General features: G+C 53.3%; 5 protein-coding genes and 1 long non-coding RNA gene across 20 annotated transcripts; 3 read left to right on the top strand and 3 right to left on the bottom strand.

Annotated features, from left to right (window-relative positions):
- Positions 1-2,940: 2,940 nt before the first annotated feature.
- Positions 2,941-14,486, top strand: ORAI2 (ORAI calcium release-activated calcium modulator 2). 6 transcript variants are annotated; one of them, XM_039849191.1, is made up of 5 exons: positions 3,437-3,607; positions 4,130-4,296; positions 4,384-4,488; positions 6,855-7,141; positions 11,106-14,486. In XM_039849191.1, exons 4-5 carry the CDS (start codon positions 6,917-6,919, stop codon positions 11,643-11,645), a joined length of 765 nt encoding a protein of 254 aa, XP_039705125.1. In that variant the 5' UTR covers positions 3,437-3,607; positions 4,130-4,296; positions 4,384-4,488; positions 6,855-6,916; the 3' UTR covers positions 11,646-14,486. The 6 variants fall into 6 exon arrangements, with proteins under 6 accessions (XP_039705126.1, XP_039705127.1, XP_039705129.1 ...); XM_039849193.1 differs by lacking the exon at positions 4,384-4,488 and having other exon boundaries at positions 3,436-3,607; positions 6,904-7,141; XM_039849190.1 differs by lacking the exon at positions 4,384-4,488 and having other exon boundaries at positions 3,438-3,607.
- Positions 14,487-17,267: 2,781 nt separating this feature from the next.
- Positions 17,268-23,826, bottom strand: ALKBH4 (alkB homolog 4, lysine demethylase). The gene is made up of 3 exons (XM_039849188.1): positions 23,660-23,826; positions 21,098-21,295; positions 17,268-18,164 (listed from the first exon to the last, which is right to left on the bottom strand). The coding sequence occupies exons 1-3, from the start codon at positions 23,780-23,782 to the stop codon at positions 17,577-17,579; spliced, it is 909 nt and encodes a 302-aa protein (XP_039705122.1). The 5' UTR covers positions 23,783-23,826; the 3' UTR covers positions 17,268-17,576.
- A 44-nt stretch (positions 23,827-23,870) lies between these two features.
- On the top strand, positions 23,871-30,777 carry LRWD1 (leucine rich repeats and WD repeat domain containing 1). 2 transcript variants are annotated; one of them, XM_039849186.1, is made up of 15 exons: positions 23,871-24,105; positions 24,575-24,809; positions 24,900-25,016; positions 25,467-25,607; positions 25,849-25,953; positions 26,211-26,333; positions 26,412-26,526; positions 26,763-26,872; positions 27,054-27,261; positions 27,777-27,849; positions 27,950-28,090; positions 29,795-29,886; positions 30,064-30,219; positions 30,303-30,415; positions 30,509-30,777. In XM_039849186.1, the coding sequence occupies exons 1-15, from the start codon at positions 24,026-24,028 to the stop codon at positions 30,647-30,649; spliced, it is 1,950 nt and encodes a 649-aa protein (XP_039705120.1). In that variant the 5' UTR covers positions 23,871-24,025; the 3' UTR covers positions 30,650-30,777. The 2 variants fall into 2 exon arrangements, with proteins under 2 accessions (XP_039705120.1, XP_039705121.1); XM_039849187.1 differs by lacking the exon at positions 25,467-25,607 and having other exon boundaries at positions 23,888-24,105.
- Positions 30,778-31,063: 286 nt separating this feature from the next.
- POLR2J (RNA polymerase II subunit J) lies at positions 31,064-34,992 on the bottom strand. Its single transcript, XM_039849197.1, has 4 exons — positions 34,846-34,992; positions 33,579-33,668; positions 32,089-32,263; positions 31,064-31,298 (listed from the first exon to the last, which is right to left on the bottom strand). The coding sequence occupies exons 1-4, from the start codon at positions 34,896-34,898 to the stop codon at positions 31,263-31,265; spliced, it is 354 nt and encodes a 117-aa protein (XP_039705131.1). The 5' UTR covers positions 34,899-34,992; the 3' UTR covers positions 31,064-31,262.
- Positions 34,993-38,463: 3,471 nt separating this feature from the next.
- RASA4B (RAS p21 protein activator 4B) lies at positions 38,464-62,970 on the bottom strand. 9 transcript variants are annotated; one of them, XM_039849178.1, is made up of 21 exons: positions 62,728-62,970; positions 57,960-58,016; positions 56,287-56,400; positions 55,735-55,796; positions 54,407-54,536; positions 52,527-52,608; positions 51,793-51,924; positions 51,456-51,547; positions 50,011-50,128; positions 49,585-49,755; positions 49,271-49,384; positions 48,767-48,879; positions 48,326-48,518; positions 47,954-48,091; positions 47,215-47,359; positions 46,776-46,945; positions 44,903-45,040; positions 43,633-43,768; positions 42,289-42,409; positions 39,281-39,345; positions 38,464-39,119 (listed from the first exon to the last, which is right to left on the bottom strand). In XM_039849178.1, exons 1-21 carry the CDS (start codon positions 62,790-62,792, stop codon positions 38,998-39,000), a joined length of 2,478 nt encoding a protein of 825 aa, XP_039705112.1. In that variant the 5' UTR covers positions 62,793-62,970; the 3' UTR covers positions 38,464-38,997. The 9 variants fall into 9 exon arrangements, 7 of the variants coding, with proteins under 7 accessions (XP_039705112.1, XP_039705113.1, XP_039705115.1 ...); XM_039849179.1 differs by having other exon boundaries at positions 49,271-49,335; positions 49,605-49,755; XM_039849181.1 differs by lacking the exon at positions 46,776-46,945 and having other exon boundaries at positions 43,727-43,768.
- A 44-nt stretch (positions 62,971-63,014) lies between these two features.
- LOC120591632 (uncharacterized) lies at positions 63,015-64,373 on the top strand. The gene is made up of 2 exons (XR_005649935.1): positions 63,015-63,203; positions 63,787-64,373. It is a non-coding gene; the product is annotated as an uncharacterized LOC120591632 (long non-coding RNA).
- Positions 64,374-66,677: the final 2,304 nt, after the last annotated feature.

Below are 66,677 nucleotides of genomic sequence, written 5' to 3'. Positions count from 1 at the left end.
AAATGTTTCCTTTGGAATCATCATTGGAAAAAGGCATGTTTTCTCTTCCCCTTTGGAAGTTAAGTTAAATGTTTACTATTGGGCATACTGGACTGAAGTGGGCTATAATTACCATATATTAACATATCTCAATAAAGAGAACACCCTTAGAAATTAACCTGGGGCAAGTCCTATGAGGCAGTACTCAGTTTTCTTATGCCATAGAATGTAGCAAATGTTTATTGAACACCAACTAAATCCAAAGGATTCCTAAGGGCACTTTGTTAGGCAATGGGGATGATAGTAAGCAATACAGACCTTGCCTTCAAGGAGCTCCAGATCTGATCACGGACAGACAAAAAGGCCAATGCAGTGTAGAACGGTGCTGTGTGGGCATGTGACCCAGGCCTCTGGCATGAGGGAGGGCTGAGCTGAGCTCATGACTAGTTCAGTCATGCAGGACTACTAAGAAAGCAAGCTGAAGAGAGAGCAGATGCCCTGCCATGGTTTCTAAATCACGTTAAGGGGACTAGAGTTGATTCCAGGGAAACTGAAGAGCTAGGGGTGGAATGTGGAGACTTGAGGGAGTTTTTTACTTTGCAGTGTGAAAAATAGGAAGGGGAAGCTCTTGCAGTAATGCAGATTGGCCTGAATTAGCATAGAGGCCACTGGGGACAGGGAGAAATGGGGGTGATTCCAGAGACTTAGGAGAATTCACAGGACTTGATGGGGGAAGGTGGAGTCGAGAATGACAGCAGACCTATAGTGTCACCAGCTGGGTGGATGATGGAACAGCTTCTGAAGTGGGTGATTCAGGAGGTGGAGCAGGTATGTGAGGGGAAGATGATGGACTCAGCTGTGGGTATGGCGAAGCTTGGGATAGGCCCTGCCAGGCTGGGAGGAGATCTGGGCTAGGAGTCATTAGGCTTCTGAAACAAAGGTGAGGCCAGTCAGGAGGAAATGAAGAGCGGAGGACCCAGACGGAATCCTGAGAAACATCTAGGGGACAGACAGCAGAGGAGGAACCTGCACAGGTGGAAAAAAGAGGTGGAGTCACCAAAGCAAAAAGCATTTCTAGATGGAAGGAGGGGTACCCAATAACAGACAGGGCAATGGCTGAAATATCTTCTGGATGTAACGATACAATGTTAGTGGACTGCAGAGGGCTGAGGAGGAAATTAAGGAAGTGATGACAGCTATTTCATGAAGTTTGGCATGAAGTGGGGAAAGATGGTAGCAGGAGAGGTTGGAAGGAGTCAGGCTGAAGAGGAATGGAGACTGAGGAGGAAAGGTGGGTCTCAGCAGGGTCAAGGAAGAGGTGGTGAATTGAGTGAAGAAGGTTGAGAACTGAGTGAGAAAGCATCGGAAAGAGAGATACTTGAATTTAAAATTTCACAGAGAGTGATGACAAGGGCTAGGCCATAGGATTGAATGGCTAAGGGGACAACTGGTGTGTCAGGGAACTGGATACATTGTCCTGTCAGCTATGTGGCTATTCTAGATAAGACCTGGAATGGAAAGGAAAGCAGAGACCACAGTCTTCCTTGAATGAGGGGGCATGCATTAATGAGGAAGACTAGCAGGTGGTTCACCACTGGGATATGACCTAAAGAATTGGTCTTTTTCAAATGTAGGGTAGCTGAGGCCTTGGGAGCAGAAGCAACTTGCCAAGATCAACCAACTAGGGAAATAACCCCCTAAACTGTAGCCTGGACATCTGCTGGGTGGCTAGTACTTGTGGATCTTTACCTGAACCTCCTTCCCCTCTGTGTAACACCCACTCAATCACTTGGGCGCCTGAGGAGGCCCTCCAACCATTAGTACTGTGATTATTCAATCTCTCTCCTTTCAAAATGGTGCCGTCACCTTCCTCAATCTTCTAGGGATAAGAAAAGCCATTTTCTGTGTTTCATAGGAAACTAGCTCTGACAAGCACTGGTAATTATGACATGTTTTGCTTCTGTCTAGGCCTGCTGGATAAATACTTGGGGTGGGGGCATCGCTGACTGGAATAGGAAGCTTGGTAAAGGATATGCACTCAGGCTTCAAGGCTCGGAGCTCAACAAGCAAATGACATCGTTGCTGAAAGAATTCTCATGTATGACGCAACTACTGTAGTTTACAGTGTTTTTCTTCATGTTTTCCAGGTCATTTTAGGAAGAGCTTGAGGTTTGAAAGCCACAGTATGATTATTTTTAAAGGATTTTGCCCCCTGAAATTCAAACAACCCCTTTTGTGTAGTCATGGGGGTGGGGCAGTAATCAGACCCCAGGATTTTCCTATAACCTTTGTTAGGGAGGTAACCAGAGGGGGAACCAGCTTAGCTTGTTTTGTGTCCTCCTTGATCAAAAGGTATCATTTTTGGATAAATGTGTCACCGTTCAGTGCTGTTGTGACATGAAAAAATCCTATGTAGGGCATGCAGGAAGGACAGGCAGTCTGGCACGGAGGGCTGATATGAACCCATCTCGCCTTGTAGTGAATCATTCATGTGCACTTCCTGAAAAGAACCTTCCTGTTTGAATATCTCGTAATAAAACCGGGGAGTTCACCATTACTCGTGAGAGAGTCCTTGCAGCAGCGAATGAAAGGGGCTGGGTCACCGCAGAAACACTTTCACCCCAGGTACCCTGCGGTCTGAGAACACTAGAACAGCTCCGCGTGCGTCCACCAGGGTTAGGATCCCGAGCTTGCAACATCTGGGTTAGGTCCTCGAGGGTCTCGCGGGATCTGGGAGTGTAGAGTATGTTTATGGGCGACCAGCTGACAGACTGGGCTTGCGCTCTGCATAGTGCCACTATCCACCTAGGCAAACTCGGGCGTAGCCGCCTGGCCGTTCCCAAACAGCCTGCCCTTCTACCCCTTTGCCCCACGCTACCCACCTCACTCTCGCCCACCCTGCAGTCTGATAATGGATTCCCTGTTCCCTTTTCTTTCAGGGTGCGCCCTTTTGGCCTCTTCCTACCCCTCCACACGACCAATGACCGATTCTGGGCTTCCTTCGGGGCTCACCCTGGGAACCCCGCGCTCCCATCTGCGCTCAGACCCACACACCTCGGGTCCGACAGGGCCTACCCTGCCCTGGACTTCCTGGACAGACCCGGGGTGAGACTGCGCAGCCTCATCGTCCTGTCGCTGGGGCCTAGGGTGACCAAGCGGCCGGCGTGGGGATGGGAGAGTGAGGGATGCCCGGGCTTCCAGCTCCCCTGGTGGCCGCCGCCGCGCCAATCCCTATCGACTGCTATCCGCGGCGCTCCTGGGGACAAGAGAGATGTGCACCCTTCGAGGGTTTTTGCACTGGAACGGGATGGGAGTCCACACACCAGGGCACCCCGCCCCTCTGGGCTCACTGGGTCACGTGGCCTGCAGCGCCCCCGCCATCAGGTCACGTGACTGCAGCGCGCCGTTGCCTGGGCAGCGGCTGCTGCGGGCAGGCGGGGGCGGAGTAACCAGCGGAGGCGGGGCTGAGGGGGACCCCGCGGGACCCGCGGAAGGAGGGGCCGCGCTTGGCGCCGGTGCCCTGCCACAGGGCCACGGGGCCACAGGGCCACACGGCCACGCCAGCGCCTCCGGCAGCGCGCTTGAGCTGGAGCCGAGCCGGGCTGGGTTGGGCTGGCAGAGCAGCTCGGTGAGTGCGCGTCGCTGAGGAGGTCTGGTGGGGGTAGGTTGGTCCCACCCCGTCTGCGGGACAGAGTCGCACCAGGAGACTCGACAAGGGAGGGAACAGGCTTTCTCCAAAGCAGGCTCGTGATGAGATGGCTGTGGGTTTGGGGGGAAGCCAGGTGACCCCAACCCCGTAGGATCCCCGGGTGGGGTGCGGTGCGGAGAGGACTGGGAGGTCGGGGCGCGGGCTGAGTCCGGGTCCTGCGGCCGCTGGGGCTTCCCTGGGGAAGGGATGGAGATGCAGGTGGACGCCTTTGGGAGACCCCTGTGGAGGTTGCTGGGGCCCCGCCCCATGCGGGTGTGACAGAAAGAATCAGAAACAGACATTTCTTCGTGGCATTCGCCATTACTTGCGTCCCAGATGCTTAAAGGAAGTTAAGATAGGCAAACCCCAAACCCAACCCCTGGACGTGTTTCAAACAAGCCTGCCAAAAGAGAGTTCTCGTTAATGTACCAGATCTCCTTTCTCTGACTGCCCCTTATATAGAAACAAACAAAAACCCCACAAGATTTGACCCGGAGAGCATCCTTTGGAGCCTCTGCCACCTGACAGAAATATCGGACTCCATCTTGTCGCACCCAACCCCCTGTCAGAGCTGAGTGTGGGGACCAGACTTTGCCCCTCCCCAAGCAGGGGAGGAGGCTTAGCACAAGGTAGGACGCTGGGGCTGGCAGGGTTAGGATGGGTTCGAATTAGGTCTGGGCTGCTCCCTCTGCAGGAAATGGCTTTTCTATCTTCAGGACTCAGGCTCCAAGCCGACAGACAGCCCTTCCTTCCCACCCCTGCCACTCCGAGGATGTTTGCAGGGCTGCTGTGACTGCCCTGGCCATTCCCCGAAGGACAAGGTCAGACCTCAGTGCTGCTGAAGCTCTCCATGGCCATTCTCGAACATGAGCCCAGGGCTTCCTTTTTCTTCACCCCTGCTCATTGGTGACCCAGGGCTTCCTTCTTCTTCACCCCATACATGCCTTTGACCTTTTGGAGGCTACCAGGCTCTCCTGCCCCTCCTAATTAGCCAGTCACTTCAGTGGGCACATAGACCAGGCTGACCCCAGGTTGCTCCCCTCACCAACTCTTTCCATGCCCCATGGCAGGGCACCATAAGAGAAAGTCCAGCACAGTCATACTGCCTGGTCTGCCAGGGCTCCATTACTCCCTGCATCCTGCCTTCTCTCTCCCGCCCCCACCCCACCACCATTTCCTTGACTTCCTCTGTAGCCAGCCTTCCTGCCATGTCTCCCTGCCTCTCAGAACCCTCCCAGGCAGGCAGAATCTTGTCTTTGAGGGAGGGTCCCTCTTTGCCAGTATTGCCTTCACTACCTTGTCCTTCTTGTTCCTTGTCCTTGCTCCCTAACAGGGACCTTCTGCCTGCCCAGAGATGAGGCAGCCAGTTTCTCCTCTGCTCCCTCGGCCTTCACACCCCCTCCACTAAAACAACATTAGCTCATCGGATGAGAATCACTTCCTTATATCACTTGCCTCCTGGCATGGGAACTCACAGGATCCTCACCTCTCTCATCTTCGATGCCTAAGTACCAAATGCAGTCTTACCTTAGGGCACAGTAAGCCTCTCTTAGATGCAAGGATGGAGGATGGAATGATGGATACTCTGAGGTAGAAAAGGTTGTGCCTTTCACCCCTCCATATGCAGTACACTGTTTTCATCTTACCCATAGGCCCACTTCTGTTACATGTGAAAGAAAAAGAGTGTATTTCCAAATGATGCCACTCTAAATTATTTGGAGCTAGCCAATGGATTGGCTAGTGAACAACATTCCCCTGAATTCTCCCCCAGGGAGGGGACCTTCCAGTGATTGTAGTGCTTGAAAGCAGTGCTTCTGGCTGCAGACATGGGCAAGGGGGCAGTGACCAAGGCTTCCAAGTTGGTATTCCTATGAATGATCTAGTAATTGGCATCCCTGGCAGAAACAGAAGAGCATAGAACTGTTCCCTAGTGTCCTGTTGGCCAGTAAAAGCTGTGCCTCCACAGCCTGGCAGTGAACAAAGAGGAAAGTACCACAAAATAGAGAGCTCTTCCCAATTCCAGGACCTTCCCATAGAATCCTTTTAGAGGATGGCATTGATGGATCAGGTTTGGGAGACTTCCTCAGTCGTTGACCCTGACCCCACCTACCCACCCCCAGCCTTGCTCCCTGGTATCCAGAAACCCTGATCTGTTTGTAATAGCCTTAAGTAGGCTTTTCATGGGGCCTATTCCAGCCTGAACATACAAGTTAATATCTGATGCCAACTGAACTGCGAGGTGCCTGTGCCCTTAAAGCCTGTCCTGCAGGTTCATTAGAGCTGATTCCAGTGTGTTGCCACATGCGCTGGCCCCTTGGGCCACACGAGACTGCCAATCCCTATTTGGATTAATGGAGATTTGGGTTTAGGTTCACAAATCTCAACAAGATCTTCATTCCATGTTATTGTCACACCAGATGTCTACCTGGGATGACTCCAAGGGTTTCCAGTCTCCATTTCTCCATGAAATATGCCCATGTTAGTGGATTTAGTTTTTCATTTTGCTAAAGGTTTTCATTGCGGACTGGATGTGGCTTTACTTTATGTATATAAGCCGAGTATTTTTTAGAGTAAACTGTGCTGATTAAAATTTAAGTTGGATTTGAGAAACTAGAGGCTATTTGGATATATGTATTTCATGGTTGACACCTGGACATTGAAAAAGCAGTTCTGAGTTTACATACAGGTCAGTTATCTTGTTTAAGATCCCTGTAGGGTGGGGATATCCCCGTTTCAGAATGAGCGAGGTCAGTAAAATCAGGTGTCATGCTCAGGATCACATAGTTGAGTCACATTAAGGCTTGGTAACTTAAGGTTCTAGGATCTTTCTAAATGTTACAACTCCATACTCTCTGAAGGTAGGTGCAAGTTGGAGGATTGCTTACGTGCTCTTGGCCAACCTTGGAATTCTGTTCACCAAGAGCCATACTCAACTTGAGCCCTTCTGAGCTCAGGACAGGAAGCCGAACTCCAGCTTCGCGGAGGAACAACGTTGGACACTGTGGTGGTTCCTGGAAATGCACTCCTGACTCTCCTCTCCTGCAGATGGTCCCCACATTCCCTTGTGGGGACTGCATCAGAAACAGAGACCCCCACTCACACTCCCCTGGCCTCCATGACTCTAGTGTAGGGTATATACAGCAGGCCCCGGAAGAGGTTAACTGAGCTTGGATTCTGGCTTTTGCAGGCCCGGGAACCCTCTGCGATGCCTGAGTGTGTCTCTCTCCCACCCCCAGCCCGGCTCCCGTCATGAGTGCCGAGCTCAACGTTCCTATGGACCCCGCCACTCCTGCCTGCTCTGATCCTGGCCACAAGGGTATGGATTACCGGGACTGGGTCCGCCGCAGCTACCTGGAACTGGTCACCTCCAACCACCACTCCGTGCAGGCCCTCTCTTGGAGGAAGCTCTACCTGAGCAGGGCCAAGCTGAAGGCCTCCAGCCGTACCTCCGCCCTCCTCTCAGGCTTTGCCATGGTGAGTGCAAACCCTTGGTGGGAACACAGCCTGCAATATGGGCTCTGGATGCTTCAGGAAGCAGACAGAGCACTGCCTCAGAGCCCCTCGGGCAGGAAGTCTGACCACATTCCATCTCCTTCAAAGGGACTGCTCTGTCAACCAGAGGGTTTGCTACGGGATACAGAGGAGTCTCCAAGCCTCAGAGCCCACAGAAAGCCTCAGTCTCATGTTCACATAAAGTATTTGCCTGGCAAGGAGGTTAGGGTAGTAATTAAAATAGCTTCAGGGTACAGGGTTTCCAGGAGAAAAGTACTCGCATCTGCACCTCTTGGAAATCTCAGGGACTTGAGCAGAAACTGTGAGATTGATTGGAGTTTACTCAGTATAGTGCCCGGGGTGCAGATGCCCCCAAATGTGGCCTCTGGGGTGACAAAGCAGAGCCTCTGGCCTTGCTCCCGGCTGCCTAGCTGTGGCTTTTCTTCTGATTCATCCTCCCAGACAAGAGTCGGTCTTGGGCAAAACCAGCCCGCTGAGAAGGGACATGTCGCCTCTTAACTCCAAAACCCCCGACCCACAACCCTTCAAAGAATTGTCCCAGAGGGCACAGATGTCAGTAGTCAGTGAGAACTCTAGGCACTGTGGCCACCCCCTTCTCCCTGTTGTATTCCCAGAGGTTCTATTGGGCTGGAAGCAAGTTTGTTTGTTTTTTTAATGTAAAAATAATTGTTGTTTTTCCACAGTCCAGAGCATCAGTTGTCAGATTGGTAGTGCAGAGAATAAAAAGCTGTCAGAGCGAGCTACTGTGCCCACTCCTCTGACAGGGGTCTGCTCAGTCATCCGTAGAGCCACTGTTGGAAAAATGACACCCTGCAGAGTCAGGGCATGACTTCATACAGGGCAGGGCAGAGGTCACCAAACTGAGAGGCAATAAATTTGGGTTTTGGTCTGTAGTTTAAAGCAAAGTCTTATTTTTTTTTTAAAGCAAAGTTTTTGTTTTTAAAACATAATTATAAAAGTTTACAATCATATGGTGCATAACTTTGGCTCATAGTGATTTTATTCCTGTGGTTTCTATTACCTTAAAAAGACAGAATATTTCCCAAAGCTTAATTTTAAGGAATGTGTGTGAGAAGTTCAAACATCACTATTAAAATTAGAGCTTGATTTCTATATCACAGAAGAATTATAGTATTGCATTACATTTTGCTGGTCTGTACTTACTATTTTTTTAACTTCGAAAACTCTGAGAAGTATTGCATGATGTAATACAGTGAGTTTCCTTTCTGTGTGGAGCCCGGGTCTCAGAAATCGCTTCCCGTCTGTAGCTGTCATTTTAGACTGTGGCCTTCCAAACACTTGGATTTCCCAACTTAGGGCAACTGCCCTGTTTTTCCAGCCAACAAATGTCACCCAAGTTGAAGGCTTCAAAACCACTCATTTAAAATGTGAAAACAAGCCCTGTGAATAAAGTTATAAAACAAAGAGTGAATTCTAAAGGAGTAGTTCAAGACTTATGGGCAGCCTTCAGGGGTATGAAGTGGTCTTAGAATGAGGATGGTGGCCTCCGCGAGACAGGATCCCTGGATGTGGGCCCCAGAGTGCTATCTACCCTTAGCTTAGTAAGGGCAGTCATGCTTCCCAGTAGTAATTCATTTCTTCAGCATTTATGGAGTGTTTCTTGTGTACCAACAAGAAGCCTGGGGATACATTTCAGTGCCCTTGCCTTCTCTTTTGGAAGGTCCCTCCCCAGGAGTCTGCCCCAGCCTAACATGTACCGGAGATTCCACCATAACTGAAAACTGGGAAGCAAGGAAACAGCATGGTGCCAGGACCATGATGGGGAAAGCAACAGTGTGTCCACTTGATCAGATTAGTTACCACCAGTAAATCAGATAACTATTCAGACTGTGGTGCAGCTTGGGAGAAAGAAGTGACCAATACAGATGTCAGATAGCATTTTGGCCATGGAAACCATAGCTGAATAAGGGCAGAGACATGGAAAAATGAAAACAGGCGGTTTGCTAGGTAGAATCCCCTCTTTATATTATATATTCCCAGAATTGCAATACAACAACAATAAACAGTCCAACAACAAGCAGTTATACCTAACCTTAAACTTATCTCTCCATGTTTATCCTTCTAACACAGAAACCAGATTTTAAGAGGGCTTTCAAATGACAGACTAAGTAACACGCTTAGTCTGTCATTTGAAAGCCCTCTTAAAATCTTTGCATAAACAATAAAAAATGGCCTTTTGGCATTTTCTCCTCTTGAGGTAAAACAGACTGCTTCCTTGTAGGCTTTTTAATCATCCTCGTTTCTTAGCTTGTGCCCTCTGCAGTTTACAGCATCTTTTTGTTGGGCCATATCCTTTGTGGTAACAAGAGCCTACGTACCCAGGCCACATGCACTGAGAAAAAACCACCCCTCAACTCTCGTAATATGGCTACTGTCATTTTGGAACAATAATCACTGCTGAGCTTCTGTTCAGCAAGTGTCCACTAGGACTGCATTTTTTGTTTTTTGGGTTTTTTTTAACCAAATGTTCTGTCTTTACTGAGGGAATAAGGTTCTCACTCTAAGAGGTGATAGTTGTTAGAAGTTGTGGAAAATTTCTTGTTAATATTTAAAAACAGGGATGGCTCAGATCTAGGAGCCATCAGTGGATGGGAAAACCTTCTTCTGGCTTCTCTCTTTCTGCCTCTCTGCCCCCTTCTTTGACTTGTCTAGTTTCTTACCTTCGGGTGCTTGGGATAAGGCCCTTGGTGAGCACCAGAGTCTTTGCCGGGCCTGGATTAAAACCCTTCACTGGGGAGATCCACAGTGCTGGGATTGGTGGGGTGGCATGGTGCTGGGCTGTGGAGGGAGCTATTCTGAATGGACTGGGTCTCACCTTGGGGAAGCCTGGCAGGGGCAGAGCAGGGGCAGGGGCGTGTTGCTTAGTCTGTCATTTGAAAGCCCCTTAGGGCCTGGTGTGAGCAGGTCCCACTTAAATGTCTATAGGTATTCACTGCTATAGAGATAAGCTGGGGCTTCTGGTTCTCTCTGTGGGTCTTCCCCGCCCCCCCCCCGCCCTTCACTTATCAGTCATTACATGCACATAGTTTAAAAATTAAGTACAATTGACCCTTGAACAACATGGGTTTGAACTGTATGGGTCCACTTACACATGGATTTTCAGCTGCTCAGGGCGTCAGCGCCCCTAACACCCAGTGCTGTTCAAGGATCAATTTTACTGCTAAAAGGCTTATAACAAGCCCTGCACCCCTATGTTTCCCACACAACCGCCCCCTGGAGGCCCCCACTTGCAACTCTCTCAGTTTCTACATTTCTACGTAACACTCAGAGACTGCTGTTTCTTGATTTATCCACCTGTTGGCATCCTGTGACTGTGGTTGATGATTCAGCTCATTTTTCCTGGCCCAGCCCTCTTCCCACAGCTGCCCCACCGTGGTTCTCATGTCCATTTCCATTTCTGGCCTTCAGAGATGCCGACTTCTCCCTCTGGCTTTTGGTCTCAGCTGAGATATGCACCCAGTGGTCTGTGCGATGCTATCCAGGTGTGCAGCTCTGTGTCTGGGCACCATCAGGAGCCTCTGTTTTTGCTTTTTTACCTTTTGAAAGTTCAGTTTTTGTTTCTTGAAAACAACAGTTGTTTTGCAGCTAAGCCACTGTATCCTGGTTCTTATATCAACAGCAAAGCCACATGTTCACAGGGAAATGTGGCCTCTGCCCTGGCTTGTAGCTCAGCACCCCAGATACAGCCTACAATCTGTGTCTGGGAAGGCACCCAGAGGGTGACCCCACCCCGTGCTTCTTTAGTCTCTTCTATACTTTTAGATTTTTTCTCAGTGAGATCTTCTCTAGCTAATCAGAAAAAAGGGAAAGTTCAAAATAGTTGAATAGCATGGAGGGTGCCCTGTGCTCTGCAAGGGCCTAGAACATGGGTGCCTGGCCCAGCAGCGCTCTTTCTGCTTTGCAGGTGGCCATGGTGGAGGTGCAGCTGGAGACGCAGTACCAGTACCCACGGCCGCTGCTTATAGCCTTCAGTGCCTGCACGACGGTGCTGGTGGCCGTGCACCTCTTCGCCCTGCTCATCAGCACGTGCATCCTGCCCAATGTGGAAGCCGTGAGCAACATCCACAACCTCAACTCCATTAGCGAGTCACCGCACGAGCGCATGCACCCCTACATCGAGCTGGCCTGGGGCTTCTCCACCGTTCTTGGCATCCTGCTCTTCCTGGCCGAGGTCGTGCTGCTCTGCTGGATCAAGTTCCTGCCTGTGGACGCGCGCCACCAGCCCGGCCCGGCACCTGGCCCCAGTGGCCACACGGGCTGGCAGGCCGCTCTCGTGTCCACCATCATTATGGTACCTGTGGGCCTCATCTTTGTGGTCTTCACCATCCACTTCTACCGCTCGCTGGTGCGCCACAAAACTGAGCGGCACAACCGTGAGATCGAGGAGCTGCACAAGCTCAAGGTGCAGCTGGATGGGCACGAGCGCAGCCTACAGGTTGTGTGAACCACTTCCCCGCAGGCTGGGGGAGCCTGTGTTTGGGGGAAGTTCAAAAATGAAAATTGCTCACAAGGCTGCCTAGACACTGCCAGACTGTTCAAGACCAAAGTTTTACTCCTGTCTTAATGCTGTAAAACCTGAATGATTTTCCCTCAGAAAATGGGAATCTTTAAACAAGAGATTCTGTTGCCAAAAGCTTAGGGCAAAGAAAGGCTGAGTCCTTGGCCCTGGGGATTTCCTGAGAAAGGAGGCAGGGCTCCCACCCTGCGGTCATCTCAAAGATATGAAACAAGTGGCCTGGGATGCAGGAAGCCTGGGGAAGTTCCTGAGAGTCAGGGTAGAGTTGTGAGTTTAGATATTTGCCCTGTGACACCTCCAGTGGGCTGCATGGTAGCCAGGTGGCACGTCTGATAGTGCCAACTTTCTGTGATTAGGCGGGGACTGTGGCGATTAGATGGGGCACAGGATTATAGCTGGGCCTGGTGCTTCCCTCCCCTGTTCTGAAGGGAGTTGGGTGGCCTGGCTTGTAGGGAAGGCAGGAGTCTGGGGCACATGTCAGCCCAGCAGGTGTGGTGCGTGCTCCAGGAGGCGGCACACTTACAGGGCTTGGGGGAGGCTTCTAAGGGTGGAGGCCTGGCAGGGTCAGGGAGGCATGTCTGTGGACATCCTATGTGAGATGCCCACTCGAGGAGGCTATTAACTGAGGGGTACTCCAAGGCACACTGGGCCCAAATGCTTTCTTCCCAGCCAGGCTGGAACCCCTGGCCACATTGACCCAGCAAGGCCACCAGGTTGAGAAGGGCCCACAGTCCAGAGGCCTCCATCTCCTGGCCATGGAATGCCCCCTGAGGCTGAGTCAGCTGCCCATCTGGGTTGTGGCCACAGAAAGTCAAGGGTACTCGCTCAGGCAGCAGAGCCTGCCCATCTTCCTGTTGCCCGCGGTACCAGGCAGCAGGAGGGTCAGCCTAGGGGACTTACTGTCTAGACAAGGCTGTTGACCTGTTCTGGTCTGTGGGTGGTGGCACCAGAGGCCAGTCGTGGTCAAATGCGGGTCCTGCTTGTGACACGGAACTGCAGGAAGGCACAACCCCACATAGTGCTCCTTGCTGGGCCCTCCAGGCCTCTCAGCCACACACTGGGGCCCAGCTCACACGTTTACTGCCATGTGCAGGCTGGATTCTGGTGTTTTCACTAAGGGCATTTGGTAGCCTGTGTTCTTGGGCTGTTCACATACAGGCTGCAGCTCAGCTTTCCTGTGAGCATGCTGTGCCCCGAGCTGCTTTTAAAAACTACATTGACCATGTTGGCCAGCAGCCACCTGGAGGAGGCCTTTTCATTTGTTTTCACAAGTCGTCAGTGGACTTCATGCTCTGATGCTAATATCTCTGTAGGGCCTGGGTTACCTGTGTCAAGAAATCCTGCCTGGCCCAGCTGAAGTTTCTGGGAATGTGACCTACTGGTGAGAACATAAACCTTAACATGTAACTCTGAAATGCTGAGGGACATTCTGGGAACTGTGCTGAGAATCACCAGTGTCAGTGACGACACTTATGGGAAGCCTGGCCATGGTGTCCCACCGGGCCAGAGAAGAGTCCTGGCGTCTTTCAAAGGGCATGTCCCTTGCATCTTCTGCAGACATCTGTCACGACTTGCTTGCTCTCTAGTGCATGTTTCCTCTTTCTCAGAGCCCTGTTGAAAAGGCTTATCTGGTTTACTGTTTGCTTTGCAAAAGAATGTCAGCGTCAGTGCAAGACAGCCATTTTGTGTCTCGGCAGTGACAAGATAGGCTCGCTCTTCCCCAATGCTGGGAGCAGGCAGCAAGCCCTTTCTCTGGCCTGAGTCTTTTGAGAGTGGCCATGCTGGGCTCACTCTTGCCACCCACTTTCCTGGGCCATCTGGTGCCCCCGCCCTAAGTGTGCCCATCCTGGGGAGTGCCATGCTTCCCAGACTGGAAAGTACACCCCATTGCCAGTGGGGGCCAGCCGTTATGCCTGATCTGCTGGGCAGCGCTTTTGGTGTGACCACATCAAGAGTCAGACACTAGGTGTCCAATGACAGTGCCACAGGGGTAGAAAAGATGCCACATACCATGTTTAAACAGATTGGGAAAATAACATTCTTGTAATTCTTTGTTCTCTCATCCAGCACGCTTTTCCAGTTCTGGCCTTTCTAGAGGCATGAGGCAGTTTCTGTGGGAACACAGAAGACCATGTGTCTTGGGGTTGGTGATAGGTGGAGAGGACGCACAAGCTCAGTTTAACCCCGGAACTTGCTAGATGGAAGATAAGCTGCTAGTTGGAGCTGCAGGAACAACTCAGCAGGGCAGTTTGGAGGAGGGGCTGGCAAATTATAGGCTAGAAATTTGGATTCTGGAGGTTTAACCTGATTGTGGAGCATTCCAGTACAGTGGCCTCTGTGGTGAAGCGCCCTGGGCTGCCCTGGGGCCAGCGTGGGCTTGCCCTATTTCCCTCTGAGCAGAGCCTTCCTGGTGCTCATAAAACTAACGCCTGCAGATACTGAGGCCCATTCCAAAGTGGAACACAGTCTCCATTTAGTACCTGACTAGAAGTTTCAAAACTCAAGTGTTTCTATTTTAGAAACTGCCAGGGTAGAAGGTATTTTAGTGTCTTCTAGGAAGGTCTGTGGAGGATAAAACCGCAGGAGCCTGCGTGTATCGGAGGCTCATCTGCAGTCCTTGCCTGCCTTGTGCTGATTCATTCATTATGCATGACATTGTGTAGATCATGTATGGCGTGCAAAACCCCTGTCCTGTGTATGGATTTTTAAAACAGTTGCCCTGGATTGAACTGAATAAACAAGCTATGAGTCACTCTTTCTGCTCTGGAATGCTGTGGGTAGCTCCTGGTCCTTTCCTGGTGTCTGCTGCATCCTGGACCCTAAAGCCCTTCCTGCCTTCTAATTGCTGGTCACCAGCCAGTGCCTTAGCAGGTGTCCCAGGTGAGGCGAGTGGATTTCTCTGGAATGGACAGACAGGGCACTCAGAGCCAGGCACAACACGGGGCTCCTGCCAAGTGGCGCCCTGAGACAACGGCGCACCTCTGCCTGCTGCTTCCCTTCCCAAGCAGGCTCTCCCTTCCCAGAAACAGCAAGGGGCAGGCCCACAGGTAGCTGCATTTCAACAGAGCCATCTGGACAGGGGCAGCTTGAAGGCATGCACATCCTCTAGGAGAGTCCCTGAAGCTTGGTCCCAATGGGCTTCCTCTAATCCCAGGAACCAGTGGCTCCGGGCTGAAGCCGGGTGTCTGGGTAGGTGGCAGGAATGCAGATCCCCCCACCTCAGTCTGGTGAAACTTGGGAAGAAGCTCCCATGTATTCTGTTTTGTTACAGTTGCTAATTGCCTACTGAGGTAGAGGGCCCCTTCTAGGAAAGAATATTTGTCCTTTATTAATTTTCTGGCACTTCAACCCAGTCTCCTAGGAATTAGGTTGCAAAGCTGCTGGCACTACTATATGGAAAAGTTCTGCCAATATAGGGGGCCAGACTGGCACTGCAGCCCAGAGGGAGGACTCCACAGGCCTTGGGGACCCCAAAGGCCTGGGCTCAGTGCAGAGCTCCATTCCAGCAAACTGGCTCTGGCCCATTTTCCCAATGAGCCTAGCAAGCCTGCTGTGGCTGGGCCCACTTACTGACCAGCTGATCTGCTGAGAAGGCTGTCCTGATTTGGATGCTTCTAAAAGGTAGAGGGTTAGGGTTCAGAGAGCCCTGGGTGGGGCCCAGCAGGGCAAGGTGGGACAGGACTGAGCAAAGACCCTGAGGCAGGCCCATTTAGAACGTGCTGAATCCTCCCCAGTCTCCGCTGTCCCTGCAGGGTGCTAGGGACACGATACAGGTAGGTTCTGCGCAAGTCTCGGCAGAAATAACCCAAAGGGTGCTCCCTGGACTGAGCTCAGCCCCTTCCTGCCCCGATTGTCAGGGCCAGCCTGGGCCTCACCGCCCTACCCTGCAAACAAATAACCAACCCCCAAGTTTCCTCAACATCTTTCCAAAACAGGGCAGGCTGAGGAATGTCAGCAGACTCCCCAACTTATTCTGGAAGAGGATGCTTCCGTATTAGTGTGTTCCCACAGGCTCCTGCCTTCTCCTAGTCTGAGACCACCAAGCATTAGCACAGATGAAACTGTACAACAAATGTCTGGTGCTTAAGCATGCTGACTGCAGGCACAGCCACCTAAAATACGGGGCTAAACAGACATTGTATCCTTCAGACTATGGCTGCTGGGACTAGCCCCTCAGGAACAGGGCAGTGGCTGCAGTGGTGCCCAGAAGCATCCTGGAGGAAACACCCCAGCCTGGCCAGAGCCCAGCTAAATCCCAGTGAGTGGCATGGGCAGTTGGCACCTGGAGCCTCATGGTCTTCATGTAGTAACTTCAAGGACAAACTCAACTTGAGGTCACCAACTTTACCATGATGTGATGGAGCGTATCCTAATGTGAGTTCTGCGGGACTGTAGGAAGAGCCAACTGTCAAACAGCGAGCAAACACTGGGAGATTCCAAGGGAAAACAGGTTTCTCTGCTGAGTGACTCCCTAGCCTTAACAGATTTCTCTCTGACACGTCTTGGGGTAGAACTTTTCCCAAAGTTCTGTTTCCAAGAGCCTTTTGTTGGTAGTGCATCTTGCAGCTTCTACCCAGGAGCAGGCTGCTCAAGGGCCCAGCTTGTCCAGGCAGAGGCTCCCCGCACGCCCTACGGAGCAGACCATCATGCCTGCTTGGCAGCCGGGCTTGCATCTGAGTGCTTGGTGTGAGAGGCCCAGAGTGGAGTCTATGAGGGCTTGTGCGGAGGTCACAACACCTGGGAAGAAGTCGCCCTCCGCCCTCCTGCTCTTAGTGAGCTGGTCCAGAGAGGAGCAGACAAAGCATCTGGAAGATGCTCCATGCCCTCCAGCAGCTGGGTTCACTCAGCCACAGGAACCCAAGCAGTCTCTCCACTGGGTCTTCACAGGGTTCTCCAGTCTGAGCCAGTGGCTCAAGCAGCTGCAATGCCACTTCACGGGCAGTGCAGAGTGGCCACTGGCTCTTCCAACCTGCCAGCTCTCAGAAAGTTCCAAAGTGAATATGAAGACCAGTGCTGACCACTAAAGTTTCCAGGCTGTGCTGGGATCCTGGTCTTTCAAGTCTGGCTCCCAGCATGTCGCCAGTGAGCCGAATGTATTTTGTCAAATAAGCAGCAGGAAGGCTGGCCACAAAGACCCAAGGAACACCGCCATCCCCTTCCAACTCAACGGCCTGCTCACCAGGCCTCAAGTGCACAGGGGCCAGCTATCCATCCAGGTAAGCCCCCCGCACGGCACCAGCACCTGAAGGTAAACCACCTGTGATATTCTGGGAGCTGAAGACACTTTTCCCCCTACTTTTTAACACCATTACGGGGCATGGGGGTGGGAATACCAGACTTTCAAGGGATTTTCCTGTCCTCATCACATCCCGCACTCCAAGGGGTCAAGCATGACCCAAGCAGAGTCTGACTCAGAAGCTGTCACCAGCTCTGAAATCTGAAACAATAATAACCGCGAATCTTCTACCAATCCCATTTTCCGATCCGATGTGCTACCCAATGGAGGGGCTGCAGGGCAGGGGATAGAGAAACCTCACTGAGAGAGATGGATAAAGGAGAAAATGGTTGTAAGTGGTGCCAATATTTTTTAAACTCAAATTATGCCACTGCCCTCAAATTGTGACAAATTAAATAACCCAAACAAGTGACCACAATGCAGGTCAAAAGGGACTGACCGGAGGCACATCCCCATCAAAACCAGTTCCGTGGCATCAGTGTGTCAGTCTTCTCTGAAAACCTAATAAGTTGGGAAGCAAGACCCTGTGCTGGGCTCCCTGCTTCAATCCTGGCAAAGGGTCAACTCTGGAGCTAGTGCCTCTGGCTAGGCACAGTGCCAGCTCCTGTCTCCAAGGAGGCGGCTCACATGGGTCTCCCCTGAAAGGAGAGAGAGATTTGCAGGAGCTCCTGCCCCAGTTCTTGCTGCTTCCCACCAGGACAGAACTCAGCCGACAGCTCCCTGAAAGTGGCACACACACGGCGGGCCTCGATATGTCTTCGGTGGATGGCATGCTTCCACTGGTGCCGCGCGGCTCCACTGAGCACAAACAGAGAGCGACGGGGTAAAGGGATGGCCACCTCCACCTCCTGGCACAGGACAGACCTGCTGGGAGCCATCACACCTTCTACCAAAGCCTCTGGGAAGCCAGACGGGGCCAGGCAGAGCAGTAGGCTGCCAGGTGCCTCCCGGGACATGGACAGCACGGTGGGGGACAGAAGGTTGAGGCTCACCAGCCGCTCCCCCCACAGCCAGGTGTCATCTAGGTGGGGGTCGATGGCTGAGCCCCGTTCTGGGCAGTAGTCCAGGTTACACTGCTCCACGGGCCGGAAGTCCTCCAGGATGGGGTAGAGGCCCATTCTCCGCACCACCTCCCGGCTATAGCTGGGGAGGCCTTGGAAGCCAGTAGTCTTGAGCTTCTGTTTCCGAAAGTTGACTTTAGGGCCGTAGTCCTGAAGGATGAGGACAAAAAGGAAGTGGAGAAGTGTCTGAGTTTATAGAGATGGTACCACAGAGTAGGTCTTAAGAATTCAATCACAGTGACCAAGAAAAGCAAAAATTTCTGACATCATGGGTCTGACATTCCAGAATAAGAGGCCAACACCACAGAGGTATAAATGAACAGCGTATATCAGATGGCAATAAATGCTAAAAAAGAAATAAAGTGAAAAGGGGGCATACAAAGTGTCAGGGGCTGTCTTAGCCCAGGTACCCCAGAAAGCAGAGCTAGAGACAAAAGGCTCATGTGCAGGCAGAGTATCCACAACATGATGCCAAGAAGTCGGGATCTTGGAAGAATGAGCAGAGAGGGAAGGCAGGCCAATCCGAGGCAGCATTATCGAGATGGGCACCACTGGGCACCACTGGGGTTCAGAACAAGGAAGAACAGTTACCAGATGACCCAGCAGTTCCACTCCTAATGCATACCCAAGAGAACTGACAACACATGTCCATACAGAAACCTGCACATGAATATTCATGGCAACATTATTCACAATGGCCAAAAAGCGGAAACAACCCAAGCAGTCAGCAACAGATAAATGGATAAAACAAATGGTGGCATATCCAAACAATGGAATGTAACTGTCATAAAAAGCAATGAAGCACTGACACATGCTGCAAAGTGATGAACCCTGAAACATTATGCTAAGTGAAAGACACCAGACACAAAAGATCATATATTATATAATCCCATTTACATGAAATGTCCAGAATAGGCAAATCCACAGAGAAAGTAGATTAGTGGTTGCCAGGGGACAGGGGAATAGAGAGTGACTGCTAATGAGTATGGGTTTCCTTTGGGGTAATGAAAATGTTCCAGAAGTAGATAGAGGTAATCGTTGCACTACAATGTGAATATACTAAAAATCAAACCACTGAATTGTACATTTTAAATGAGTGAATTTTATGGTATGCAGCTTCTTTCTAAAAACCAAACAACAACAAAAAATTTTAGGGAGGTGCCTTCTAGAATACGCCTCAGATTTGTGGTCTGAGGAATGAAAGAGGGGAGCATTTCTCTGCCAACCCTTGCCCTCACTGGTCCCCCCGCCCTTAGTGGAAGGGAGCTCCATCTGGTGGAATTGTCTTTCTCCTTCCAGGTTCTGCATATCTCGGAGTGCCTGGGAAAGCAGGCTCCTGCAGGCCAACCCTAGGTAATGGCAGGCAGAAAGCCTGAGATGGGAGTGCCGAGGGATGAGAAGCTGGAGCCTTTAAGGAACACTGAGGAAGCTGGTGTGACTGCTGTGGGGGACATCAGAGAACAGGAGTGGAAACAAAGGTTTTGCTGGTAGCCAGTACAGGGCCTTCCAGGGCATTGTAAGGACTCTGTGTTTACGTTGAGATGGGAAGCCTGGAGAGCCTGTAATAGCAGTGACAGGATCTAACAGAACAGTGACATGATCTGGTGAGGCATCACTAGAGTCACTTGCCTACTGAAAACTGAAGAGGGGTGAGGGCTGGAAAGGTATGTTCTCAGATTCAGGATAGGTTTTGAAAGAAGAAAGTGCTGATAGTAATTACCAACAAGACAGAGAAATCTAGAAAGATCCACAGTTTGTAGACTGCACAGGTGGAAGATGGAATTTACTGAGACATGCACACTGCAGGGGGCGCTGGAGAGGGCAAAGAGCCAAAGCTCAGTTTAGGGTCTGAGAAATAGAGGTCTGGGCTGGAGATACAAATATGGGAGTCCCAAACACAGAGACGGTGTGCAGCGCTATGATTCCCTAACATCAGCAAGGGGGTGTCTGGAGCAGGAAGAGAAGAGGCTCAAAGACTGAGCCTGAGAACCCACCACTGGGTTTAGGACATGGAGGTCAGTGACGGAAGTGGTTTTTGAGTGGGTTAAGGGGGAACAGGAGGAGAGGAATTGAAGACAGTGAGAATCAACAACGCTTTTAAGGAATTCTGCTGCAGAAACGAGAGAGAGAGAGTTTACTGGTAGGCTGGTGGAAAAGATCCAGTCAAGACAAAATTCACTTTCGGGAGAGAGGGAAGTGGTGCTGAACAAGGTCTTCTGAGTGAAATGGGATGCATCCAGCAAACAGCTAGAGGGGGTATGGAGAGAAGCCCTGGAAACAGGCTAGAAGGGAACAGCACCTACCTAGGGCAGGCAGGTGTGCAGATGCGCCTGTTTGCTCAGAGAGGCAGATCTTGAGTGGAGAGTGAGGAGGGGAAAAGAGGTTAGAAGGAAGGCAGTTAAGCAGACAAGGTCAATATGACCACTGGAGCAGGAAGGGCCCAGATTTGCCAGCAGGCTGTGTGTGAGTCCAAGGGAGGGGAGCTGTAACTGACCAGGGCTGTGGTAAAGCAGAAAGAGTGTAACGTGAAGGAGAAAAGGCAAGGGGGCACCCAAGGAAGTGACTGTAATAACTGGCCATCGTACAGGGTAAGGAAAGACGATGAGAGGGGAAGCAAAAGTGAAAAGGTGGCCAAATAGATGGCTCCCATGGGTCCTGGTAGGGGAAAGGATTGCTGGAGATGAAGAATAGATGGAGTGAACTAGACAAAGGACCAGGACTCAAGGCGAGCGGGCTATGATCCCTGACAAAGGGGTCTAGGACTTGGAGGCCTGAGGATACATGAAACTGATAAGCAAAGAACTTCAGCAGGGAAGGCATCTGGCAGACTTCAAGAAACCCTTCCTGACAGTCACTAGCACTACCCAGCTGGAGCGAGGGCAGAAAGAGCTGAGATGTCATCTGCCTTAAGAGCCCTAGATCACCAGCATACTATTGGGAAGGTGAGCAGGCCGAGCAGGCTGGGCATGCCCCTGGTATGGCTGCCAAGGAGGGTGCTGAGTGGGAGGTGAGTGAAGGGGCCCTGCAGAGTGGCTGTCCTCTCTGATAGGCTGACCCTCATCCTTAGCTCTGGGCCAGCCTACCTGCTTCCTCCGTCCAGACTGTGAGAGCTTCCAGGGCTCACGGTCCATCAGCTGCACCATCTCTGTTTCTTCCTCTCGGGTCACGAAGTCCTCTAACAGTGTCACACCAGGGAAAGGGAAGGCCCAGCCTTCAAAGTCAGACTCTTCAGCCCCAACAGCCCAGCCAGTGTCCGAGTAGTAAATAAAACGGTGTGTTTTCTGAAAAAGAAAGATGGCGGTCCCGGAGCCCTTGGAGCCTGCCCTCCAGGAGCCTTCTTGGGAGCAGCCCCTGCCCAATAATTCGTTCTCCCCTGAAGCCACTTTGGAAGATAGCTGGAGTCTAAAAGGAGGTCGAATGCCTGCCTGGGGCTGCCTCCTGAGAAAGGTTCTCTCACTTTCCTCATCTGTAAAAAGGAAGAGCATCTGCATAACCATTTTTCATTTTCCATTTCATAGATGAGGTGACCAAGGCTCAGCAAAGTTAGCCAGAACCAGCTTGAGGCTGCACAACTGGGGACTAGCCTGTGAGTCCACACTGTTCCTGTATCGCTGCAGGGTATCTTCTGTCCTCCCCAGCCTTGTGAGGATTAAAAAAGGACAGGTAAAAAGCATCCAGCTCAGACCAGGAGTTTGAGAAATATGCTACCCCTAGAGCTGAGGCCCCAGAGCTGTCCAGGGGGTGAGCAGCACATGCTAGGAGGCCAAAAAGGAGAAGCCCTCTTCAGCCCAGGTGGGGATGTCTCTGGACCCTTCCCTCCTTTGTAGCAGCCAGAAGGTGCTGCCTGAATTTCCTTTCATAAAAGAGCAGAATTTGCAAGTCATCCACAAGGAGTGCCGGGCTAACAACTTCCTGCTGCAGTGCCTCTGGATTTGCCTCAGGTTTCTAGTGGACACCATACTCATCTTGGACCGCTCCCAGCCAGTGACCCAACATAGGCCCAGCCATTTCTGCACAACATGGGACTGTTGTGCAGAAAGACTACTAATGGGTAGTCTTTGCTCTGGAGCTCCCAGCTGGGTTGTCCATGACTTTGCCAGGGCCACTTGGCAGTCTGAGGTTCTTACTGACCAATTAATTCTGCTTCCTTCCCCTTTATGTTCCATAGGCATTGCTACCACCCCATCTTTGAACCACTGTGTCCTCTTGTCTCTCACACCTCACAGGAGACATACTAAAAATGAGGAGTCATCCTGGACATTTTGCTCTTCCCTCAGCCATCAGGCTGGGAAGGTGCTACCCCCACAGTTCAGACCTTTGGCACTTGAAAAAAAATTTAAATTATAGTAAATTACATAACATGAAACTTATCATCTTAATAATCTTTTAAGTATACAGTTCAGTGTGTCATGTATATTCACCCTGTTGTGCAACCAATCTCCAGAACTTTTTCACCCTGCAAAATTAAAACTCCCCCTTTTCCTTTCCTCAGCCTCTGGCAAACACTGTTCTACTTTCTGTCTCTATGACTTTGACTGTTCTAGGTATCTCATGTAAGTGCAATCACACATCATTTGTCCTTTTGTGACTGGCTTATTTCACTTAGCATAATGTCCTCAAAGGTCATCCAGGTTGTAACGTGTCAGAATTTCCTTTCTCTTTAAGGCTAAATAGTATTCTACTGTATTTATGTACTGATTATCAATTTTTGCTTACAATATACACCTGGGTTGCTTCTACCTTTTAGCTTTTGTAAATAATGCTGCTATGAACATGGGTGTGCAAATATCTCGAGACCCTGCTTGCAAACCTTTTGTGTATATCCCCAGAACTGTTAAATCATATGGTAATTCTACTTTTAATTTTCTAAGGAACCGTCACACTGTTTTCCACAGGATCTTTGCACTTAACCAGAGACACTGCAACAGTTTCTTCACTGGCTTCCCAGCCTTCATGCTTTGCTATCGGCTCCCAGGATCGTTCTAAAAATCACATGTAACTTCCTTTAACATCCTTCAGGAGCTCTCCATGGCCCTCAGGACAAGCCCAGCCTACCCAGTGGCCACACACAAGGTTCTCTGTAGTCAGGCCCCACTGACCTCAATTCCCTCACCTGAAGCATCCATCATCTACCTTCCAAGCACACGCCTCCACCCCGGGCGTTTACCCAAGGAGTTTCCCTAGAAGTAACGACCTTGCAACCAACGAAAATACGTCCAGACCCAGTTCAAAGGCTGAGTCCTTTTTTCGTTAATTAATTGGAATTAATTTCCTCCTCGCTCATTTCCGTCCTAGGCCTTCTGGGCACCTTTGCCCTGGTCTTCGGCCCCCTCTACTCTTTCCACTTCGTCTCCCCACAGGCCAGTAAAGCTCCCAGGCCCAGACTCGGGAGGCCTACGCGGAGGTTTGCTGTCAGACTCCCCCCAGGTCCCAGAGGTGAGCTGTGGTAGGGCTGCACCCACGTCCCGGCCCCTTCTCCATTCCAAACCCACTCCTCAAAGCCCGCATCTCCTCATCCCGCAACGTCCCCACCGCAAGGGCCCCTAACACAGTTTGATCCAGGGCCCTAATCATGGCCTATCTGGGCCTTAGTTTCCCCATATGAAGAATGGAGTTGTGGGCGCGCCCCCTCTCCCAGCCCTTACCTGTGGGGGATGCTGCCAGGGTGGGTCACCTCCGCGCTGCCGCTCGCAGATCAGACAGGTCCGAACGCCCTTACAACCACACTCTCGAAGGACCTCGGGAGCCGCCACCACCGCAGCCGCCATTGCTCCGTCCTGGAAGCCAGTGCGCAGGCGCAGGGCCGCGGGGATCTCTGGGAGTTGCAGTCCACCCGCTGGGCACGAGGTCCGCCGGGCCGCTTCCTTCCGGTCGTCGCCACCGAGGGGCTAGCGCGGCGCCACCTCCTGGGCTCTGCCGGCCGCGGGCACCAGCACAGGACGCCGGGAGTCTCGGGCTCAGCGGGACGCTGGTGTTGCCAGTACAGTCAGCGAGGGCTTCACTTTCTCGCCATGGGCCCTCTCTCGGCTCGGCTGCTCATGCAGCGGGGGCGACCCAAGAGCGACCGGCTGGGGAAGATCCGGAGCCTGGAGTAAGAGGCGGGCCGGGGGAAGACGGGCAGCTGGGAAGAGAGGCGAGGATTCTTGCCCGGCCCCGTTATCGCCCTGTCGTTGGGGCGGAATCTCTAATCACTCGAGCCAAACGCCGTCCTCTCTTCAGGAGGTGGGCCGTTGGGCCCCGAGTAGCCTTACCCCTGAAGCAGACCAGGGCTGCTAGGGACAGTCGTGCAGAAATAAAGTTGAGCAACCTGTTGATAATTACAGAGGGCCTGGGGAGCACAGAGGAGCACCCCCTAGAGGATCTTAAAAAGTATCCTGGAAGGGGCCAGCTACCCAGAGTTCTATAGTTACAAGATTTTTAAAAAGGAGGGTGCTAAGGAGAGGCTGTGCATGCACAAGAATTACCAGGTGGAAAAGCCTTTGGAGGCACCCTGGGCTGCCATAGTAGTGGCGGGGAGGTCTTCCGGTTCCCTGAACCCTCCCTCTCTGCCCCTACCCTAGCCTGTCAGGGCTGAAGCTGCACTCAGAGCACTTGGACCCCAAGCTCCTGAGCCGCCTGAAGCAGCTGCAGGAGCTGGACCTCTCCAACAACCAACTGGAGACGCTGCCTGCCAACCTGGGCCTGTCCCACCTGCGCATTCTCCGCTGCGCCAATAACCAGCTGGGAGACGTCACTGCCTTCTGTCAGTTCCCACAGCTTGAGGAGCTTAGCCTGGAGGGCAACCCCTTCCTGACAGTAAGTGGGGGCACTCAGTGGCCCCATGCCCGGGACTTGCATTCTGTTAGGCTCAAGCTCAGCAACCTTTGTTCTTCCCTTGTCCCCCAGGTCAATGACAACCTGAAAGTCTCCTTTCTTCTGCCCAAGCTGCGTAAGGTCAATGGCAAGGATGCTTCCTCCACTTCCTCACAGGTGGAGAACCTGAACCGGGAGCTGACCAGCAGGGTAAGGAGGCTGGGAGATGTCTCTGGGGCTTGGGAGAAGTCAGGGACCTTGAAGAGAAAATGACAGACTTGGACATTTTGAGGACACTGAGGGGAGGTTACAGGGGGTCTTTGCCCTAACACCTAGTGGTCCTTAGCCCCTAGCCTGACATGTTGCTCTGAGCCTGGTTGTGGCGTTTGGCCTCTTGTCCTTTGGGGCACCTGCCCTCCAGGTGTATAGGCAGGACCCAGAAGGGTAGGCTGAGACACTTTCATACTAACTTTACTCTGGACCAGCTTCATCCTTCTGGGATTGTTGCTTGTCTGTGTTGCTTAGATTTTTGCAACCTACAGCTAGGAAGGCTGTGGTTCAGGGAGATTGAGATACCTATGGCCATGAGATTGGGAGGAGCATGGAGAGTCCAGAAGAGCTGGCGTGGGCTGGGCTTGGATTTGGTCCCTCTCGTGCCAGGTGACAGCTCACTGGGAGAAGTTCATGGCCTCACTGAGCCCTGAGGAGAAGGCTGAGAAGGCTCAGGCAGACTTTGTGAGGTCTGCCATCAGGGATGTCCGCTACGGCCCCGAGTCCCTCAGCGAGTTCACCCAGTGGCGGGTATGTCCTCACCCACTGTGCTGGGAGTCTGTTCTTCCAGCTCCTTGCTAACTCCCATGGCCCAAGCTGCCCTGGAGATCTCTGGCCATGAAGGGCTGTGGGGAGTGGAAAGGCAGCCCTATTGGCTAGAAAGGCCCTTTCCCAACTTGGAAAACACAAGTTCCCTCTGATTGGGTATCTGAGAAGGGGCTGGGGATCCCCAAGACTGTGCCCAGCTTCCTGATGACCTGCCCCCACCCAGGTGCAGATGATCTCTGAGGAGCTGGTGGCCTCTGGTGGGACCCAGGTGCATGAGGCAGACATCCCAGAGAGGTCCCCAAAAGCCACAGTTACCCAGGAGTCCAGGGTGAGTGTGGTTCCATGCAGCTTCCTAGACTCCGAGGGCCTGCTTAGGGAGGCTGCAGGGCAGCAGCGGTTCCTGGAAATGAGCTGAGGAGACAGCCTCTGATGCCCAAGCTAGTTCCCTCTGACCCAGGGTCAGTCTTTGCCTCCAGTACCCATGGGAGGGTTCAGTCCAGCCTGTGATGGGGAGGAAAGAGGCTTCAGGTAGATGGGCCCATGGTCACCAGGCCCTCAGCCTGTCCTCCCCAACCCCCCTCACAGGCCAGCTCAGTGGCCTTGAAACGGCCAGATGACGTCCCACTCAACCTCTCTCCCAAAAAGCGGGTGTGCACCTCCCCGTTGGCCCAGGTGGAGGGCAGCCCTGTGGTCTCTGATAGCAGCCAGGTAAGCCAGCAAGGTGGCAGGGAGCATGAGGCTGGGAGTAAGGGTTAGGGCAGCTGTGACCTCCTTTTTCCCCTACAGCCTGCCCTGAAGCTGGAGCCCCTGCACTTCCTGCAATGCCACAGCAAGAACAACAACCCTCAGGACTTGAAGACCCAGCTCTGGGCCTGTGCCTTCGAGCCAGCCTGGGAGGAGGGTATATCCTTGGTGGGCCAGCAGGACTAGGGCAAAGGCTACAAGGAACCAGCAGAACAAACTTTCTGGTGGGGGCGGGGTAGAGGAGTGGAGATGCCACCGGTTGGGGGCTGCGTGGATGGATGCAGAATTTGGGAGGGGCAGAGAGCTTTAAAATGTCATCAAGGCCAGGAGGAGGAGAACTGCAGAGGGGAACTTTACAGAAAATGTTTTTACTAGACTGACCTCTCAAAACAGGGCATGCAGGGGCCACGTCTCAGACTGTGGCCACATGTGGCGGGGAGGCCGTGTGTGTGATAGACTGCCAGACTGGCATCGTACTGCACAAGTACAAGACACCTGGCGAGGTGAGTGCCAGGACCCTGCTCATGCAGGGCAGTGGGCAGAGCCTTGGCTAATAGGGGCAGGAGTGCCACCTACTCACCAGGTAACCTTTTTCTTTGATGCTGGGCCTCAGTTTCCCAGGCTTGATCGTGCATGCATATGCACACGCAGCCCCTCAGTGACTGTTCCACCCCCTGCCCCCAGGAATTCTTCTCAGTGGCCTGGACAGCCCTGACAGTGGTTACGCAGGCAGGCCACAAGAAGCGCTGGAGCGTGCTGGCAGCTGCAGGCCTGCGAGGTCAGGTCCGGCTACTACACGTGCGTGCTGGCTTCTGCTGCGGGGTCATCCGTGCCCACAAGAGGGCCATTGCCACCCTCTGCTTCAGTCCCACCCACGAGACCCACCTTTTCAGTAAGACTCTCCCCACACTCCCAGGGCTCCCCCAGCACCCCTTTCCTGCAGCCCAGTGCCTCAGTGCTCCCTCCCTGGGATGGTAGGGGGATCCTATTGCTGGCCACCTCACTCTAGGCAGCTGATGTTGGCTCTGGCCATGGTAGAAGCAATGTGGCTTTGTAGACAACTGACCAGGCTTCAGTTCAGATCATGGCTTTTCCCTTAACCTGCTCTGTGGCCTTGGAGCTTTTGACAACTTGGGCCACTCTGTGACCTGGGTGGATACCCATGGCCCTCCAAGTATGGTGAGCACAACGGGGATGATACGTGAGCAGAGGCCTGCGAAAGATGACTGCCTAGTGTGGCACACATTAGGTTAGAGTAAGATTATAAGTCCTGAAGTCTCCCACCAATAGCCCTCCTTCCCTGCTTCAGAGGGGCCGGCCTTGGGACCACGGTCTCAGCCTGGGTTGCAGATTGCAGGGAGCAGGGCCTCCTTAGAGCCACTTCTCCCCTTCCCATTCCTTCCTCAGCGGCCTCCTATGACAAGCGGATCATCCTCTGGGACATCGGGGTGCCTAACCACGATTATGAATTCCAGGCCAGGTGATGCTTTGTGGCAGGGCTGGGGTAGGTAGGGCTGGCTACCAGGGTGGGCAGACACCTGGGCCCATAGCCTCATATTCTCCCTCTCATATGCTGGCAGCCAGCTCCTCACACTCGATACCACCTCTACCCCACTGCGTGTCTGCCCAGTTGCCTCTTGCCCAGATGCCTATCTGCTGGCTGGCTGTGAGAGTGGCTGTTGCTGCTGGGATGTGCGGCTAGACCAGCCTCAGAAAAGGAGGTAAGGCCAGATGGGTATGCCTTGAAAGCCAAGCCTTACAGCTAGGCATCTGCCAGTCTAGATGTCTGACCCCAGGCACACCCACGGGTGGTGGTGCCTAAACCATGCACGCTGCTCTGGACAGCCACAAAGGGTGTTTTCAGGGGCCTCCTCACAGAGCTGGCCTGTCCCCACCTTCTGTTAGTCTCTCGAGAAAAGGCCCCTTTGACCTATTCTTTTGCTGGTGTTTGTATGTGGGACTTGGGCTGGGTCATTTCCCCCCTCTGGGCTCTGATCACCTCACCTTCAACCTGGGGCTTCACTACAACCCAGCTCTTGCCACTCACCAGCACTGGGACCTTCTTGTCATAGCATAATTTCTTCATCTGTAAAGTTGGGACAGTGACTTGCATACCAGTGCTAATAGAGGGCAAGGAGGATGGTGTCTGGGCAAGGATGAGGCCCTGGAAGGCCAGGTTGAGGCTTGTGGCTCATCCATTCCACCTGGAAGGCCTGAGAGAGTGCTCAGCATGGAGTTCCTGCCCTCTTGGGGCCCACAAGCTTAGTGAGAGAGATAGGCATTAAACAAAGGTAACCCTACGAAGTGTGATGTCAGCTATGAAGGAAAGAGAATAAGGTACTTCGAGAGGGGAACAGGAAGGCCAAGAGGACTCCAGGGAGGTGACCAGTGACAGATGGATAGGTTCTCAGGCTCGTGCTCTCCTACAAGGGATTCAGGCAGGCAGAGGCAGTGAAGGTCTACACACAGAGGAACAGCATGTTCAAAGGGCCAGAAATGGGGAGAGCTGTCTAGGGAGGTCTGATCATGGCTTGGAAAATGGAGAAATGGTACAAGATGAGGTGTCAATGGTACAAGATGAGGTGTCATACCTTGGGCCAAGGTATGCTGCCTTTGTTGCCCCCAGTTAGGATTTTGAATTTTACTCTAAGTGCAATGAATAGCCTGGGAAGATTTTTAGGGTGGGTAGCAGGAGTGAAGCAGCTGTTATGTGGAGGGAAGTAGTAGAAGCCTCAGCAGACTGTGGTAGTTGTTCAGCCAAGTGTTGTTGGTGGCCCTGTGCCACACCTGGGAGTCAAGCCCTGGGCCTGCCTCCTCCCCGCCCCTTCCACTCACATCTCCCCAAGTCTTGTGGCATCTCCCCCACATCTGAGATGTGTTTGCCTCTCCTTGCAGTTGGTACTTGACCAGTTTTCTTGCTCTAAGCAGCCTCTCCAGGACTCTGGGCAGCCGATGGGCACTTTCCAAGCTCCTGTGACCCTACACACACCCTCAGCTTGTAAACATTCAGCAGTCACTCCCCATTGTCCTCAGGGTCACAGTAAGCCGCTCTCCAGTCTCTCCCTTCTCAGGCCCCTAGTGTTCAGCCCGAAACACCTGCCCCGCTTAGATGGCTGGTCACTTCCTGCTCCTTTTAGTCCCGGAGGCTCTGCTTCCTGGGCACACCATCCCGCATCCTGGAAGAACCAACCCCTCATGCTTCTGATTCCCACCACCTGTGAATTAGTACACAGGTGCTGGCTCCCTCTTCCAGGGCAAAGCTCAAACCCCTCCAGGGCCCAGAAAAGATGTCTGGGTTGTGGCTTCTGATCTCTACATAGGGCAAGACCCACAATAGGTGCCCAATGAATGGTCCCCATTAAATGAATGAGAAGCTCTTTGTATATGCAAGCAATAGCCGACCAGCATCTTCTGTGGCTCCACAGGGTGTGTGAGGTGGAGTTTGTCTTCTCCGAGGGCTCTGAGGTATCCGGCCGGAGAGTGGATGGGCTGGCGTTTGTGAATGAGGATGTTGTGGGTGAGTAAACCCAGCTCAGGACTCTCTGGCCTCCTGAGATTCAGATGGGCCCTGGTAAGGCTTTCATGAGTGTTTCTCCCTGGGCTGTGTTGAGAGCTTCTGAGGGGTCCCCATTGTGAAATAAGAAATGCCTTAATAGGGGCCCCCGCAGGCACAGTTCTCTCCTCTCCCCCACAGCCTCCAAGGGGAATAGCTTCGGTACCATTTGCCTGTGGAGCTGGAGCCAGACGTGGGTAGGCCGAGGCAGTCAGTCCACGGTGGCAGTGGTGGTCCTGGCTCGGCTCCAGTGGTCACCCACCGAGTTGGCCTACTTCTCACTCAGCACCTGTCCTGGTGAGCCCACCTCACATCCTGTCCTACTCTCTACCTCCTAAAGCTCTGCCCCACCTTAGATTCCAGTCTCTGTGTCCTGGCAGATAAGGGGATTGTGCTCTGTGGGGACGAGGAGGGCAACGTGTGGATCTACGATGTCAGGCACATCTTGATGCAGCAGCCTCCACTGCCAGCAGCCCTGCAGGCCCCCACGCAGGTATGCACAGCTCTCTCTTCTCCCCGCTGCTGGGGACTGGTGCAGCGCGAGGAACCCAGGAAGGAGCCCAGCTCTCCTCTCTCTTCCCACCAGATCCTTAAGTGGCCCCAGCCTCGAGCCCTCGGCCAGACAGTGAACAAGACCATGGTGAACACAGTGGTGGCCAACCCTACCTTTACCTACCTCACTGCTCTGACAGATTCCAACATTGTAGCGATCTGGAAGAGACACTAGCCTCGAGCAGCTCCTGCCTCTATTGCAAAGTACCAGGGACTCGACTTAACTTATTCAACTTTGGGGCTAATAATGGAGATCTTTCTATAAGTAAATATTTTTATTAAAGTCTCTACTATTTAAGAGTAGCCTGGGAGAGCTGTTTGTGGGCCCCATCTGGTGTTTCAACTTTGAATAAGACAAGCTGACCTGGCAGCTGAGACTTCCAAAGCAGAGACTCATGGAAGTACATGGGTTTTCAGTTTTTCTCTGCTCAACACTGCCTCTCAGATGAGTTTGTTCCTGCTACCCTCTCAGACAGAAATCTGGGTCTCTGGGACATTCCACTCTGAAATGTGGCCCCAAGACAGATCATCTACCTCCACTGAGCCTGACAATCCATTTGCTGTGAAGTCACCTCTGCTTCAGCTCATATCCAGGTCTTTTCCTTCCATACTTTATTAGGAAGATGAAAGAATCTATGTATAGGACACACCAATGTCAAGGGTGAGGAGCTCCCTGGAATATCTCCAAGGAGGCCCTTAGCTGAGAGAAGCTGCTCTCCTCCATTTGGTACTTGGAGAAGGGCCCAGTGCAGGGTAGAAGCTGGCTAAGCAAGAGTCCTTCCAGCCCATTATTCAATTCCTTCTTGCTTGTCCTTGATGGCCACCTGAGAGAGAGGAAGAATGCAAGTACACTTAGCTGGAATGGACAGGTGAAACTGTTGGAAACTCAGCCCCAACATCCCTGACCAAGGTTTGCCAGAAAATTGCTGCCATGTTCTAGAGCACAGCCATGAACTAAACAGAAGCAGCGAACCAGGCCCTGAACAGCTCTAAGGAACTGGGCAGCCAGCAACCCAAGGGACCCTCTGAGCCAGCTCCACCCACTCCATCATTTCTCTGCAGCACACATCCTGCTGCCTGGAGTAGGTGTCAGGTGGAGCAGAGGTGCTTCCTGGTGAGTATATGACAAATGTTGAAATCTGAAAGGCTGTGAATCTTTCCCACTCTAAATTATCGAGACTGAGGCCCCCTGTCTGGACAGGTATGACCCCACCCTAGAATGAGCTGCCCCCTAGACAAATGCCCTAGAAGCAGCCAGGCCTTCCAAACCACAAAGCAGCCAGCATCAGAGAAGAAACTTGGAGGAGCAGCACCAAGGGGGCAGTAGGCCCCCTGCTTCCATGGGGACCACAAGAGTGCACAGAGATACTGGAGCACTAGGTAAGGTTCCCACCCATGGATGCAGACAGCAGGCCCCAGTCCTCAATTCCATAACTCCTTACCCATGCTTCCTGGAAGGTAGAAGTTCCTGCTCTGTCATCACCTCTGCCCCTCTATCCCAAGTAAATCAGAGGAAACAACCAGGGGTTGTCTTAGGTATGAGAACACCGCAGCTCTGAGCAAACAAGCTGGTGTCCAGACCAACCCTCTTCCCCTGTATGTCCAGCTCCTCACCCGGAATCGCTCTTCCAGCAGGGAGAGCTCGCTGATGAGGTCTGTGATGGCATTGGTGAAGGCCTCCTGGGGACTGTAGTCTGGTGTGGTCTGCACACGGATGATGATCTTGTGCTCCAAAGGGTGGGGAACTTTGTAGCCAGCAAACAGCACCTGTGGATCCTTCAACAGCTGTCTGAGATACAGGAATAAGCAGTGTGAGGGAGGCTGAAACTCGTGCCTTGACGCTTACCAGGCCTTTTAGCCAAGGGATCTTCCCATTGGGTTGAGGCCTATAAGCACATGCAGCTGGGGGCTGATGCCAGATGGTTCCCTGCTCTTGATTTTTATTTGTTCCCCTCTCCAGAAAAATCAAGTAAAACAGTTTGGGGAAGATATACCATATGGGGACTCCTCCCCCACACAACCCTGCATCCATGAGGTGGTAAACACGGTTTCTGGTAACCTCTTCCCTCGGGGGACATGAGGGACCCTGCAATGCCCCCAAAGAAACCTCCCTAGGTAGTAAAAATCCAGCCAATGTTTGGTAAACCAGAACACAAAAGCCCCATTACCAGTCCCAAAAGAGCATCTAGCACAGCAAATGCAGCAGGGGCAGAAGGCCCCAGGCTCTCAGCAGTTACCAAAAAGAAATGGAAGTCCTTTGGGCATGGACTGACAGCTGCTGTCCACACCCATTCGGTCCTGTTCTATGAGGCTGTGGTGAAGTGAAGCCTGCATTGTTCGCTGGGCACACGAGGGTTTTCTCCAGGGCAGCTCTGTCAAGTGTGAGCACCAAGAGGGAGATCCCTTGCATAGGTGGGGACAATGGGCTCACACAGCAGAGGGGCAGCAGGGCCCCAAAAGAGCCTGAGTGCACCACAGGCTTGGCACAGCGTGGGAATCATCCAGACAAAAAGTGGGCAATCCCATCCCCTACTTTCACCAAGAGACCAGTCAGGCTTCTGCTCACAGTCTGAAACACAAACTCGGGAAAGGCTTCACTAAAGTCTCTGGGCCAGAGCCTCAGTCACACCACTGACCAGGACTTCAACGGTATAAACAAACACCCTCCAACCAATATCGACTACCCACAAGGGATACCAGATAACCACTGAGACCCTCTCTCACCCCTTCCCCTTATTCTACTGTTAGGATCTCTGGCACATACATCTTAGAATGCCAGGGGTCAATGAGATCATTGTCACAAATAGGGGTGGAGTGGGTGGGAGCTAACTCTTCATGTTCCTTAGCATAAAAACAAGTATGTCTACTTTTCTGTGGCTTCCTGCACATTCACTTACTTTAGTCAAATAAGCCAGTACAATGTGGCTATGTGAACAGATATGGGTCAGTGTCATTTTGAAGAAAAGGCACTGGAATGTGTAAACTGCCCAAGCAAGCAACCAGAACTTCTTGTAGCTCAGAGAAACTTAAAATCTGAAACTTGTGCTTTGCTTCAAAGAGCCCCATTAAACATAGCCCCTGGGAGCCTTTGACTTGGAACTTACGATTTAATAATGTTTCCTAGCGTATGATCTTCTTTGTTGATGGTGAACAAACAAGCATTGGGTACCTTTGTGTCCTTGTTAATAGTGATCCTAGGAAGAGGCAGAGACAAGAGATGAGGGATAGGGGCTCCCCTCCTCCCCCAAGTCTAAACCTTACCCTTCAAGGCAGGCTCAAGTCCCATCCCCTCCCGAAAGCCTTTCTCAGTCTCTTCATCCCATAAAGACCTCTCTGAATCAGCAGCAGTGTGTCTAGTCCCAGACCCCAGTTACGCCCTGATTCTGTAGGACCCTTACTCTGGATTGCTCCTTTTTCCTAAAGCAGTTTCTCAACCTTGCCACCATTGACATTTTAGGCTGAATAATTTTTGGTAGGGAATTTTTTGTAGATATTCTGCTAATATCTACATTGTAGGATATTAGCAGAATTCCTTGCTTCTATCCACTAGATGCCAGTAGCACCCCTTTTATGACAATGAAAAGTCTGCAGACATTGCAAGTTCCCAGGAGGCAAAATGGTCCCCAGATGAAAACCACTGCTCTCAACGGAGGCTGAAGTGGCTGACAAGGGCTAGGCCACAGAGCCTTGCATATCAAGCTGTTATGAGAAGGAAATGCCAATGTTTAAGAGGGTCTTCTATGTGCTGAGTCTTGGGCTAAGCACTTTACATAACTTATTTACTCTCCCCTTTAATACAGTAATATGCCCATTTTCCAGATGAGAAAAGTGGGCCTCAGGCAGATTAACTTAACTGCCCAAACATACAGTCTTTAAGTGGGGGGCACAAAAGCCAAGCCCAGCAGGCTGTCTGACCACTAGACTACATTTTGCTTCTCCCTGCATGCAATGAGGAGTCACTGAAGGTTTTACCCAGGCGAATGAGTCTAAGAGCCATCGCTCTGGCTTCAGCAACGGGGACACAGGTGGCAGGCCAGAAGACGAGCGAGGAGGCTGCCAGATCCCAGAAGAAAAGGACTTTGGAGCCAGGCATTCTGGATTGTAATACAGACCCACCACTTGCTTTATGCCTGGGGAATTACTTAACCTCTTTGAGCCTCAGTTTCCTCATCTGCAAAGGGGAAAGTCACCACCGCTTGGCTGGCCTATCAAGTTTGGCAGAGACAGGCGCGAAGGGTTTTGCGAGCGGACGCTCAAGCCAAAACTAATTCGGTCTTGCCGGCAGAGGAGGGCAGAAGCCCCAAAAGCTGAGGGGCTGACGACCCGCGACACTCAGCCCGACTCTCTGCCACTTCGGCTGGCTCCACTTACTTCTTCTCGCCTTCGAACAGCAAAAACGACTCGAAAGCGGGAGGAGCATTCATCTTAACGCCGCAGCCGCCTCCAAAGTCGCAGCTGCAGCTACTACCGCTTCCTAAGCGCTTCCGGGTTAGCCAGAGGTGCCAAACCCGCGAGGACCGGTTCACTGCCCCCTACCGGACAGGAGGATCTCGTGCAGACGAGAGAACCCGCGGTAGGAACAGGAGGATGGCTGGTAGCTCTGCGCATGCCGGAAGGTCCCTTTATGGGTTCACCTGTGGGTGCGCTTTGGCCTATGCTCAGAGAGGTGAGAGCTACTCTGTGCATACTGAGAGATATCTTCGTCCAAGCTAAGCGGCAACCCTGAACTCTCCCTGTCTCCATTCCTCATGTCCCTTGATCCCTCCCTGGAAATGTGCCCTTGGTGTACACAACGGGCCTCTGGAGAATGGAGCTCTGGTATGGGTAGGTGTGGCTGGCGGAGCCGGAGGAAGCCTCATGGGATCCTGGGCGTCCATCCCTTGAGCCAGACAGCCGTGTATAGATAACGCCCTGCCACGGCTGCCTGGGCGGATTGCTACAAGACTCCTGGCTGTGTTGTCACTGGTTTGCCAAGTGGGTCTGTGCCCTACTGAGCTTGTTGGGGGGCAATCGGGGGAGAAGGCAGGTGTATACAGGTGTGAGAAGAGCTGGGAGGGATAAGTGTATCACTCCCTGTTTTGGTTGATATTCTGCAGACTACAGCATAGTATTAAAGCCCTACCTGAGCTATATAAAGCAGCAGGGACTGGGTGCTCAGATTAGCTACTGTAGCCCTAACAGCTTCCCAGCTGTTTCTCTAGGTCTGGGCAGCAGATGAGCCCCCAAGGAGATCTGGAGCTTCCACTACCATTTCCTGGGAAGGGCCACTTCCTACTTGAGCCTTGAGCCTGGAGGTGAGGAACTGTTTCACTGGAGACACACACCAACCTTGACACTCCAAGCCAAGCGGTGGGAACCTCTTTAACTGGTGAGGAATAGAAAGCAATGAGGGTAATGATGCCCCACCCTCCTGGGTCATCCTGGAAATGTTTGGGCCAAGGATACCACCATTGCCAGGATTGCAGGGGCCTGGAGAGGCTAAGGCTGGCCACCCTTAGCTGGACTAGGGAAAGGGTGGGAGAAAAGTTTTACCCAGCCCGGGCTTCACTTTCCTTGCCACTGTGGAAATCTGTCCTCTCTTGGGGACCAGAGTCACACTAGCCCTTTGATTTCCAGACCAACATGATATTCTGGGTTCCAGAAGTTCCAGCCCCAAAAAGTCTTCAGAACCTTGATTTTAGTGTACCTCAAGAGGCGGCCAAGTGACCATTCCCATCTTCTGATAAAATAGGCTGCCTGGCACAACTGTTAAAGGGGCTCCTCGGACTTGGGTGTGAAGAAACATCCAACCTTGGAAATAGGTGAAGGGGAGTGTGGCATGTTCTGTGTCATACCGGCGTGCTGTTGAACAGGCCTGACCAAAGCTTATTTAATTATCTAGGGTAGAGGTTGTCAAACTAAAATGGCTTGTGGACCAAATCAAGCCTGCCATCTGTTTTTGTAGTTTTATTGGAATAAACCAAGCCCATGTGTTTACTACTTGTGGCTACTTTTGGGCCCTGAGATTAACTGTGACCAAAACTTGCATGCCTGGACCTTTACAGAAAAAGTTTGCCAATCTCTAATCTAGAGAGTGGACCTCTGTTTGACTTGGATATTTATTATTCGATCAGAACCCAGACACTGACGTTACTTATGAACTTGTATGTTTCTATTCAGAGAAGAAAACTCTGTTTCCCAGTTTTGTATCTAACGTCACAATCTTATTCTAGCATTCTTTTCTCAGAATGCTTACGAATATGTATTTTCTCAAAATGCTCTACGAACCAGCTTTGCCACTCATTTCTTCCTGGATGTGTAATAAATCTTTAATTCATGTTTCTTCTATATTTGTATGTCATTTTTTTACATATCTGAAAATTATATTTTGATAGGAATTTCCAAAAGGAAGTTGGGAATTTGCCTGGATTTCCTACAAGACAGGCCCAGAGGATAAAAGATGCACGTACCATGTGATCTGGACCCGCTCAACACTTCCCAGGGTTTTGGGCTGCAGGCCTCTGAGGGTCCAGTCAGACACTCAAGATTTCTGGGAGATCTTCCCTAGGTTCTGGGTGAATAACAGGCAATCCCAGGGTGGGGAGTGGGGGTGTTGGTGAAAAGTGTGACCTCTGGCACCTTCCTGTGCCATGGGAAGGCAGGAGTCTCTTCTGTCCTTTTTTTTCCCAAGTGGCTTCCAAAAAGAATGTGGCCATCTGGGGCTGTAGGCAGCTCTACTCAGAGCCTGAGAGAATTTGGGAAGGGGGATACATGAGCGGTGGAGCATTTATTCATTCTAACTCCCCTCTGGCTGCAGTAGCCACATCCACACCAGGATCTACTAGCGGGTGGGGGCGGTGGGGGTGGTGGGTGTCACCAGTGGATGGTTGTGTGTGCAGTTAAAATCCGGAATTCTACTTGTTGCAGTCTCAATAAGTGCACATCTTTTTCCCCTTCACTCTGCGCTAGGGCTCAGGAAACCCTGGGGCATAATTCCTGACCATGATGTCCTTGAAACCCAAGAAGATCCGACAATGTGTGAGGTTCTAAGGAATGAGCCAGACAACCAGGTGTTGGTGATGGGGGAGGGGTGGAGAGGGCTCAGCCACCCCTGGACCCAACTCTGGGTCAGGAAGGGAGGTGGGGCGCCTAGCCCTCCAAAGAGGCTCATGAGGCCCATAGGATGGTAGCATCACCAAGAGATGATTACCAATCAAGGGGATGGGCAGGTGGGCTGCTTGTTGGAGGACACTGCCAAGTGTGGCCAAGAGAAAAGGTCAACATGGTCCCAAAAGCCATAAGGTAGAGGGAAGGGGACAACCCCTTGTTCCTTCATCTCCCCTTTGCTTTCTCTACCATCCCTCAAAGAACCCACTATGCAGCCTGCCCAGGTAGCCCTGCCCCAGGACCTGGCTGATCAGCTGGGTCAAGTGTCCTGCCTGTTACCTGGGCCCTTGGGGATTGTCCTAGGCCTAGGATTCACAGGCAAGGCTCCGAGCTTAGTTGAATGAGACTTCAAGAATGTGCTGGAAGCCCCTGCCCCTCCCCTCTCTTGTTAATTATATTGAAGGTTACTGTGTACCTAGAGATGGACTGGGATGAGGGTGGGAGGTGATGACCAGAGAAAGCCTTGCTTCAGCCAAGGGGGTTAGCATAAGGGACACTGCCAGGGCCAGGCCATGGGATTCAAGGTTCTGAACCCACCCCTTCTGTGTAGTGTTCAGGACACTTGGAGGTAGGGCGTGTTTGGGAGCTGCAAGGAGAGAAAGCTGGTGAGCCAGATCAGGCAGGCTCTCTAGCCTGTGAGGGATGGAGGAGTGGGACCCAGAGGGTGTGGTAGGGACAAAAGTTGGGAGGAGAAAGAACCTCCCTGGGAATGGGGGGAAGCAAAGAAGGGATGGGATGCACATAGGCTATGTTGGCAGCCCCAATCCTTGGCCACCCCGACCAACAGTCACTGGGGTCCCCAGGTCCACTCCCTCCCTGACCCCCATCATGAGGGTCTAGAGCCACAGTTATAGCAGGTTTATTGTGAGCAATAGAGCACCGTGACACTCTCCCAGGGATACAGCCAGTGGCTGTGAGGGGAGCCGGTGGGGTGGTGGCCAAGAGCATAGTGGGTGCTGAGGTCAAGACCTGGTCTTCTAGGCCTTGTGTTCCCACCCACCTCTGGGTTCAAAGTAGTGTCAGTCCACCTGATGTAGACCATCCTAGGGGTAGTTTCTGGCTGGGCCTGCCCTGGGCAGGAGATGAGGGTCCTTAGAGTCTGGGCTAGTGGCGGTGATGGCTGCAGGACCAACCAGGTCTCCTAGAGGAGCAGGAGCCCCCAGAGTCCCCTAGAGACTTTGCACGGGCAATGACAGGCCAAAGCCTTGTCAGTTATGGACTTCTGGACCCTCTGGTCCCTAGCCCCCCAACTCACCCAGCTCAGGAGAGACCCAGGCCCTGCACCCCAATGAGAGGGACTGAGGTGGAAGGCCGAGAGTGCACCAGGGATCTCCAAGCACCTGGCAGGGGGCTTGTTGAGTGGAGGTGGGGCAGACCTCACGTCTGCAGCTCCAGGAGGCAGTTCGGCTCCAAGGGCAGGGAGCTGACTGGGCTGCAGCTATGGGCCTCCTGGAGGTCCTGCAGCACCTGCAGCAGCTGGGCCAGTGGGTCCTCAGAGGCTGGAGGCAGATGCAGGGTGAGGGCACAGCAGGCAGGACCTCGCCCGCCATGCCTGTCCCGAAGGCCAAAGGGTCCCTGGGAGTGCGCCTGAGAAGCCCTACCCACGGCATCCCTGAAGGGGACTCAGGCCACCCCCAGAGTCCAGATGGGAGGGACCTACCTTCGCCACAGCCTGTGAGCATAGAGGCTGCCTCTGTGCCTGCACTCAGCTCCCGGTGCTTCTCCCTGTGGGGAAAGACAAAATGAGGGCTCCTGGTGCCCTTGCTGGGAAGGCTGGGTGACCCAGTGTGGGCCTCCTAAGCTGGAGGGCGCTCCTGGGGGCTGAGGGCTGACTCTTTCAATCTATGGGGAACAAACACGGCCCCAGGTCTTGGTCCCTGGTCATCTCCTGTGTTCCTCCCTCCTTCTCATCCTCCCAACTGTGGGTTACAGAAGACACTTTGGAAACCCAACTCGAACTATGTTACTTCTGTTTTGGAGGGGCCTTGGAAAAAGAGCGAATTGGGGCCTAAAATTAACTGGTGATGGAATGTGTTTCCTTCCTATGGGAATAGGAGACAGTGACATTTTAAGCACAGTTCCTAACTGGGGTTCACCAAAGGTCCCTGGGCCCTCTCAGGTCCAATCCTCTGTATGCCTACATGGAGGGAGGGTGAGCAGCCACATGGACCCCATCCATACTTGAAGCTCCTTATTTAGGAATTCTCCTGGCCCAGCCCTTTTGACTGCTTCCCTGATCAGGAGATGTGTCCCTCTGCTAGGGTCTAACAAGCTCTTCCTTCTCAGATGCCGTATTGGCCCTGTGGGGTCACCTGGCCTGCTTGCCTGCTTCTCTCAGTGCTGTCACTTTTACCTTTTCTCCTTGTTGCTTCCTCTCCCAGAATGCCCTTCCCTGTTTCGCTCTCTGGGAAATCCTATCAAACCTCACAGACCAGCTCAAACATCATTCCCTTAGGCTCATGTGCTTATTCAAACTTTGTTGAGGGGCTAGAATGTGCCAGGCACTCTTCTCGGTACCAGGATTAGAGCAGCAAATACCACAGGCCTGCCCTCAGGGAGCTCAGTGTAGTTGAGAGGCAAGAAATGAATAGACAGCACATGTTAATGTATTCCACTATGTTCCAGAGTAACAGTGGTCAGGGAAGGCCTCTCTGACAAGGTGGTTTTTGAGCAGAGGCATGAATCAGGTGAGGGAACAAGCCATGTGAACACTTGGGGAAGAAGCTTCAGGTAAAGGACATGGCAAGTGCGAAGGCCCCGGGGTGGACAGGCCCAGAGACGGCAAGAAGGCAAGGACAGCTTCAGCGAGCTCAGCACGGAGAGGGCCCAGTGGGAGGAAATGAGGCTGAGAAAAAGATCAGCCAGGGAATTTGGGCAGTGTAGCCACGAGGACTTTGGATTTTAAATATGTGGAAAGCTATCAGGGGTATTGAGCAGAGAAGTGATGTGATGTGATCTGTTTTATGTTTGAGAAGATCACTCTGGGGGCCATGTATACAGCTGATCCTAGGAAGGCAGGTGTAGAGGCAGGACAGCCAGTTAGGAGGCTCCTGTGTCATCCCCGAAAGGAAGATGCAAGTAGCTCAGACAGGGACAGTTCACAGTACAGACGCGAGAAGGAGTCGGAACTGGCTTCATTCTGAAAGTAAAGCTGAGGGGCTGGATGTGGGGCTGATAGAAGACAGGGAAAGTGAGGAAAGTGGGCCTAATGTATTCACAGGGTCTGTATAAGAGGGAGGCGAGAAGGTCAAAGGAGGAAGGCAGCAATGTGATGACAGAAGCAGAGACAGAGTCACGCACTTTGATGATGGAGGAAAGGGCCATGAGCCCTTCTGGCTTTTAGCCCATTGAGACTAATTTCTGACTTCTGACCTCTGGAACTGTAAGAAAATAAATATGTTGTTTTAAACCACCAAATGTGTGGTAACCTGTTACAGCAGCGACACAAAACTAATACAATAGGTGGTTGGATCAATGCATCAGAGCCCTGGTGGACGGAAGGCCTACTGGCGCTGGACACCAGATGAAGTGAGCTGGAATGAGAGGAGGGGTGGCTAAGTGGTCGTGGAGGTGGGGAGGCTCTTAAGGCAGGCTCTTAAGTGACTTGGGTTTGAATCTTGGCTCCACTGCTTCCTGGCTTAAATGGGAGTAGTAAGAACACCTACGTGGTTCAGTGGCTGTGAATATTGAATGAGCTTATACATTAAGTGAAATTCAAGTGAAGCCTAGAAATGATAAGATGGAGGGATAGGAGGTTCTAGGGTGTGGCTACAGGAGTGAAGGTCCAGGTGGGTAGAAGAGTAAGTCTCTGGAGGTGTAGGACTCACAAAGTGGACAGGATGGTGGCTGCATCCTCTAGGTGGAGGATGAAGTAACCAAGCAAGGAGCCTGGGGCAGGGATGGAGAGGGAGCTGGTGACAAGGCTACACTGTCAGAAAAGAGGTGGCTGCAAAGTGACCTGGAGGCCACTGGTGACCACAGCTCACATGGAAGTAGGTGGTTCTAGTCTGACGGCATGAGCTTTGAAAGGTTTTGAAGAAATTAAACCCTGAAGAGTCAAGGAACAAGGAGGTTAGCTATCACCCCTCCAGGCCCAGGTGTAGGGGTACAAGAGAGAAAACTACCCAGGGAGGCAGTGCTCTTAGAAAGCACTGGGTCACTTTAAAATATAATGGGCCCTACCCTCAGAGATTCCGAGTCAATGGGGTAGGGCTTGGGCATCCTGTATTTTAAAGTTGTTTCTGAAAAGCATTCTGTTTTTCCTATGCTGGTGCCAGGGCTAAGAACCACCGAATTAAGCAAGATAGCTGAAGAACTCAGGGACTTGGCTGAGAACAATCCCTGTGCTCTGAGGGTACTATGAGAAGGCTTGACAGATGGGGAGGCTAGGTCAGCCTGGGGCAGGAAGCAGCCATGGCCATGACCCTGAGCTTCCGCAGCCTTTGGGGCCTTCATCCTAACATGAACTGGCCTCATGTTGCAGAGATCCAGGTGACCCTCCCCAGGTGTGGCTGCCAAAGGCCGAAAGGCCTGATTAGAAGAGAGGAGACCAGCCACTGAAGAGCAGCCCTGGGCCCTAATCCCAGCTCTGGACCCCGCCTGGCACATTTCCCCAGCTGCATGAGCCTTCCCATGTGGGACTCAATGCCCCTGCACAGGCCTCCTCACCGAAGTGCAGCCTCCATGCCCAGCAGGTGCCGGTAGATGAGCTGGGCCTCCAGGTCATGGTCGAGAGGGTCATTCCACTCCTGCAGGGTCACCCGTGACCGGGTCTTATCGCAGCCCAGATCTGGGGACAGAGAGAAGGCAGAATTCTGAGCAGGCACAATGAGACCTCACATCCAACTTTCTGGTAGTACAGACGGGAAAACCGAGGCCTAGAGAGGAAAAGGGATGGTCTCAGGGGTCCCCAATGTGAGACGAGGCTGGGAGCACAGCCTGGAAAGTCTGGCCCAAAGGCTCCTCTCTCGGGTTCACTCCTGAGCCATGGGGCACATGACTGCAGAGCGTGAGAGTTGCACAGGATCACAGGATAAAGCTTAGGGAGCTGGACCACTCTCTGGAAGTGCCTGCCAAGAAGGAAGCAGGGAGCAGCCTGGAACGTAAGATCATGGTGAGAGGACCAATAAGGGGTTTGTGCCTTGGAATGAGCTGGCCCTGCCATTTGCTGGCTTTACGACCTTGGCAGAGGCATATGCCCTCACTAAGCCTTGGTTTCCTCCTCCATAAAACAGGGCTACCAGACTCTGCCTCATAGTGCCCTCGGGAACCCCACTTCACCAATGACAAGGGTTACCACTGTGAAGGGTATAGCCAGAGGAGGCAAGCAAGGCCAACCAGCCAGGGACAGCCTTGTAAAGAGCTGCCAGTCCCTACCCACTGCTCAATCTCAAATCCAGGACTGGGCTAGAGCAAGTGGGTCAGGTTCTCATGACTCTAGCCACACTTAAATGATGCTATTTAAATTTAATTAAAATTAAATAAAATTTTAAAATGTTAAAACTCAGTTCCTCAGCTGCACTAGCCCATTCCTTTTTTAAAATAATATAGGTTTCAAGCATACAGTTCTAAAACATATCATCGGTATATTGCATTGTATTTTCACCACCCCAAGTCAAATCTCCTTCCATCACCATATATTTGACCCCCTTTCCTCCCCCACCTTTTCCCACTGGTAACCACTATACATCTGTGTCTATAAGGTTTTGTCTGTCTTGTTCGTTTGTTGCTTTCAGTTTTATATCCCACATATGAGTGAAATCATATGGTTCTCAACTTTTTCCGTCTGACTTATTTTTGCACTTCCCACATTTCAAGTATTCAACAGCCCCTTGTGCTCATGGCTAGGGTACAGATACACACCATTTCCGTCATCACTAAAAATTCTAGTAGAAGCTCCTCTGTGTCATCCCTTTAGTGCCCAAGGCCCAGGGTCCCCCGCTACCACCTCGAGCACAAGGCCACCTGCTGAGAACAGACGCAGCATAGCGGGGCCCCAGCCTCCACCCCCACCTGTCTTGTCCTTCTGGTGGCAGCAGGTCCACTTGTCCCCACGGAAGACGCCAGGATGGTAGGAGCCCAGCAGGCCAGTATTGTTGATGCTCACCTTCCGCAGAGCAGACAGCCACTGGTTCAGCTCGTTCACACACTGCAGGGGCCGGGGGTGGAGCTGATCAGAGGTTACCCCCTCCAGGAAGCCCTCTCTCCCTGGAACTCCTATGCCACTCAGGATGACACATTCTCTGCTAGCCCACTCAGCAGCTTTCAGTGAATTAGGAAAGACTGCCTTTTCTACTGATGGATGCAGCCCATGCCTGGGCACCTGGCCTGGTAAGCAGAGTGTGGGCTGGATTTCAGCTGCCACTGACTCTCTTGGCCATGTCCTCGGGCAGTTCATAACCTGCTGTCACCACTTTTTCCCTGGGGCTCTGGAGTCTGACCCAACAGGGAGTCCATAAAGGGCAGGGCTCCATGGGATGGGCCTGTGCCCTCCTACCACCTGTCCAGGACAGACACCTATGGAGACAAGACAAGCCCCCTCCAGCCTTCCTACTTGTGTTCTTCCTCCACGTGTTCTGCCCCTAGATGCTCTATCCCTCGCCTTGTCCCCGCTCAAATGCCACGTATCAGAGGCCCTCCCTGACCACTGTTTATAAAGCAGCAGCCCTCCCTCTCTCAGTCTCCCTTGGTTCCCTTCAAGGCACTATTCGCCATTTGGCATTGTAAGTATTTATTATTCATAAGTCCACCTTCTTTCCTGGGATATAAGGTCCAACAGGGAAGGGACCCTGGTTTGTCTGCTGCTGTACCCTCACCACCTGGAACAGTGCCTAGAACCCAGCAGGTGCTCAATAAGTATTTTTGAAGTGAATGAATGAATGAGTTAACACATAAACAGATGAGAAGGGGATGTGAGAGCATACACATATGTGTAAACATGATTGTTATTTGTTGAGACACACACAGAAACATACAGGCAGATACTTAGGAATAATTTCCCACAAAATGTGTTCCATGTGAAGCTCCAAATCACAAGGATACACTGTCCATGCACCAGACCACACACGGACCTACACAACGATGTCTAGGCAAGCCCACAAAGACAGGCAGACAGAGAGACGTACACACACACACACACACACTGCACTCACATCAGATCTCACACACTCTGCTGTGCCTGATGTGGGTGACAAAGGGGTGACACTCATTCCTCATTCTAGCCCACCCAGAGGACTCCCACAGCACCCCCCTTCCAAAGAGTGTCCCCTGCACACAGCCGCACCTTGCACTGCAGGTAGGCAGTCTGGGGCCTGCCTGCGTCGTCCGTGTAGATGACCTGCATGACGTGAGAGCTGCCGAAGCTCTTCTCCTCCACCTTTTCTGCTGCCCGGATATTGGCTAGCTTGATGAGGGCACTTTTCTGGGGTGGGCACAGGAAGGGAGGCTTAGGGTCCCAATTGAGGACACTCCACTTCCTATCTCTGGGCCTCAGTCTCCCATTCTACAGCACCAGGGGTTGCTGTGGGGAACCCAGTGCCTATCCCTCCAGGAACCTGCTCTGTGAGTGACCTAGCCAAGAGAGAATGAAGAAAGACGGTGACCAAGCACCTAGCCTCTTGGGTGCTCCCAGCAGTCCAGGGAGGTCTGAGTTTTGGAAAAGTCTCTGGTCACTTAGTATTCCAGCGGGCTGGAAGGCAATGCCCGCCATGGGCCAGGCCCTGTGCTTTTGCAGTTATTAATTTCCCAACTCATTTTTATTTTCCCAGGCTCTAAAAGTCATATCCCACCTCATGACCGCCCCCTACTCCCACTATCATTGACTCTAATGAGGTACAAATGAGACAGGGAGAAGCTCTGGATTTAAAATATCCACATCCCTGAGGGCCCCCCAATCTGCTCAATCTACCTGCCCCCAACCCCTGCTCTCCTTGACTCCTGAATATCCTCCCATCAGAACTCACCAGTGCCCCTCATCATCCAATGACCCGTCTCCACGGCCCTCGGAATAACACCCACATTCCCCAGCCTGGAATCTAAGCCCACTACCCCTGTTGGCTTCAGTGACAGGCAAAGAGATGGCAGTGCCACCTCTTGGAGCAGTGGGGATACCTGGAAGGGAGCGCAGGGGATATGTGTCTGACGCTTCCCAGGGTGGAGACTCCCAAAGGACAAAAGGGATAGCCCAGAGACTGTGCTGCCCATACTGGGGTATGCCTGCTAAGGAGGAGGCAGAAAGGAGGCAGTGGCAGGGTGGAGGGGCGGTGCTGCACTGGGAGATACACAGGATGTGCCTAAAGAAGGACAAGCTCAATGCCCAGGGACAAAGGGGCCCACAGAAGGGTGAGGAAGGGCCCTGCCAGGTAGCCACACTTTGCTGAGGCCGCAGAAAATGCTAAAGGGACCCAAGAGTCGGCAGCTATCCAGAGCAAAAGAAGTTGGGAAGTGGGAGGCCTGAATTTAGGGGTCACCCCAGGGAGCTCCTTCACTCCCTTAGTAACACCCAGCTGCTCAGAGCTAGGTTAGGCACCCCTGGCAGACCATTCCCAGAGCCTGGCTGACTGGGGATCAGGTAGGCTCAGCTAGGGGTCAACGAGTCCATCCAGGAAGTGCTAAGCCCTTCTTGGGAGAAAAGCACTCACAGGAGGCCAGCCCAGGGGACAGTGTCTTTAATAACTGGTCTAGGTCCTACTCTGTGCCGGTCCCTGGCTCTGGATCCAGAAAGAGATCAGCTCATCTAATCCTCAACCTGGTTAAGTATGGAAGATTATCCCAAATTTACAGGCCAAGACACTAAGGCTCAGAAAAAATGAGATACTTCCCCTAGGTACGCAGGACTAGAATCCAGGCCTCCTCTCAGCCCCACTCTACTCCACTCTCCCAGAAGCACCCCTCAGCCCCCTACCCTACTCATGTACCTAACCAAGAAGCCAGGACTGGACACTGCAGCTGCTGCCTGCCCCATGTCCCCCTTCTCAGAGAAGCCTCTTCCTCATGGGTCTTAAGTGACTCTGTGGCTGACACCAGAAGGTTAGTCCTGCCTGGATTTCTTCTCTCACCCCAGTGGACCCTGGGATGGGCTCTGAGTAAAGGACAGGTGCCTCCAGGGTATTAAAACCCTCTCAGAGCTCCACTTTCCCACCTCCCTCCTTGCCCACCTTGGAACTGGGCGTCTTGGCGAAGCTGAGGGCCTCGGTGGTGAGAGAGAAGTAAAGTTTCTTAAAAGAGGAGGTCAAGAGGGGGCTCTTGCCCTTGGTCCTGTGGATGAAGAGTGGCCCCTCCTTCACTGGCGGTGCCTGCAAGCTCAGCGCCCTCTGCAGGTCCAGCTCTGCCAAGCCAGGGAGGTAGAGCCAAACGTGAGCGGGGCGGGGGTGGGGGTGGGGGGTGGGGGGTGGAAGGGGGCAGCGCAAGGGTGGGGTCGGGGCAAAGCAAACATCGACAGCAAGCTGTGAGGGAGGCTTCCAAAGTCACAGACAAGAGCAGGCGGAGCAATGGGACGAATGTGATTAGAAAGGAGACTAAGTGTTGCCAAAGAGGCACAAAGGTAGGTGGGGCCATAGGACAGGGGGCAGGGCAAACACAAACAGGAGTGCTCACCCTCCTTCTCCTCAATGTCCACTAGCTTAGTGATGAAGTCCTTCAGCTGGGTCACACCCTGGTGCACGGTGGGCTGCAGCGGCTCCATCCAAGCTTCCTTGGCCCTGGATGCCGGCGTGTCCATGTTGCCCACATTCTGGACAGCCTGGAGATGACAGCAGGAAGGGCAGGTTCTGCAGGGTCAGTGGCCCAGCCACTGAAACCCACCCCTCTCTTCCCGCCCCCAGTCTGTGCTACTCCCACTGTAGAAACGGAGGCAGGGGAAGCATAGGCCTGCTCACAGGCCTACTCATCGCCACCAGGGATTGGGGTGAACAGATCACAGAGTTTGAGGCATCCTGGGACCTGATAGTTGAGACTACCTGGGCCCAACCTATTGACCTTACTCTGCAGGTCTGATACAGGACTCTGCCTCACAGGGTACGGTGGGCGCCAGTCTGGTGCCAGTCAGATTGGCACAGCCTGAGAATGAGTACATCTGGGGTTGAAAGGCCCGGGATTCACCACCAACAGGCTGTGCAGCTTTGGGCAACCTCCTTCCCCTCGCAGACCTGTCGCCTTCTCCAAAAGATTCGGTGACGGGTAATAAAGCTTTGTAAACTGAAGTGCAATGCCACGTGAGATTATCAGTGGCCTAGTCGCAACGCCTTCCTGGAGCCAGTTGGGAACACACTGCAGTCCAGGCAAGGACCCCTGTTAAGCACCAGCCAGGCATCCCCGCTAGTGTCTACTGCCCTACCTTGGCCAGCAGGAGCAGAGTGCGGCTGGTGCGGGCGTCCGCGTGCCGCTCCCGCAGGTGGAAAAGCTTGGGTGCCATGATAGCAGGCGAGAAGAAGCGCAGACATAGGAAACTGGTGACAGCGATGAATGGCACGTTCTGGAAAGGTGCAGGAGAGAAGCAGGCTGGACTCCCGCAGGCCTGAGCTCCTGGCAGCCCCCTCTCCTTTGGCGCCATCTCTGCCCCTCTTCCCGCCCTGGGCCACTACCACCGCCAGCACGTCCGCCACCACCACTACCATTACTGCCGCCCCTCTCACTGCTCTAGAGTCCCACAGCTCCCCTTTCCCCACCACTTTTTTCCCTCGCCCAACCCAGCCTGCAGAAGGTGCACCTCGTGCTCGGCGCTGGGGAAGCGCTCGCGCACGCGCTGGAAGAGTTGGCGGAAGGTGGCACGGACCACGGCTGGGCACGCGCGAACCGAGCGACACAGAGCACTCAGCAGCTCCCCCAGATGGGCGCGCAGCGTCTGTGCGCTCTGCTCCAGCACCTCCGCTTCGGTCTGTGGGCGGTGCAGCCCCGAGCACCTGCGTAGGCGGGGGGCGGGCCCCCAGAGAGGGTAGCAGATCAGCGCCCGCACACATGTCTCAGACAGGGGCTCCCGGAGATACAGGCACAGAAAGGCATCAGCCGAGATACGGACACAGGTGGGCAGGTTGACGAAAGGAGACCCAGACAGAAAGAGCCATAAACGTATATAGACATGGCTGCACCACCCCCCACCCACCGTCCACCTCCCACCCCACTGTGTCCCCAGGTATCGTCCCGGTCTCACCCTACATCCTTGACCTCCACTTTGCTGGGATCCAGCTCCACGTACTTCTTCTCCTCAAATATCCTGTCGATGATGGGGCCCAGGACGCCGTGCAGATACCGCATCCCAGCCACCTGGGGGCCACCGCGAGCCGCATTGGTCCTGTCTCCCATGGGCCTCCAGCTGCCTGCCACCTCCCGGCAGCTGGCTGGCCACCCAGACACCCTGGGCACCACCTGCCTGCTGTATCTACTCAGGACCGGGCCAGGCACGCAAGGAAAGCAGCTCAACAAACTGCTGCTACATGGATGGATGGAAGGAAGGAAAGGAGGGAAGGAGGGAGGAAGGGAGGGAGTGGATGGGTGGGTGGACGGATGGAGGGATGGACGAACGAACCAAGAGAAGAAATTCTTAGCTTTAAGGGGCCCTGGACACGGAGACAGAAGGTTTGGATTTAAGTTCCAACTGTCTCTTGGCCTCTCTGTACCTGTCTCCTCATCTATAAAATATGCCATGAAACCTCACCTTCAGAAAAGACTCCATGGACTTTGAAGCCAGAGAGTTGCTCCGGAACAGGGTGTTGGCCTCACCTACAATCAAAGGTTCCAGTGGGTAGGGAGCTGAGAGAAGACCAAGGTTCTGGGGTGGAGGACAAGGAACCCTGGAGTTCTAAGATGGCCCCTCAGTAAAGAGCCTCCTTGCCACCTCCCAACCCACTGCCCCACCTCTGCCTTTTGCTTTTTATGTTGCCTTCTAACCTGACCCTTCTCCTAATTGGACCCATCTGCCTCCTGCAGGAGGACCTCCTGCTCCCCTCTCCACCACGCCCTCGGACACACCGCTCTCTCCCAGGCCTCACTGGTGCGACCCAGCTCCAGCTGGAAGAGCAGGTCCAAAAAGTCTTTGGCCAGTCCCTGCCCCAGGAAGAGCTTGAGCAGGTTGGTGGCCACTTCCTGGCGGCACTCAGTGCTGGTCATCTCCTCGATGAGTGGGATCAGCTGTCCCGGGCCCTGCAGGAGGCAGCAAGGAGAAGCAGAGCTCCAGGACACATAAGGGAACCCAAACCCTTCACTCTGAGGACCTCAGAGGAGCACGGGGAGGGTGGGCACACTTTCTCAAGGGATGGTGAGGGTCCCTGGGCACTAGCTAGTTTCTTACCATCCTGAAAACTGTTTTTTGCTCTTCAGAGTGGGTTTGGATGGATAAAGAGGACAGGCCTACTACTGTCCCTGGATCTTCCCGCCTTCCCCCCAGGGACCCCTCACCTGAGTGCCCAGCTTCACCTCACGGCACAGCAGCTGCACCAGGGCCTGGTAGCAGCCAGAGGGCAGCACCATCTCGTCCCGCAGCCGCACCTCCAGCTGCAAGGAGCCCAGGTTGCCCCTGGAACGGGCAGCCTATGACCTCTCCACCAGGGACACAGGCCACCCTGGGCAATGCCCCCTCCCCACTGCCTCCACCTTCCCTGCTTGAGGCCAGCCTTGTAGTCTCTCCACTGAAGTCCTTCACCTTGGTTCCCTGAACTGCCCCACCTCCCATTCTTTGCCCAAACTGTTTTCTGTTTAGAAAGCCCTTCTTGCCCCCATACTCATGGAAACTCCATCTGTCTTCAAGGCCTGGCGGCCTGCCACCTCTAGACTCCTGTGGACTCCGAGTTTGACCCATGTGGACATGTTGGGCTCTCCAGCCTCTCGTTTGTAAACTGTCAGAGAATAGCTCCTTCATGTATACACTTTACACTAGAAGCGGATCCCTAAACCTCATAACAACCTGCCAGGGGAAATTAAGGCTCAAGCAGGTTAAGCATCTTGCCACATTAGATCTCAGCACCCCTGCTCTAACCCCTCCTGGTGAGAGCACTAACCAAGCCTTAACAGTCTCTAAGGCCCTGCTGCCCACACAACAGCACAGTTCACTGAGTGATGCTGCTCAGTACATAGCCTCACGTGCCACAGAAACCATCAAGATGAAAATGCCTTGTTGCTGGATACGACCATCCACCCTGCCCCTGCCCTGTTAAGAATGGGGACGGGGGTCTGGGGCCTTCTGCGGGGAGACAGAGCTGAACCATCTGAGGTGGGCGGCACTGCTGAGCCTCCATTTCTGGGATGAGGGATGGGCAAGGAGGCCAGAGGGCTTCCTAGATAGGGCTACTAGGTTTGGCAAAATAAAAATATAAGACACCCAGTCAAATTGGATTTTTTTTTAGTGTAAGTTTGTCTCAAATATTTCACAGACATAATTATACTAAAAAGTGTTTCATTGTTTATCTGAAGTTCAGTTTTAACTAGATCTTGTATATTTTATCTGGCAACTCTATTCCTGGAGAATTTTAGAGCAAGTCATAGCTATGGTTCAGGGACACTGACTCAGAGCTCTGAGGACATGAACTTTAATCTGAGGTCTGCAGAGAAACTCTTAAAGGGAATGGGTCTGAAGGCTTGTTCCAGAAACTTCCAGCAGGCAGAAAGCAGAAGACCTGTCTGGCATTGGAGCTCAGAGGACAGAGCTGAGTTCAGGACTGTGGGAAGGAAGAGGAGGCAGGATCCAGCCTGGATAGAGAAGGCTCCTTGCCTGGTGGGCAAGGGCTACAAGAAACCTAGGGCTGCATCACCCACCCCTGACCAGTCCACCTGCCTGCTGGAGCCAACTCTCAGCCTGCCCTGGGCCCAGAGCCTGCCAGCCCAGCCACCAAGTCCCAAGCACTCACTCCTTCTGTCGACTCTTGGACTGGTCAGGCTGTAGTCGGAACCAGCCCTCCTCCTGCTGGGCTACCCACAGTCTCTGGACATTGAACACCACCTGGGGGCAGGGCAGAGACAAGGGGGACCATGCTGGGGCCACCTGAGTCTCTTCTTTGCCCACTACTGTACCTTCAAAGGGTCCCAGACCCCAGTGGCAGCTGGGGAGTGAGAGGTAGTTACTAGTTCTGGGGAGTCCCAGGTCTCCTGAGTGCCCCTTTTTGGGAAGCTGGAAGAATGGGATGGCTGGAAGGGAGGCCAGGTGCTGAAGGTGACAGGTGCAACCTGAAGGGGCAGGGTGCTCACTTTGCCCAGGAAGTCATTGCGGCTGACAAGGTCCCAGTCCCAGGCTTCCACGCACAGAGCCTCTGTGGCCCCCTCCTCCAGCTCAAACTCAAATGTCTCATTCCAGCGTGGGTAACATGATTTCTTCACGATCTGCCCAGAAAAGGGAGAGGGTGCTGATTCCACAGACTCCCCAGACCCAGCCAAGGGCAGAGCCACCTCAAACAGCTCCCTTCAGTTCCCTGCAGGGTCTCTGAAGCAGCCCCCTCTCCTGGATCCAGGCAGAGGCCCTGCAATAGCAGAGGTACAATCTTCCTGTCCAAGCCCCTACTCATTTCTCAAGTGGGGAAATTGAGGCCCAGGGTGAGTAAGGCACTGGTTCAAGGCAACATAGCAAAAAGATACTAGATTGCACTGAGAACCCAGGTCTCTACGGCCTCCCCCACAGGACTGAGCCCACCACCCTGTTTTCCTGGAGGTGAGGAAAGCAGTGGGGACAGCTGTTGGGCTTTGTCAGCTGTCTGGGCCCAGCCTGGCCAGGAGTGAAACTTGGCTGAGGCCACAGAGGTTGGCGCCAAAAGGGCTGGGACCTGCTATGCACCTTCAGAGGTCACCCCGCTTTTCTGAGCGTTTTCTCTAAGATGGCATTCCCAGCCTGACCTCCCAAGTGATGGTGAGGCTGCAGTGAGGCAGTGAGGGGCCTGGATGGGGCCCTGAGCCAACCTGCCCACTCCCCAGCCCACCGGCCCCCTTACCGAGGTCTCCTGCGTGCGGCCATTGTAGCGCACACGAACAAAAGGGTCAGACGTACCATTCCGGTCCTTGGGGGCTAGGTCCCTGGGGTGGAGCAAAACATCCACTGTGGGGTAAACCACACCAGGTTGGAAGGCCTGAGCTCATCCTGCCCCTAGTGAGCTGGGTGACTGCGAACAGCATCCCTTCCTTTTCTGGACCCTAATTCCCACAGCAATCACCACATGGGCCCCCATGTGGCCCCTACACCAGGCTCAGGATCTCCCAAGGTGTAGGCCACAGCTCCTTCCAACTAGGCCACAGCAGACTAGCTGCCACACCTGCTCTGGCAGAGAGGGAGGCAAATGCAGCTGTAGAGCAGCCTGGGCCATGGGCCTTCCACTGGTTCCCAGGGCAGCCTTGAGTAGGGGCCGTCTCTGAGCCTTGGTTTTACCAGTAAAACAGAGAAAATAATCCCCATAACTGAGGTAATGAGCTTCTCAAAGGCCTGACAAGCCATATCTCCCTACTTGAGGGCGGGTCTTGGAGAGCTGTCCCAATCAATCGTCCTCTCTCCACAGATGGTCCCTTACAAAGCCCAAATCTGGTCACAGCACCCCAGCTTAGAGGCTTTGTGGAAGAACAACAAGCCTGCCCTCTTCTGTTTGCTATGCTACTTTCAGCTCTTTTTCACATTTAAAATTTGAAGTCTCTCATGCCTGCTTTTCTTTCTTCCTCAGAACCATCTAATAGAATTCCAGAGCCAGGCCTTGAGGATCTGTCCAGAAAGATGAGGAGAAAATGTTTTTTGTCTCTACAATGAGGCAGCTTCTTGGGCCCCCTTGAGCTGAGGGCAAGGGGGTATGAGTTCCCCCACCCTCTAAAGAGATATTTGGACAGACCAATCCCCCAGCCAGGGACGTGCCCAGCCACTGTGCCCCCAACAGTCTCAGCAGTGTGTGTGAGCATGTGTGTGAGCAAGTGTGCATTCATGCCACAGAGGGCCTGGCGTCAGTAAGGCTGAGGAAGAAGGAAGTGGGTGAGCAGGGGGATGAATGGTGTGAGAGAGAATGACTGAGCATGAGGAGCATGACTGTGACTCTGCTCAAGTCCAACCATTTTCCATCTGGCTGTGCCTCATCCACATTCCAGCCCCAGGACAGAAAGCCAAGGGTGCCACAGTCCTCATTTCCAGGAGAGTGCTCTTCCTTCCAGAGAGGCCAACCACTCCACAGTGGGGACACACTCCCACAGGTGCTGGCTGGCTAGTGTTCCTCCACCCTTCTGCCCTAATAGCACGCAAGGACTCTGTGGAGGTGGGTTGGAGCCAGAAAGGAAGGCGCTTCTCATGGAGTGTGTGTGACTCACACTCAGGCATGGACAGGAGTGGAGCCTGCTGCTAAAAATATCCTATCACAGGTGACTCAGGCCCCCCTTCCCATCCAAGTCACTGCCCCTCATGAGGAGAACCCCAACCTTCCCACTGGAGATTTTCAGGAACTCCTTTCACCTCCACCACACCACGGACTCCCCCTGCCACCCCCCCACCTCTTATCAGGCCAAGTTCACATTGATGTTAAACCTGGGAGAAGCCATCTTGCATTAGCTGTATGATCAGAGTTCAGGGCCCCCCCCTCACCCACCACCCCACTGCTCTGTGATGCCTGATGTGCCGCCATTAGAACATCACCCCTTCCCCGAAGGGTCATACCCTCCTGAGAGGGGTCATCCAAGAAATATCTTCAAGTCAGGGAAACCTCACCAATCTGCCCGAGAGTAGGCTTTGATGGAAGGAGGTACGGGGCCAAGGGGTGAATGGGGGTAGAGGAGGCCTAGCATCCACAGTGGGTTTCTCTAGTTTTGTGAAACCCACTGCCCTGCTCCCCAGCCCCCCACATCTCACCTGGCCTCCAGCACGGAGCAGCGCAGCCGGCAGGCCCGGGTCCCTGGCACCACCTCCAGCCGAAGGTGGATCTCTCCCTGTACCTCCTCATCAGGGTCGACCTCCGTCAGGTGGGCCCACCCACTGAAACCTGTGAGGCTGCAGTTGAGCCAGAGGCCTGGCTCTTTCCTTCCCATGCTCTTCACCCTCAGCCCTGCTAGGTACCACGTGGCCCCTCCTTAATCCCCTCATAATTCTTTCAAGCTCCTGTGGAGCTGGGGCTGTTGGTCCTAGTGACAGGCAAACTGAGGCTCAGAAGCGGAGCAACAGCAGTTCAAAGGGCCTAGATTAGAATCAAAGTCTGGTGACTCCTGTGTCCTCATTATTATGTCATGCTGCATTTCGTGGCCCTGAACCTAACTCATCACGTCCTCTGTCCTCGGTTTCCCCATCTTAAAACGGGGAGAATGACTCTCACCTAGGGCTACTAGAGGGAGATCCTAAGCTCTGATAGGGAAGTGACAAGAGAATAGCACTGATGAAGCCGATGAAGCCATCGGACTCTAAGGGGCTGGCTAGGGCCTCAGGCAGGAGAGGCCTCTGGTCTGGCAGGGGCCAACAGGCCCCATGAATCAGCAAAGTCCTCCCCACCCCTGCATGCCCGCCCCAGCCTCACAGACAGGAGCAGGTGTGTGCCAGGGAGGCCCCATGAGAGTCACAGGGGCTTGGGCCTGCAGAGCCTGAAGCATCTAAGAGTTCCTAGTCTCAACCCTCATGGGCAGATAGGGACTCATAGCAGAGAAGGCAGTGTACGCCTCAGTTCATGTGGTAAGGATGGGGCAGGGCTGACCCTTCAAAGCAATGTCAGCATTCCAGGAACCAACCAAGGGGCCCTTCAGTCTAGTCCAGCTCCAGGTCAACCCCTTGAACTTAGGACAGAGTGGTACTGGGGCCCAGTCTAAGGGGATCCCAAGGGGTATGGAGGAGCCAGTCAAATTGGGAGGAGGGGTCCTTACAACTCAGCAAAGGGGCATAAGGAGGCCCCTATCCATGCCTGCAGAGGCCTCAGATCCCACCACTAGCAGCCAGTCCCTTTGCTGGGGCGATGAGGTCCCAACCTAGGGGCACAGGGCCCAGGGCACAGAGATGGGTGTGCAGGAGATGGACACGGGCTCTTCTGGGGAGGGTAGAAATGGCTTTCTCTGAGCATGGGTCTTGAAGGAGCCTAGAGGAAGGGCCTTTGAGCAGAGGAAAGGCTAGGGATTGGGCAGACCAGTGAGGGGAGAGACAGGGGAGGCCAAGGGAAGGGAAGCAAGCGTGGGCTGTGGGCTCCCTCCCAGATATCTTACCCTTAGGGTGAGTGACCAGAGTGTCCCTGGTAAGGCAGACCTTCCCGATAACGTCATCCCGGCTGGAGGGTAGAGAGGGAACCAGAACTGGCAGGGCTCTGCAGGGAGCCCAGCGACACCCTCCCACCCAGTTTAGGGTCCCTGTGGGGAGCAGGGAAGTTGACATGCAAGTCACTGACAGGGATCTCTTAGAGTAAGACCCATGACCCTTCTGCACATGATGTTTCTACACATGGACTGATCCATGTGCCCACATACATGCCAAGCTCACGCTCTCCACATGCTCATTTCCTAGCTCACATCCCGTGCTCACATAGCGTCACTGTGCCTGTATTCCCACACATACACACGTATGTTGTGGTGCAAGCATGATGAATCCACACACATGGACACACACTCACTCACACCCTGTACCCTTCCAGACCCTCCTGAGATCCCCCTCCCTCCAGGCTATAGAGGATACAGAGTGACCAGCAGTCTCAGCAATGAAATGGGCCAGAGAGGGGCAGATGGCAGGGTCTAGGCCCCAGCTCAAGAGTTGGGGCCACCCACCTGAGTGCATCCTCATCCATGACGTAGAAGGCCACCATGTGGAAGGTGGGTGGCAGGTGCACCTGATACTCCTCACCCCAGAAGGGGCACAGGGTCTTCCACACGGTGGCTGTCCTACAGGAGAAGGCCCTCAGCACCTGCCCGGGCCACCCACAGGCCCCAGGCTGAGACAAAGTAGGGTTATGTGTCTTCAGCCCGCCTTTCCCCATATCCTCCTCCACTCAGAAGAACAATTGCTCTGCCATTTGAAGATTTTCCTTGTCCTAGACACTACCCCCTCCAACCCCATGCACCACCAGTCACTCCCTCCTGATCTTCCTCTCTGCCTTGGATGGGGTACAGGACTGCATCTACCAGGCCATCTTGCATTTGGGGAATTGAGACCACAGTTGGCAGCAGCTCAGGTCACAGAGCAGGACTCCCTAGCTCCTAAAGCTAAAAGGACTCAGGGAGGGTAGAGGCAGGGTTATGGCCAAGCCGATTCTGGAACCAGAGAGTCCTTCTTGGGGGCCTGGGAGTCAGGGTCCAGGGTTTGACCTTGAGATGTCTTGTCTGGGCAGGGCCTTGCCCAGTTCTGGCCAAACCCCTCCAGATCAGAGCCTTCAAGTCAAGGGACTCGGCAGGGATGTGGGTAGAGGAAAGCTGAAGTCCCTCCAAGGACCCAGATGAAAGCTCAGGGAATCATCTTCACCCCTACCACTTCTTGGATATGTCACTTAAACTCTGGGATCACTGAGGAACTCTGGGGTCACTGAGACAATCAGAGCCATCGTGGCCCCCTTTACCCTTGGTGTCAGAGGTTTAGAGAATCTAGAAAAGGGCTAGGGTCCTGCTTACAGGTTGGAAGAACTATGAGTTGGGCAGCACTGGCTACTGGCCAGTAGTGGGCACTTGGCGCACCAATACAGAACAGGGGAGCAGCTCTGGCTATGAACTCTGGGGCAGAGGCTTAGGTGAAGGAGGGGATAGGACAGAAAGATCCTGCCCGGAATTGTGGAGCTCATGGAGAAAGGGAGGTTCAAGGGAAGTAAGCCTTCTGGGTGCAAGCTGGGGATCCCTAGCCTGGAGAGGAACCGTTTTTCTGGGGAATAACCACTGCGAAACTCTCAGGAAAAAAAGGGGCTCAAGTCAGGGCAAGGACCAAGGAGAGGGGGAGGAGCTCAGGCTCTGGGATAAGCTAGACTTGGGTTCCAGTCTGGCTTTGCCACTTACTAAGTATGTGACTTTGGGCAAGTTAGTCTCTCAGAGCCTCAATTTCTTCATCCATAAGTAGGATTTAATAACATAGCTCATCGCAAGTATTAAATGCCCTGGACTCATTTAGTATAGGGCCCGGTGGAGATAGCACTTATCATCATTTGTCCCTCTTGGGGGCTGTAAAGACTGAAGAGTTGATGAGAGGCCCAATGAGAGGCTCTTGGCCAAGTGCTGGTCCCACAGCAGGTAATCCCTAGATGACGATAATGTCAATCAGCAGAACGAGTTACAGGTCTCTCTTTATCGCCTCCTAGCAAGTGTGTCAGAGCCAGGTGGGGGCCCAGGGGATTAGATGCCCATCTCCATACAAATTGCACACCTCTCTGAGGTGTATGTGTATATGGGGGTGGGGGGGCGTGGTACGCTCAGGGAGGGAGCCCACCTCACCCGTCCTCTGTCCTGGGGTGGAGTGGTACCTGATAATGGATTCATTGTCCACCTTCACAATGCAGTAGGGATCACTGCTGCCAGTGCTGCAAGACAAACAGGCGAGGGGAGGGCTGGCAGGACAGACGCTGCAGGTGGGGACCAAGGATGGGGCCTCCCAGGCAGCTCCCGCCCTCTGCCAGGGTCTTCAGTGACCCCAGGAAAAAGACAGTCAAAGTTGAGGCATCCAGTCCTGGGCTGGGGCCTAAAGGCTCCCCAGGCCAAAACATGTGCCCTCACTTTCTGTCTGGGATAGGGGAGGTGAGGGAAAGGCAGGAAACTGCACAAAAACTCCTGCCCACCCCTGCCTGGCTTCAGGGAGGACAAAAACAATGACAACAGCCCCAGGCCAGCTCCCAATACCCATACCCTCGACACCCAGACAGCCTCTTACTCTCCTCTGAGTCTTTGCTCCTGCCATTCCTCCTGCCTGGACTGCCCTTCCACTACTCCCAGCCTTAGCTTCTCCTCTAAGAGCCTTCCATGTCCCAGAGGCAGAGAATAAGGTCTCCCCTGTGACCGCACCGCCTGCCCCCTTCCCAGTATGTTTCCCACCATCCCAGTACAGCTAGTGATATCCTGTCAGCTGCCTCCCTGACCCGACTACAAACAACCTGAGGGTAGAGACCACTTCTGCATTCTTAGGACCTAGGACAGGGATTGGCACAGGACAGGGTCTCATGAGTGCTGAATGAATGGACGAACAAATGAACAAATGCAAAAGTCTGCCCTCAAGCTCCCGGCCATCTAGGAATGAAGGAAGGGAAAGGCAAACCCAGGACTGTCCAGTCCCGCCTGTTTCAGGTTGGTGGGGGACTGGAGTTGAGGGCAGCCCCGGCCAGGCCCAGGGCTGGTCCTGGGCAAGAAGCAGGGTGAGGACTGTCTCCACAAGTTCCCATCAAGCTTAGCGTCCATAGAAAGGAAGTATATTTGCGTGCTGGAGGTTGGGGAATTATAAGCCCGGCTTCCTTTCTCAAAAGCAGCGATTCTGGAAGAGGAAGCCACTCAGACCAATGTCTCTAAAGGCTCTCCTGAAGTCAAAAATGGCTGCCAAGACTCAGCTTCCCCTCTGTAAAGTTCCCCAGACAGCTGCCCTGGGTCTTTGACACAGATGAGGGCCAGCCCATGGGAAGTGTTCAGTCAATGTTAGCCCACCTGAAACGCCCTGCTCTTCTGCCTGCAACCCTCTCCTATCACTGAAGATCCCTCTCTTCCAGAGAGCCCACTGTGAATGCCACAGCTTGCATCCTACCTCCCCAAGGCCAGGGGACCCCAGGCTTCAAGTAATAGGTCTTTGTGCACCCCAGATGCTGGGCTGGGCGGCAAGGGCCAGGACATGTATGTGTATTTAAACGAGGAACTTGTAGGAACAAGGGAGAGGTCAGTGTGGGCTGAGACCTCTGTGGGCCATTCCCCCACCACAGGGACCCCCTCTCTGTTCTGCTTCTGCCTCCTGCCCTGAAGACCCCGGGGGCTTCCTGGGGGCAGGGAACCTCTTGTGTATCTCTGTGAGTCCAGCACTGCCCACTGCACAGCTCTCACTCAACGGACAAATCATGAATAAACAGTGACGTTTGGGGCTTCTGTTGCAGGCAGGGTCACGAAGGTAGTCAAAGGCCTGGAGGCAGGAACAAAACCTGTGTGCAGGAGTAGCAATGCGCTAGATGGCTAGATCAAGGGATATGAAGGGGACCATGTCAAAAGTGGGCTAAAGCCAGATTTAAGGACCTGGGCCCAATCATGGTCTCCGGCCAGTTATTGAAACCTGTGCCCTGCCCAATGCCCTCTGCCCTATTGAGGCCCCTGGGCTGGTCCCCTCTCTCACTTCTCCTTCCTCGAGCCACTTGCCAGCACTGGCCCAGCCTGGCTACTTGCAAGGCCTCTATATTTAGGGCCTTGGCAGTTTCTAGGTTGTAGAAGGGGAAGGATCAGGGCAAACCCTGAAATAGCCCCGGGCCCGTCCCCAGGGCCACTGGGCATAGGAGCCAGTGGGTCACCGGTCACCATGAGACTCAGCTCCTCTCTGGCTGACCCAAGCACCCAAGGATGGGAGACAGTGAGAGGGAGCGTGACAAAAACAGGCAGGCTCTGAGAGCTGTCAGTGACAGGGACCACAGCTGGCTCTGTGCCCTTAAGAGAACTAAAACCCCATGAGTAGAAGTGGCAGGGAGGCAGGTGGGCCACTATGAGCTCTCTGTTTTCAGAGGTGTGCAAGCCCTGGCTGGAAGGGATGTCACTCAGGAGACAGGCTGGAGGTAGATGAGGAACAGTGAGGCAGGCTTACCACCACTCCTGCCTACAGCATTTAGTGAGGGCTTCCTGTGATCTCCAAACCCTTGCCATCCTGAAGCCAAATGCTTTATGTGGCATTTTTGAGGCTCTCTCCACTGAGTCCCACAGCAAGTATGCAACTTTGGTCCTGCTAGGATTCTTGGCCTGTTAGCAGCAGAGTGGGTTTGAATCTTGGCTTCTCTCCCTACCTGTGTGGCCTTGGCAGATGACTTCCGCATCCTGAGCCTATTTCCCCGCCTGCAAACTGAGCATATCTACTTTATAGGACTAATAAGAAGATTAAATGGGAAGGTCCTCAACACCTCTTATTCTCCCCTATTATGAACCAGGTGTACCTCAGGGCACCTGGAATGTCAGGACAAATGAGTCACGGTTCCTACCCTCACAGTCATGAGGCACAAGCAGCCCAATTGCACAAGAAGGAACAATTGCTACCACGGGCTCTGTTCTAACTCCAGCTGACCCAAAGTGCTAAAGGGTATAGAACAAGGGAGTGCCCTCGTAAGCGCACGAGGATGCCAGGAAAAGCCCTGGAAAGGAGATGTTTGAGAGGAGTCCTGAAGGAAGAACAGGAGTTTTCTGGAGAACTCTATAGGGGAGTAGTTGAAAGCAGAAGGCCCCAAATACACGAAGAAGTGGGGCTGGGAAGGTCAGTATCCCAAATGTATCACATCTGGATTTAAAAGATAGTTGACAGGTTAGAACTGTGTACAGTCGTCGCTATGGGAAAGACAGAGGAAAGGAGGTGAGGGGAGGTGAATGGGGCAGGCAGTGGGCAGGGGAAGGAAAGAGATTGGAAGGCAGAACCCACAGGACCTGGTGGCACCTTGCCCGCAGTCCCTCAGCTGTACAGAGGCAAGGTTGGACTGGAAACCAGGAGCCTTGGCTCCCAGGTAGGCACAGTCTACAGCTTTACCTCCCTGGGCTGATGGCAGCCTGGAGCCAGGCACTAGGGCGAGCACTGAGGGGATAGGGAGGGAGGAGACAGACGGAGGGGCTGCTCCTCCCAGCTGCCACCAGCCAAAGGAGGCCAAGCTGACCTAGTTACGATGCCAGTGTGGGAGTGCTAAGAGGCTGGGCCTGAAGGCTGAGACCCTTCTCAGGGCCCATCTGCCTTCCCATCCTAGAAACCACAATCCTAGCTCCCACCCCACCCCACCCCCATAATACCACTCAATGCACCCCAAGAAGGCCCCACCCCTCCCTCCACAATTGCCATGGCAACTGCTGAGCATGGCCTCATGAGGCCCAAGGGGCCTTGAACTGGAACTGCTCCTGGCACTGAGCTTGCTGGGAAAGTCAGAGGGGCCACTGTCCCTGTGAGAGAGATGCTGTCACCCCCTCCTCCAGCACCGCATCCCCCTCCATCTAGACACCTCTGCATCCAGGAGCCCGCTGAAGAGCCTGGGTGTGGGGAGGCTCCAGCCAAGCAGACTTTGGACCTTATGCTGCCTCCGGGCTCCCTTTCCTCTGCCTCTTCCAGGCAGCAAGTGCCCCTCAAGCTTTGTGCATTTCACTGCTCATATGTGAGAGAGATTTTGAGCCCCAGTTTACAGAAGGGAAAAAGAGGCTTCGGCGACAGGGAGTGGCCTAAGTCTGCAGACAAGGGAGCCAGGGATTAAATGGGGTTGATCAGCTCTGGGACCTACTGAGAAAGGTGGGACAAGAGACTCCTGAAATCTCAAAGCCGGGAAAAGCCCTAGATGCCAGTGCTTTTTAGGAGCTCAAGACTCAAGACCTTGCTCTGCACTTGGAGCCAGCATTTCCCATGTCTGAGCATTGGTTTCCTCCTCTGTAAACTGTTATGATGAGAACTAGCTTGCTGAGTGGTTGTGAGGATTAAAGGTGATGGCTCTCGTAAAGCCGAGGGCGCAAACGGCTACCCCCCAGCCACCCCACCTTGCACTGGTCCTGGCCTCCTGACCTGACTTATGGTTCCACTCTTCACGTCAGTCCCAAATGCACAACAGGAAGCCCTAGGACAGTCCCTGGGCCCCATGCTTGTTTAAGGTGAACGCTCCCGGGTACTAAAGGTTCAGAAGTCACTGAGGAAGACTCCTCATTTCTAAGGGGGTGCACTCCAGTCACACTCCCGTCAGGTGACCCAGACGTCTTCCCTGAGATGTCTCTTCCACGCCAGGCTCCTGTCCTGTCAAAGCCCCTTCTTCTCTAGAACCGCAGTTCACTCCCTGCCCGCTCACTAAGGCCTGTTACAGATCCCCGGCCCCTCCCCAGTCCCGGGCCCCTCCCAAGCCCCCGGCCCCTCCCGGTTACCCCCTGTCCGGTGCTCGCAGCAAATCCTCTCACTGTCCCCATTTCCCTGCTTGTCTCCCACTGCGACCACACTAGCCACAACCTGGCCTTTGCTCTACTTGTAGGCGGGCCTTGTGGACCCCGGAAAAATCAGGCGTAAGGGGCAGCGCCCCTCCCCGGAAAGTTGAGGCTCCCAGCCCCGGCCGCGCTCACATGTCCTTGGCTGGCAGGTTCTTCCCCTCCACGATGCGGATGGACAGCGAACTGCGCTTGGCCATCGCCGGTCCGCAACGCTAGGTCCTCGCCCGAGGGAGTCGGACGCCAGGGTCCGGTGCAACTGGCAGCCGGAGGGCGGGCCGGCGGGCACTGGACAGGGCGCCTGGGGGGCGGACCGTGCCGGGGGAGGGAGGTAAACGCGGGGGCGAAAAAATCGCTTCCACTTCATTCACCCCCCCATCCCCGCCCCCGCCCCACGTGCGGGGGGGGACACAGCTCCCGCGTAGGCCAATCGTTGGCTGGGGCTCCCTGTGGTAGGCAGGGCCGGCTCGGGCCGCCGTGCTGATTGGCCGCCTGGGGCTGGGTAGGGGCGGGGCCTGCTCCCAGGCTCTGATGCTGGGCGGGAGCGGTGGGGCAAGAGGCACCCCCTGAGGCGAGTGGAGACGCTGGGTGCCAAGTGGCCGGCGCTACGGGTAGGTGTGGGCGGTGGGCGCGGTCTGAGTGCCAGTACCCCGGCGCGTGGGGGCTGTGGGCTCGAGTGTATGCTTGGAGGCGGGGGCCTGTTAGAGGACACACGGGCGGGGGGCGTGCAAGGAGGATCGCCTTGGCCACCCGAGCCTGGCGCGTGGGAGGTAGGCCCTGCATTGGTGTAAGCTGAATGAATGAAAAATTAGACGAATTTTCAAACATTATGGGTGTTTGAGTTAGAGCCGCCTGGACCCAGAAAGAGGCAGTAAGAGCAAGGGCAACCCGATCTTGGAAGACTTGGATTATTTTTGTGAATATCCTTGGGAGGAGGGGGTTTCTCTGTTATCACCTAATTTACACCTCCGATATCCCCCACAGTGAGAACCTGGAGGAGATGCTCAGGCATACATATGAAAAAATTACTTACTGGAGGTCACACCACTGGCCCCAGCCCAGGCCAGGTTTGGCCTCCCTAGTACTGCAAGACTCCATGACCCATGACCACCACCTTTCCACTGGGGTACCATCCTTCTCTCAGACTGTCTAGAACTGAGTTTCCATAATTGCCCCTTCTTGATTCCCTTCCAGATCTAGCGGTCACAGCCCTGGGGCTGGTACAGTAGTAACTGGTGCTGGGCAGCTGGCTTCCCAGGAGGGCATTGCCCCAAGCACGACTGCAGATTTGAGCCCCAGAACCAGCTCTACCACTCCCTTGCTGAATGATGCTTGGAGGCTTTCTGAACTTTAGTGAGCTGGTTCCATTTCATCACCTGCAAAGAGGGAGCACTGACACCTGCCAAAAGTACCCAGGAGACACTGGGTGGGGGGGGCTAGCACAGTTTCTATTTTCTGTTACATTATTTTCTTTTCCTATTTTCCTATTTTGTTATTTATACACTACATGCACACTTTTCCAAATTCAAAAGATATTGGAGGTTTACAATGAAAAATGAAGTCAGTCTCTTTCGCAACCACACAAATTCTCTCCCCTGAGGCATCCACTATTCCTGGTTCTTGTGCCTCCTGGAGACAGACTGTCTACAATGCATAAGTAGACATAATTTTTTTTTCCTTTATATACAAATAGTAGCTTACTGGTTACACTTACAATTTCACTTATTTCAGCTTGTAGAATTGTACATGTCTATCTGTATAAAGTACCTTCATGCTCTTTGCCACTTGTCCAGTTTTTCGTCGTGTGAATGTACCATCATTTTGATGGGTCCTCTGCTAGTGGATGGGCAGGTTGTTGCCATCATTTGCTTTCAGCAAACAATAGCAGGGCTCAAACATCATTTTGCATGTGAGCGAGTGCAGCCAAAGATAAATTCCAGGAAATGGAATCCCTGGACCATAAGACATGTGTGGGGGGATTTCTGCAGGATTTGCCAAATTTCCTGCTGCAGTGGTGGTTCCAGTGTACACAGCCACCCACATACAGGAGTGTGCCAGCTCTCCCACATCCCCCAATGTCTTCACCAATCTGTGATCATCATCTAAGCAATAGGAAAATAATGGTTTCTCGGGGTACTTAGGGCTGTGTGTGTGTGTGTGTGTGTGTGTGTATTATCAGGCCATATCAGTCATCCTTGGTTGCCGAGATTTATCCTCCTGCCTGGTAGTCCTTCAGGCATGACCCCCTCCACTCCCTACCTCTAGGTTTGTGCCAGGCTACCTAGTGAGTAAAAAGAAGCATTATTAGCTTCTTCATAGATTGAGGGCTCACTCCCTCCACTGTGGGCTGCTACTAAGCCTAGTTGGTGGGTGGTGGGCAGGGAGAGATGAAAGTCTAGTGTTTGAGTATTGCTTCAGGCTAATCCCTTCACCTAACCTAGAGACACACACCAAGGTCAAGCCAGGGGAGCCCAGGCTAGTCTTCTTTTGTCCATTTCAGGATATAGTCCTTGCTCACCCCCAGTGCTAGGGAGCTTACCTCCTCCAAAGGCATCTCTGACCATCTTCAAACTATTCCTGGATCCCCACCCCACTGAGCTTCCAGAGTGTCCCTTGGGGCCTAAACCATGGCTGTTCTTCCCGGAGCCTTCAGCTTACTCAACATCAAACTCCATGTCCCCTTCCCCTCCCCCACCATGAGTTCTAGACCCCACACTGACCTGGTCATTGTTCCCTAGAGAGCCTTCACTTTGTAATGGGCCCTACTGGAGTATGGTAGCTTCCAGACTGAGGGTGGGAGCTGGGCCTCTCTACTGTGCTCTGTGCTGCACAGAACAGACAGGAACAGATCAAATTCTACCTTCTTCTGGACACTAGACTTTTAACGATGCCACTCACATCCTCTTAGCTTTGTTGGGCCACACAACCCTGGTTTTAGGTTCTAAACCAGCAGTCCCCAACATTTTTGACATCAGAGACCTGGGCTCCTATGAGAATCTAATGCCTGATGATCTGAGGTGGAGCTGAGGCAGTGATGCTAGCGCTGGGGAACGGCCTCAAATACAGCTGAAATTCACTAGCTAGCCTGCCAACTGTGAGGCCCAGTTCCTAAGAGGCCATGGACCAGTACCAGTCCATGCCCTAGGGGTTAGAGAATCCTTGTTCTAAACAACAGAAACTAGCTCCAACTAATTTAAACAGAAAGGGTTCCATTAGAAGCCTATTGAGTGTGTCACAGATTCTCTGGGAGGGCCGGAGAACAAAATCCAAAGGCCACATTCAGCTAGGAACAAAGCCGCAAATCACATGCCAGAAGTGGCTTGGGGCATACACCTCGCTGTCAGCCCTGGCCACAAACCCCTCATCTCATGCCAATACTGGGGGCCAGGTGGTGCCTCTACAACTGCTGGACTACTGCACCCCCATCATCATCACCACAAAGCTGGAAAGACCAGTGACAGCATTGTCAGTACCTGTGCGGGAACGACCTACCTCAGAAGATTGGGTGGGGGACGGGGAGGGCCCTGGGCTGAGTAGAGGTGGTCAGGTGCTGGGTATACCAGAGCGACAGTATACACTGCAGGGTCTTGAATTTATCCATGTAACACCCCAGATGACATCTATTTAGTGCCCACTAGATGCCACCTGGACTCTAGACACCCCCATAGTTTTCTCATTTGGTTCTCATGACAACCTGTGAGGTAGGTGCTGTCACTTTCATCTCCGTGAGATTACTTGATGTGCCCGGAATCCTACAGTGTATTCCACTTCAGAAAGAAGGAAGGAGTTTCCGTGGGAGCTGCTGTCCCCAACTTCATCCCTGCTGACATGTGAGGCCCTCCCTCTGCACTGCCCACCCCTGGCCCTGTGGCTTGGGAGCACAGCTTTCGAGCATGGGGACTCCTGGGGCAGAACACAGTCAACACAGGATTCAGCCAGGGAACCGAGCCAAGCTTCCAGCCATTCCCAGAAACCAGCCTCTGGGGAGAGGGTGAGTCAGAGGGCAGGGTTGGGAGGGGAGCTTAGTTCTGGCTCCACTATTGGCCCAGACCCTCTATTTGTTGGGGAGCTACAGAGGGAAACCC

The sequence above is a fragment of the Pteropus medius genome, unplaced genomic scaffold (assembly GCF_902729225.1).
Source record: "Pteropus medius unplaced genomic scaffold, Ma_sr-lr_union100, whole genome shotgun sequence".
Taxonomy (NCBI): domain Eukaryota; kingdom Metazoa; phylum Chordata; class Mammalia; order Chiroptera; family Pteropodidae; genus Pteropus; species Pteropus medius.
Note: the sequence above shows the minus strand (reverse complement) of the source record. Positions and strands in the feature narration are given on the sequence as shown.

What these genes read in the sequence shown, in the direction of transcription:
- ORAI2 (XM_039849192.1), top strand. Translation starts at nt 6,917, where the DNA reads ATGAGTGCCGAGCTCAACGTTCCTATGGACCCCGCCACTCCTGCCTGC. An exon ending in TCCTCTCAGGCTTTGCCATG is followed by an intron (nt 7,142 to 11,105) that starts GTGAGTGCAAAC and finishes TCTGCTTTGCAG; the next exon opens with GTGGCCATGGTGGAGGTGCA.
- ALKBH4 (XM_039849188.1), bottom strand. Translation starts at nt 23,782, where the DNA reads ATGGCGGCTGCGGTGGTGGCGGCTCCCGAGGTCCTTCGAGAGTGTGGT. An exon ending in CCTGGCAGCATCCCCCACAG is followed by an intron (nt 21,296 to 23,659) that starts GTAAGGGCTGGG and finishes TTTCTTTTTCAG; the next exon opens with AAAACACACCGTTTTATTTA. An exon ending in AGTCTGGACGGAGGAAGCAG is followed by an intron (nt 18,165 to 21,097) that starts GTAGGCTGGCCC and finishes CTCATCCTTCAG; the next exon opens with GACTACGGCCCTAAAGTCAA.
- LRWD1 (XM_039849186.1), top strand. Translation starts at nt 24,026, where the DNA reads ATGGGCCCTCTCTCGGCTCGGCTGCTCATGCAGCGGGGGCGACCCAAG. An exon ending in GCGAGTTCACCCAGTGGCGG is followed by an intron (nt 25,608 to 25,848) that starts GTATGTCCTCAC and finishes GCCCCCACCCAG; the next exon opens with GTGCAGATGATCTCTGAGGA. An exon ending in CAGTTACCCAGGAGTCCAGG is followed by an intron (nt 25,954 to 26,210) that starts GTGAGTGTGGTT and finishes CCCCCCTCACAG; the next exon opens with GCCAGCTCAGTGGCCTTGAA.
- POLR2J (XM_039849197.1), bottom strand. Translation starts at nt 34,898, where the DNA reads ATGAATGCTCCTCCCGCTTTCGAGTCGTTTTTGCTGTTCGAAGGCGAG. An exon ending in CTGTTCGAAGGCGAGAAGAA is followed by an intron (nt 33,669 to 34,845) that starts GTAAGTGGAGCC and finishes GCCTCTTCCTAG; the next exon opens with GATCACTATTAACAAGGACA. An exon ending in CTAGGAAACATTATTAAATC is followed by an intron (nt 32,264 to 33,578) that starts GTAAGTTCCAAG and finishes CCTGTATCTCAG; the next exon opens with ACAGCTGTTGAAGGATCCAC.
- RASA4B (XM_039849178.1), bottom strand. Translation starts at nt 62,792, where the DNA reads ATGGCCAAGCGCAGTTCGCTGTCCATCCGCATCGTGGAGGGGAAGAAC. An exon ending in AGGTGAAGCTGGGCACTCAG is followed by an intron (nt 49,756 to 50,010) that starts GTGAGGGGTCCC and finishes TGCCTCCTGCAG; the next exon opens with GGCCCGGGACAGCTGATCCC. An exon ending in GTGGAGGTCAAGGATGTAGG is followed by an intron (nt 48,519 to 48,766) that starts GTGAGACCGGGA and finishes CCGCCTACGCAG; the next exon opens with GTGCTCGGGGCTGCACCGCC.